The sequence below is a fragment of the Lichenostomus cassidix genome, chromosome 1, assembly GCF_008360975.1.
Source record: "Lichenostomus cassidix isolate B80296 chromosome 1, HeHo_3.0, whole genome shotgun sequence".
NCBI lineage: Eukaryota > Metazoa > Chordata > Aves > Passeriformes > Meliphagidae > Lichenostomus > Lichenostomus cassidix.
Genome location: NC_139479.1, coordinates 104,029,860 through 104,101,948, shown reverse-complemented (window position 1 = coordinate 104,101,948; position 72,089 = coordinate 104,029,860). Strand labels below are relative to the sequence as shown.

At 38.5% G+C, this 72,089-nt stretch overlaps 1 long non-coding RNA gene across 1 annotated transcript; it reads left to right on the top strand.

The window, feature by feature from the left end:
• Positions 1-36,583: 36,583 nt before the first annotated feature.
• On the top strand, positions 36,584-50,167 carry LOC146445478 (uncharacterized). The gene is made up of 4 exons (XR_014855117.1): positions 36,584-37,126; positions 41,667-41,764; positions 46,121-48,246; positions 49,526-50,167. It is a non-coding gene; the product is annotated as an uncharacterized LOC146445478 (long non-coding RNA).
• The last annotated feature ends 21,922 nt before the right edge of the window (positions 50,168-72,089 follow it).

Here is a 72,089-nt window from a genome sequence, read left to right as displayed (position 1 = left end):
GAAAATGAAGAAAAGGTGGGGAGAGAGACATGTTAAAAGGCAACCTGCAAAACTAAGCATGTGGCTTGAATACATTTCATTCCATATCCTAGTTACTGCTGGATTGTCTTGGAAAACCACCAGGTCACAGAAATAAGTCAATGGGGAGTTAAAATTTGCTCCAAGCTCCATCAGTAAGAACTAATAAATGAAAAATAATAAGTAAATAAATAAATAAATAAATATTTTTAAAAGAAAGTTCAGCTTTTTTAGGCATTTAGTTTGTTTTGCTTTGGGAAAGAAGGCAACCAGGAACAAAGGCACTGCAGGTTAGTGGCGTAAGCTCACTTTGTGGAAGTGCACAGCTATAAAAGTGACAATTGGGAAAGCCATTTGAAGAGGGAGAAAAACTGAAACTGCTTAGGAAATAAATATTTCTATAGCAGGTAGGGACTGTTCTTATGACATCCCAGCTGTTAGTTATACCCAAGAGCAGAAATAAAAACACATTTTATGCATTAATTAAAAGGTTTAGTAAACAGCACTGTTGTTCTTATATTTAATCTTATGTGCACCAACTAGATCCAGTTCCCAAATAGTTTTAAGAGTGTACAAACCATCTTGCTAATTCCCTTCTGGCACTTGTGGATTTCAGGAGAGTTAAGCAGAGGACACACACACCCTGAGGTCTGTCAAGACTCTCTGAAAGTATTTTTGTGCTTTTTCCTGTGTGTAATGGCACATGCTCCCAGACATTTCCTTTAATCAATGTTTCTTCGAGAATAATGCTTCAATAAGGGCAGAATTAATGACCTTTTTCTTTTTTCTTTTACTTCTAGGGGTCGTTTTTTTCTCATCAGTTATTCTTTTCTTCCTTTATTATTTGTAAAATTAGCAAACAGGCAGTGCAATAGACAAAAATGTCTATTAACGTCATGAACTGAGAAAGTCACCACCAGCTTATATAATTTCTGCTCATTCTCTTGGATATTTGTTTTATTCTGAATTACCTGTCAGTTTTTAGAACTAACAACATGGACAAATGCTTGCAACTATGCAAGAAGACCCCACATTTTTTCCGTAAGGCTTTTTTTTGTTCCCTGTCCCAATTCCTACTTTCCCTGAAGTTAATGAAAGTTACATGCAGAGTATATCCCCAAAGGACTTACTGGAAAATTTGACAATGCTAAAATAAACAGAGGGTTGTGGCAACCTGCTCTGGTGAAAATAAATGCTGTCTCTGTTAGCTCAGCTGCTCGAGTGCAGAAGAGCAGTTTTCTTCCAGAGGCTCTTGTCAGATGCCTGTAGGACTTTGGCTCATTTGCCATTTAACCTTTCCACTGTGCTTGGCAGAAAATCCACACAACTGCCAGAATGTGATCAGATATTGAGGAAGTCCAGGTCCCCTCCAACCTCTTGCCTTCACTTGAGGAGTCTGAATCAGGGCAAGCTCGATGTGGATTTAAGGCGCTTGCAGAGAAGAGAAGGTTGAGTTGGGGCTGTGGTTATGTATAGAACACACGTTTAGCTTATTTTTTCTGATCATTTATAGTGACTTTGCTTTTCTCCAGAGACCAGCAACTGCACAGTAGTCCATAAGATCCAGGCGAGGGGAGCAGAGATTGAACCTTCCTGGTTTTCATTCAGTTGCACTTGGGTTGCTCAGTGTTCCCACGGAGCAGCTGAATGAGGCAGTGGAATTGGATGTTTGCTCTGAGCATGCTGTGACTTCCTGCACTGATGGCATAAAAGTGCTACCTCACAAGGGTTACCTCTTTGCCCTAATGCAGTCATTCCAGACTGAAAGTCTGGGCTTGTTTTATTTTCATTTTCAAGCCATAAAAAAGGTGGGTGTTGGAGGCTGAAATGGTGAAAAGTGAAGAAAGAAAGAGAAAATAATGAAGTATTGTTTTGCCATTTTCAAAGAGATTATTCTCCTTCTTTATTTTCCTTCTACCTGCAACACTAATGTATAATGAATATACCATTTAGGTGAAATAGATTTTCTGTACCTACTCAAATATACTGAATAAGTCAGAGTTGAAGCTGAAATAGTAAGGCTGGGGCTTTTTTGTTTGTTTTTTTTTTTTTAATCTGAGATGTACAACAATATTGTCCTTGGAATATTCTTGGCAATTTTTTTGCATTTACAGAAAAAATGGATCCTCTTCTGTTTCAGCGGCATTACTGGGGTTTTGCTGTAGTATTGCTGCCACAGTACTGAGTGCTCACATCTAGCTCAGTAGATATCAGGAGAAAAAACAGTGTGCTCATGGAAACAGTGCTTCCTCAGACAAGTGATAATCAGCCTAATGTCAGTGTCATGCTGCAATCAGACTCTGGCAAGGTTTGCAAATATCTTGAACAGGAACTACTCATCATCAAAAGCTGTAGCTCAAAGCCCAAGTGGAACAAACCCCAAGTTTGCTGCACGTCGCTGCAGAATTTTGTTGATGAGCACAGCATGTATAACCAGAGGCCACTGCTATCATCACCAGCAGGAACAGCCAGATGCACTGGGCTGGCCGACTACTTAAAATCTTGCTGCATAACCACAAAAACTAAAAATGGAGCTTAAAAACCCATTACACATCTCCAGAGCCATAGACTGTCTTTTTAAAGCTTCAAGGCCATTTTTAATCAGTGCCAAAGACTTTTTCAGACATGTCTCTTCTCAGGAACTTCGGTCTGGTTTTTATCATTCTTGAGAAGAGAATGAGTCCTGGGGAGGGATAGGGCATAGGACAGTAGTTCCAGCAGAGGGATAGTCCATGAACCCTCCCAGCTGTGCAACTGGGAAAGTAATTTTCTCTCTTTGTGCACTTGTATTTCCAACTGTGAATGGGGGCAATACCTCATCTACAACTGCAACACAAGGTCTTGTTCATTAATGCGTTCCCAGTGCATTTTAAGCTCTCTGAGATGAATGGTGAGCACCCTGCAGGAAAAAAACAGCCAGAAGGAGAAAATATAGTTTATTATGCACTGGGCTAACCCTCTGAATACTGTGGTTTTGAGGAAAAGCAATTTGCTTTTTTCTCCTGTAGTGTGTCCTGTCTTTGAGGATTAAGTGTTTGTGGAAGGCTAAAGCAGGATTCTCCACATGTTGGCAGCTCTGCCACCATCGTGGCACAGTGAAGCCAGCCTGCAGTGGGAGGGCCATGTCATGTGTATTGCACCTGCTTTCTGTGTGTCTAAAATGTCTTTCATGATGGGCCGTAGTGGAATTAAAACATGGCATAACCAGAAAAGACCTAATTTGGTGTTGTCTGCACCTAAGGCTACAGAATCTCTCTCAGTGGTGTTGTGCAAAAATCCAAAAGCCTGTGTTAGATGTAAATTTACTTCACTGGCATGGAGAGAGGCAGTGGCAGCCTGTCTGGCATGTAGGGCAGGGAAGCCTTTGTCTTAGTCTATGAAACCGGGTAGGTATTGCAGTTTGAGATGACAGACTGTAATGCCACTATTTGACAATTTTAGGCAATTAGTTTATTCAGGTCATATCCAGAAGACTAAGTAAGAGCCCAACTAAAATTTTGTAAGATTGTATTGGTTTGAAAACAAACCAGTGGGAGACCACAAGTCAAGATTGAAATTAAAAATAAGTGAAATAATACAAGGAAAAAGCACTGACAAAGTCAGATACAACCTAACACCCTGTTAGGGTGGTAGTAGCAGTCCAATTGAAGTAGTCCAGTTGAAGCAGTGATCCTGTGAAGGTCTAGTCTCCAGCTGAAGATCCAGTAGTAGCTCTGGTCCTCTGGGAACCCAGTAGACAGGGCTACCTCAGGCAGTTCCAAGGCCAGGTTATATCCAGGTGGGAACACCTGGCTCCTCCCTCCTCGGCAGAGCATCTCACAATGGGATGAGATAAGTCCATGAGTCACACGGTGGGTCCCTGATGGCCCATTGCCTGTCATCCGGAGTGGGTCATTAGCAGGTGATAGTAGCTAACGGCCCACAGCTGGTGGTAATAGAATACTTAACTACATCTATATTGCAACCTAGGACAAAGATGTTTGTTTGAAGTTCTGCCTTTTTTTTTTTCTTTTAAGACAGTGTTTTTCCTTTGCTCTATGCTGCCCTCGCAATGTTCAATATGGAAGAAAAACATAAATCACTTAAGAATCACATAGAGAGAAACCTCTAAACCAATGGGTTTTTTGTTCTCCAAGCTAATTCATAGGTTTTTATCTTACAGCGAGCCCTGTGGGGCTGCAGTTGGTGGGTATTTCCATTTGGGCACATTCACAGGTGGAAGACCCTCCTGGAGCTTGAAAGGTTCCCAGCTGAATCCCCTAGAGCCTTGCTCTTGTGGAGCAATATGATGAGAGAGGGAGTGCTTTTGTTACCTCAGTTACAGCTGTGCTCTCACACACCATCAGTCCCCAGAGTCTGAAAGGACCAAAGATTTCACAGAAGCTTCCAAGCTTCCCTTCCAGACAGAGAAGGGAAGCACCCTCCAAGCACAGTGTGGATGTCCAGAGCCCCATGGTCATTCACAGAGATCACAGCAGGTGCAGAATCCATCCTCACGTTCTGCTTTGTGACTTAAAAACCTGTATTTAAAATGTTGCCTGGTGGTTTCTGTTCGTTGCAGGGCAAACAGCACTCAGTGTCAGGAGGTCTTGGAAAGAGGTTAGCAGACCATATCCCAGGACTTCATTGCCAGATCCTGGGAAGTCTGAATTTTCCTCCCCTTGCAGGTCACAGTGATTTTTAGTAATTGTGGGGATTTTAGTATCATTATGAATATTTTACCTATAGGAACAAAAAGTAAAAACTGGGATATGGAGTCTGGTTCAAATGAATTTGAAATTTTCTCCTGGAGACCTCTCTCTGAAATAATTGCATGGCACAATATTCTACATTACAATTTCCAGCTTTGTTTACGTTCATGAATTACGGTGAGACTGCAGCTCCAGCTTTTCATGGCAAAACAGATCAAATTTAATTCTAAAATAAGAGACTACATGAAGATCTGGAACAGACTTCATTTAAAGGAAAGAAGTGGTACCCTAGAAGGGTTAAAGGGTATAGTTAAGACCAATTAAATTCAAACAAACTTTACCTATATATTTCTCTGATTTCTACATTTAGGTAAATTTAGCTTTTTATATATTTGTGCTGACAGTTTCTTTTATATATTTGTGCTGAGTGTTTCTTTCTAAAGAATTGAACAGCATGGAATAGTGGCTATGATTAAATTAAGCTTTTTTCACTAATTTATCCTGCTAGGACAGTACCATAACAGGAGATTTCAGCTTTTGTGCATGCTGTGAATCTTGTCTGGCTCAGGAGAGCAGGTTAAACATCTTTGTTTTACCTGTGTTATCTCCCTGAAGCCTGAAGGACTACTCAGTTATAAATATGCAGGGAAAATCGGTTCCAGTACATATATACCTTCTCTGCATTATATCTCTAATAGAAAATGATTGGGAACTGACTTACATTGACCTCCAGCGGATAATTATCTGATAAAATTGATACTTCACTTCAAAATACCTAAAAAATTATACTGTCAGATTGATGTTTATTCCTAAAAGCATTCTGGAGAACTTCCCCTTGATCTTAGATCAGTCCATTGTCAAATTCCTTAAAGGCCACATCATTTATAAATTATATGAACTGCAGATGTATAATTCATGTGGAGCATAAAATAAGGTTTAAAACATTTGTATTAAAAAGGTAAGGTGATCCTATATTAAATCACATTTATGGCCTAATTTTAAAGTATGGAATCCTTCTGACTGAAGTTTAGCACTTCTTACTTTTTATTTTTTGGAATTTATTAAAAAAAGAAGTAACTGTGACAATGATGTTGGCAGACAAGTGGTCTCTTTCTAAAACAGTCCTTGTGTTGATCTGTCATATTATTTTCCATTAGCTCCCCCTATGCTTTCTGCAGATTGCTTTCAGCCATATTTTTACTAAATGTTTTTGGAAGTGCAAACTGCTGATTTCCCCATCATTGTTTTGACATTCGCAGGCTCAAGGTTAATGGAATTTCTTAGTGGATAAAAAGAAAAATAACTACATTTTAAGTTAAATCATCTTGTGGGTATAGCCAAATTGCAGGAATCTCAGAAACCATTGCCATTATAAAACATATATTTTTAAAAAGACATTTAAAATTCTGGATGCATTTTACTATTTTTTTCTTCCTTCTTATTAAGGTCTAAAAAACTCCTAAAAATTTGCATTTCTTTTCCTACTGTGTAAAGCCAACTTCTAGTTATCATCTCTTCTCAAACATATTTTAATAAATTCTGAAAAGTATAATAATGTTGCTTTATATAATTATAATGTTCTTACTTTTAAAGCCTTAGCTTTGATCTCATTATTACACTTTTACCAATAGAAATAGAAAGTAAAAATTGACATATAGAGCGTACTTCAAATGAATGTGAAGTTTGCTCCTTTTGAGGAGCAAAATTGGAGACCTTTCTCCAGCAAAATATAAAGATTCACCACTGTCTAAGTTCATAAATGACCTTAATTGTTTAAAAACCTTGTCTTTAATTGCGCCTTTGAAGATCTGCAAGCATTTACTAATATGACACTGAAGCAGTGTTTTGCAGTATTCTCTCTCAGATATTTTTTCTTTGAAGAGTTAGCTAGAGTTACACTGTCTTTGCTTTAACAGGGAAGCAAAATAGCCACAGTAAATGTTTTCTTGTAATACATGGTGGACTTTTCTTTCCACTTTGCCTCAGTAATGGGAATTGTGCTGAAGTTTGCTTTTATAGTTCATGGGTGCTAGAAGTTAATGATCTTTAAATGAAAACAGGCAAGCTTTTGGGTGCTTCAGAAATGTCTTACCTGATAAACTTATGATGCAATTATTTGATCCCTCTTTAGGTACTTGCTCTCACCACATGCAAGTGGGCACAGATCAGCCACATCACTAGCAGGCAGCTCTCACAGCAAGGGAAAAGCCAAGCTGTTGCTTCAACTCCAAAACAGAGAGTACAATTCCTTTAAACCAGGAGGAATTTTGCCCCTAAAAAAATTTACCTTCCTTCTTTTCCCCCTTGTTTTTCCTTGTTCCCAGAACAAGCAAGCACCTAATTGTCATACTCTGCTTTTCCACACCATGCCCAATATGCTGTTGTCTTGCTTTCCTCCTTGCCTCCTTTGCCACCTGTTGCATTTCCTTACACATAAGCAGTGGCTATGGAATGCTGTTTTGTCATTAGGATGCATTGCAGAAGTGCTTCCCAGGTGGCAATATCAATAATAACAACCCTAATTTTAAGGCTGAATGTTTAGTATTTTAACAATTTATCTTTCTTTTCCTAAGTGTCTTTACTGAATTTGTAATTTGACTGTGCTACCCAGTAATAATACCTGGGTTAGAAAAATATGCGATATGTAGAAGAACTAACAATAGATTTGCCATGACCTAGCTTTTATAGGGGTGGGTTTTCTACCATTCCTCTTTAGAAAATTCTTCTTTTCTCATTGATTGTCCCTAGTTTAAGATGGGAAGCCAAAAGTTTTGAAGTTACTTTGTTCAAATTCACCCATCAAATTCTTAATCTGCCTCAGTAATTTCCCTCAATAAGATTATTTCTTGAAAGAGTAACTGAAATATGACAGCAAATTTAAAAAATGGGGTATATCACTGCACGTGTTTATTAAAATGCAATCACATCCAATAATCTGATATTTTCATTAAATTAGGATTTTAAGTAACTGATTTCATAGTCAAGGAAAATATTAGATTTTAGTCTATGTGGACTTTTGTAATGAATTTGAAATTGTACTGCACAGAAAATTAACTTTGTTTAATGAGATATTAAGTAGAAATTTGAGATCAGTAACAAATTGTCAAAAGTTTTGGTCTTGGAGCGGAAAAAGTTTACAAATGAAGTTCTCTTAGTATCACTCCTGAGGTTTTTCTTACTATTTCATTAATATTTTTCACATAGGGAGCTACTGATGACTGTTCATGATGTTCAGTGGTGTTGGCTGTATACAGGAGGGCAAAGATTTCATACTGGAAGACCTGGATAATCCCAAGGAATGGTAATGCAAGGGAAGAGTGGAATTTTTTATTACAACATGAAAGCTGTCTTTTTGGAGCCAATATAAAAATCATTCCCATTTTCAGGTAGGAGTGAACCATCTAGAAGTGGTGAAAAATATGTGTCCATTAATTCTGGGGACAATTATGTGCTGCCCTTGTAGTACAACTACAAAAAAAGGAAAATGGGAATCCAAAGGTTACAAAGTGAAGGACTTGCTGCTGTGCCTGGAAAAATTTAACTCCATTGTTCAAAGACCAGAAAGATCTTACTTAAAGTAGCATTGAATAGTCCAAAACAGTTAGAATTTTGCTCTGTAATTTACAGAGAGGACACAAGCACTGGCAGTCTTTTTATTTTGTTTATTTTTGGCAAACGGTTGAAAAAAAAAGACGTGGTTTACAAGAAGCAAAACAGGTAGTTTCCTGTAATGTTTGTGAAACGCACCAGATGAGCTGAGCAGATTTCTATGGAATTGCCCTGTCAGGACAGAGATGAAGTGGTGCACACTGGTTTGGTGCTGCTCACTACAAAGGCTTCACTCACCTCTGTTACCATGCCCTGGCCATTCCTGCTCTCAGAGAACAGGAATGCTCTTCTCCAGTCTGCTGAGCCCAGGTCTTGCCACAGGGTTTTATGAACCTCTTTCTGAACTGTTACCTCATGCCTGCAGAACGAGACTATCTTTTAATAAAGGGTTTAATTACAGAGATGTGGTAATGCTATTTTTCCGTGTAAAACAATACAGACTTATATTCTGGTGCTCCTACAAAGGTGTTCTTTGTTTCTGCCTTTAGACACGTGACTATACAGACTGTAGGAATGTGAAAATAATTTAATTTTCAAGTCCATTCTTCTCCTTCTGATCTCTACGGCAAAAATTGTGATCAGTGATGCTTTTTGTAGTGATTTTCTACTGGGAGAAACAAACAGGTAACCCAGAAGATAATTTTGTACTAGAGCCTGATTCAACACTACAAATCCATTTATTTTAGGCTGCCAATCTTTATTGCTGTAATTCACTATGACCTTACAACTTTCATGTGGTTTGAACAGAGCTATTGCTCTCCACAGCCCCTGTTTACCATTTATCTATTCAAATCTCTCATAGCCACCTCCATGCCATCTAGTGTGTTTTAATTTAAAAAAAATTGTGCATACAGAGAGCATAAATACAGGTGTTTTCCCAGTTCAAATGAAGTTATTATCAGTTACATTATGTACTTAAACCCACTGTAGTTTGTACTTTCTTGAATGATACTTTTTACATTGTGGGAGATGTTGCATCATGAGCAGCCTTATGTGTCTTACCCCTCAGTGATGAAATTGAGCAAAATGCAAACCATGAGGGGAAATGAGCAGCTGGAGGTTGAAACAATTTCAGTGTCAGTTCACAAGGGGGTCACTTGCTGTCCTATTCTTTTGAATGTGCAAGGGTGTTGTAAACCTGAAAGGGGAAAAGTTGAAGAAAAATGGTGTATTCTCTTCCCCCCCCACCCCCTTCTCCTTCAAATGGTAAGAGAGGAATAATCAGTTTCTCTAGAATCAGCCTTATTTCAGTATTAAATATATTGGCTGTTTACCCTGGAGTGGGCAGGGAGGCCTTCCAGTGCTGCCAAGAATAAATCACAGATAGTGATAATATGATTAACATTATATTGCCTTAGTAAAGAGTGTGTTCTAAAGAGCAGCAGCATTTGGGTTTGCATCACCACCAAGAGACAACATGTCAAGTTGGCTTTTATGGAGCATTCCTTCAAAGGAAACTATATCAGGAAATACTCCATGGGTGTGGGAAAGACCACACTGGATGAAGTGAAGTAAATAAAGCTATTTTTCTGAAGTATTCATGACTTGAATAAGCATGTGTTTGGAAGAGACAAACAGATGGGCAAAGTAACAATTGTTTTCAATGCAGGTTTGAATCTGCTTATGGTTTATGCTTCTTGGATTAATGTTAAATGAGCAAAGACTCTATCTTTACCATCACAATTATTATCCTTTGTCATTGTTCTGCACTTCCTCCTCTGTATCTAACAAGACCTAAGTTTTAGAGGGAAAGGGACCTTTTCCCTATATCTTTATATGGAGAGGAAAATCTGGCAAATTCTCCTAAGAGTAGCTGAAAGGAAAGGCATTTTGATGGAGACGAAATGGGTAAGAACATTAACATAAAAATAATCTCTTTGCAGCAAGCTCTGTAATAATGAAAAAATAAAATCTACAGATAAAATGCTTTGACAGTGCAGGACCTGGGCTAAAACCAAACTGACATTATCATCATCATCAAGAAGAGCTCATCCTGCTGCTGCTGTACAGTACATAGAAAGTTAGGAATGATAAACATATCCTGTGTTTTCAAATCAATTACTTAAATTAAATTCCTTTGTATGGCTTCACTTTTTGTTCTCACCTCTTTTTGTTTATCAACATTTCTTCCATATGTGTTTTAGCAGAGGCACGTGTATCTTTTTTTTTTTTCCCAGTAAGGCTCGATTTCAGTGGAGAAGTTATCCCCTGGATGGATTCAGCCTTCATAGACTAGATATTCCCATACTTGATAACAGATTAATTGGAGCCAAAGTACTTTCTTCCCCATTCTCTCAAACATACACATGATATGACATTTTAAAAAATTATTTTAAATATTGCTTTCATATTTTATGGTCTGAATTATGCTAACTTTATCTGAGCCTGGAAAAAGCCATTTCTGTGAATCTGCGGATGAACCAACAGTAACACTTCCATGTTTGTTCCTCTCCTTTGTTTTCTCCTCCTCCTTCTACTTGTTCTAGGATCCAGAGGCCAGTCAAGGAGGAAGGGGAAGACCAAGAGAACAGAGGTTCTGAGAGGAAAAGTTGGCTTGTATCAGGATATACTAGGACTGTTCCTTAATTTAATTGATGAAGTGGGAGCTGAACTCATTAGGACATTTAGCCTCTACCATATGTGGAATAAAAATCCTTTTCCCCAGTCTTTGTATGTCTGAGCTCTTAAAATTTTAATCTTCTACTTCATGTATACATGCAGTGTGCATTGTTACAAGGACAGACTCTCTTTTTTTTTATTTTTCACCTTTAAATTGGTTTTATATCTGCTCTGTTCAAACATTCCTTTGAAGCTTCTGCAATCAATATGAAATTATTTTTTATTAACTGAAACAATATATACATGAAATTAGTATAATCTGAGCACAATACATTAAGCAGCAGCAGCAGTGAAAAAGCAAATTGTGGCTTACTGCAGCACAATAGAAGTGGTTAATGCCTGTGGTATCCATTCAGCTTGTATTTACTCAAATGGTGTTAAGAACAGTTTAGCCAAAATCAAATTTGATAGACCAAACAGGAGAGTAAGAGTGAATAAAAGACATGGGGGAAGGAGGGAAGAAGAAAGGCTTACAAAAGCCAGGGAAGTGAAATGGATGGACTTGTGAAAAGGGGAAGAAGGAAGAAAAAGATGGTTGGCAAGTAAAAGGAAAATGGATGGGAAGCAAGAAGAGAGGTTTTAGATGTACGTTTGAAATAATGTTTGATGTCATGGTTATTTTTGATACTACTCTCTGTACATATGCATAGATAGGCTTATACTACGCAAAAGTGAAAATGATGCAGTGAATGCCTAAAAATATCAGTTAATGTAATTTTTGCTATAAATTTACAGAACGCTAAACCTTACATAGAGAAAATGAGGTGACACAGAGCCTGTGAGAATTGGAAGGAATTAATGTGGAGTCTGCATTTTTTGAGACATTTTTATTTCAAGATGCCAAATTATTCTCATAATATAATGTTCTCCTCCATCGCTTTGCTCACCCAGCCCCAGAATTTTGACACTGTTTCACTGCCTTCTCACAGGCTACTGTTTTTTCTCTGCTTCTGACAGCTAGACCCAGTTCTTCCCATGAACTCCCTTAGAATGATGGAATGACAGAATCCACATTCTCTACTTTCATACTTATGGAAGCTTGCACTTTATGTGAAGATTTAAAGAGCCCTTTGTATGTGCTAGTCATTAATTCAATCCATCAGAAAATAAACATGCATGTGAACTCAATCTTATTATATTCTGTGGGGATTTTAGTTGGAAATATATTGGAAAAATCTATTTGTATCTTTGAAATTACAGTGAAAATCCTCTTTCTTGCATAATTGGTAGTACCATTTATCAATTATTTAAGGAAATAGGTACTTAAATCATAGCAGCTAACAAATTTTGTGACTTTTGTAAGATTTGTCCTAGTTATGTCCTTTTTGAAGATAGTAAGTAGGGCTTATATCAGCCCACAAATCCTGGAAATTAATTTTGTGAAAGAAACATGATTTTTTCTTTTTTTAACACCATGCCTAGAAACTGCCAGCATTGTAGGAGTTAAATAATATTCTGGTCATCAATAAAGCTTTCACTTTTTATTGTACAAGGTCTACACACTAATAAATAATGGCCTTTGAAAAGACAAACCTGTTCATGTGAATTGGGGACTTGGTGCAGAATTATCTCAGAACATGTTGTGCCATCTATTTTTATCCTCACCTCCCTAAGCAAGTTCAGCCAAGACCTAACTAGGTGGCTTTTGTTAGCTTGTGTGTCTTGCTATTTGCATTTAGGGCTGTGGGTATTTTTTAACTGTCCTGCAAAGTGATGATCCCATGGTGATGGGTCATGGGAATCTTGTTTGTGCAGGGCTGGGAGAAACCACCAGCTGATTCACGAAACACTCACAGAAGTTCTTGATCAGTTGCTAAGACTGTGGAGAGTAAAAACTTGGTTTAGCCCTACTGGAAAGCTTGACTTATTTTTACTTTAGTTAGTTTTTGTGGCCATGTAAACCCTCAGACAAAATAACGAAAGAAAAGGAGAGAGTATCTGAAATTTACATCTCAAAAAGCAATTTACTTGAAAAAATTTTTAATTCAGTGCCAGGACTGAGGTTCAGAGAGGGGAGCAATTTGCCTCCATATGCACATGTAAAACATAGGGGTTTGGGGATGTAATTTTTTTCCTTAATAGATCCACGTTCAGTAAAACACCAGTTTAATAAATGGAGAATTGTAGATAATTATATCTTTAGAGCTTCACAAAGTTTTTAGGTTGAGTCTGAAGGTCAGAAATAATTGTGATAAATAGGAACAGGTTAGATTTCTTTTTTTCCCTTGCCAGTGTTACTTCTTGGGCTTACCTAAATATTCCCAGCCTGACTCTTACCCTGCTCTCAACTGAACAAAAACTGCTTGTAAACCGAATATGTCAGGTACATCATGTAAAAATACGTAATATTTGAAACGCTGTGGTTTTAAGAACAGTAAAGAACAGAGGGTGGGAATGAAAGCAAGGTCGTGGCCTGGATTAACCATACTTTTGATAAATGAAGTTTATTTTAGCAGTTTGGGCCTCTCTGGAATGGAGACTGGAGAAATTCACTGGGTTTTTTTTCAAAAGGTCCTATTTTCTGCAACTTCATTCTGGTCTGCTTTCTTCCTGTCATCATCTCCTTGGTCTCAAGAAAGACTACCTGACTTGTTTATGTAAACCTGATGACAGAACTTGGACAAACAGGAAAGTAAGGAAATCACTATGTTCTCAATTCTAGGAGCAAGGCAAATATATTCCATATTTCAAGTAACATTTGGCTTTAATAACATTCTACAAAGGGAAGAGATGTTGCCCAGACAAAAAGCAGCATTCACGGGGAGAGAATCAAAAAAGTGGAGAAGGCATACTCAATCCTTTGAGATTTATTTTTGCAAAAGTTAGCTTAAATGGAAAACAGAAACTACATATTGCTGTATAATTTTTTAATAGTCGTAGCTTAGCCAAATCCCTAAGGTTAAAATGTTTAAAGAAAATAAGCAACAAAAGAAATAAAATTAAAACAAAATAGTCTCAAGTGCTCTGTAAAACAATCTTGATGACTATCCAGAAAGTACATCTGTTGTTGGATGATGGAAAAGTACATGACAAACAATGAAAGAGCAGAGCCACTAGCAAGGAAGGACACATTTTCAGATAGTCAAGATAAAGTTGAGAAACATAGTAATACCTACCTCTCATGTGTGTAGAATTTAGTGCTTTACAGGATAAAACCAAGAAAAAATAAAATCCCTTTCAAGATGGAGGAAACCAGTGCACAGACACAATTTACTTAAGATTGTGTATTAGAGCCCTAACACAGCTGGAAATTGAACCAAAGTCTCCTATGCCCAGACTGGTGCTTCATTTGATAGGTCATATCTCTCCACAGCATAGTGGGGCAAAGCTCTGTCAATTTTTCTGTAAGTGCATTTATTTATCTCCCTTTTCTTGACATTAGAGAGCTCCTGGAGAGACAATGCAGAAGTGTTTTGCTTTCTGCCACCATGTGCAAAATTATTAGGGTTGTAGTTGTACTCAGCTGGTAATATCAGTTTAGTATTTTCTAGGTATTTGCAAAGAGTCCAATACCTGTTTCAGTAACTTTTGCATAGTGGCAGCAATATTAGCCCAGTGTGCAAGTGTAGGATGTTTAAACCTGGGAATTCAACTGGTGGAAGTGTATCATGGGAAACTAAGTTGGTGTTTGCTTTCAAACAGGGTAAGAACAATTTCCATTTCAGTAGCATGTAACTGTTTAATATTCAGACAGGCACAGTTAACTAGCAAAGCCAGAATGTTGCGTGTCAAGGTTTAATTCTCTGCTACACAATAGAACATCTAGACAACTTGCCAAAACTCACAGAGGAAGAGAGCCGTAAAGCTCCTCTAGTCAACAATTTAGATTTGGAGTGACAATGCCAGGAGTCTGCTAAGTGTTAAGGTTTCCTGTGAGATGCATGGATTCAGCAACCATTGTCCTCAGTTCCTTACTTCAGCCAGGCTTTTGTAACTGGAGAGAAGATACAAGTAGTCTATTCCTGACTCATAATTTGGATTCAACTTATAGCCTACCCAACAGGCAGAGAAGGAAGGATCCAGATTTAAGCACTTTCTTCCCTGGATCCATTTTTATCTCCTGTGCCTGTGAGAGTGTGAGGGTGTCTGCCAGCAGTAGCTATTTGATCTCTCACTTTGAAGATGTTTCTTTGCATGCACTCACTAAAACATGAGTAGATGCTGGTATCCTGGGAGAATGCCTTCAGGAGTGGTCAGGAAGAGACTCCTTTTTACTTTTGCTTCAGATATTTCTGTGCTTTAGACAGAACCGAACAGGAAAGATTAGGAGCAAATGTGAAAGTTGTTGAAGTATGAGCACTGAGCATCAGGAGCAAAGTACCTCTGTGTGCACATCACAAAGGAAATTTGAACACATCAGCCCTGTTGATGGAGGCTTAACTCTGCAGGGACTTTATGTGCCTATGGATAAGGAAATGTCTGAACCAGAATATAAAGGTTTGGATACATAAAGATGTGGACATCAAATTGAGACTCTTTAGTTGTTGTTTTTTTCCCCCCCACAGGTGAAATTGTTGGATAAATATGTCTCCAAAAGTTGGATTATTTCACTTTGACAAGTCACAGATATATTGTAACTATCTTCTGCCTGTGATCCTACTGGTCTGTTCTTTTAGTACTACTTTTAATGTTTTGCACACTGGGTAGTACATTTTTCTGATTCAAAGGAGGGAGGCTATGCAGCTGGGAATTTTTACAGTTTGTGACTGAAGAGACCAATATTTCCAAAATTCCTTGGAAAGTATTTACCTGCTGCTGGTAATGATGTGCTAATATTCAATGGTAATGTATCCTCACATATTTACTGATTCCATACTGCCAAACATGTGCTCCAAAAAAAAAATAAATAAACTGCCTGTTAGGATTGAAGGCAGGCAATGATCAGGTTGTATTGCTATGAATAACAAAAGCTAGTGATTTGGTTCACTGACAATCTGGTCATCCAGAATTTTTAGCATGTTGGTAGGAATTAGTGACTTTTAGTATTTCTCTGTGTTTAAAATGAGAAGAATAATACCTCCATATTCAGTGAATTTACTCATTCAGGAGATTATGCTGCAGTAAATTGAAACAGCAAGGAAAATGGTCATAGACAAATTCTGTTGTTTCATTGGAGACTTGAGATACATAAAACAGGTAAAAAAGAATTAGTTAAGAGGAAACCCAATGTTGAAATTTAAATAAGTATCTTGGAATGAAACTTTTTTTGTTTTTAAGATTCCTGTGAATACCTTATTTCCTCCTTTTCAGCTGGGTTTTTTGTTTCATGAACGAAGACCAATCCCTTCTTCAAAGGGATAGGGGAAAGAGCAAGAACCCTGTCATCTTGTGTGGAGACAAAGCTATGGCCCAGAAAACTGGCCGTATAGACTTACAGTTTCACTTAGTGATAGTATATTTGTGATTTGAAAAGACATTTGCAAATTACTTAGTAGAGGAGATGATGTTATTCAAATAATTGCTTACCAATAGGAGACAAAAAAAATGTATTAAAAGTATTTAGAAGAAAGAGCAGGCAATGAAGTAAACATGATGGGGTGATTATGACCCTGGTTTCTGGATATCTGAGTTGAATGTGTGATCTATCAAATATGTTTAAAACCGTAAAAGATAAAAGTTGGTATGTTTTCTAATTTTATTGTGGTTTTTGGATACTCTCATAGGTTCTCTGTTTTGTTAGCAAGAAGAACACTTAATTTTGTTAGGATATTACTGCTACTGAGACATAAGTGCTGATGGATAATGGCAAACCAAAAAGGAAGTATATTTGGAACATTTTTTCATGGTTTCTAGAGCTCTTGCACTTCCCCCCCCCCCCATTGTCCTGCATCTCTCTGAAGCCTTCAATAACTGAAGGGAAAAGCTGAAGAGCTGCTTATGAGCTACTTCAAAAAGAGCAGTAGTAGAAATCAACAAGCTGAAACTTCCACCAGATAAATGAACTGTTTATAAGTTAAATAATAATGAGATTTTATTTTCCTTTGATATTTCCAAATGCTGTCAGACACCCTGACCCTTCCAAAAAGAAACCCAAAAAAACAGAATTACGTTGTTATACTCTGACATCACTTGAATTCATGGGTTCTGTAATTAACTCACAAGAAGTTTTATACATAGACATGGAAATTGTCGTGATTTATTCTGAACTGACACTACTTCCTACTCTTACAGAGTTGCTGCAGCTATTCCAGAATAACAGTTTTGGGAAGGGGTGAAAGAGGACTGTTTGCTGCTATTTCTGATCTTTCTGGACAACAAAAGTGTGAGAATAAAAAAGGAACTAAGAAAAGATGGAATTCTTGTATTTATGCTTTACTGGCAGTGTAGAGTTTTCACTCTGTGTAAAAGTACAAAAGATGTGTCAGTGTCAAAAGGAAGTAAATGCCAGTAGACTCATCAGTGCAGCTGTTTTCAATAAACTAAAAGTTAAAATGATTTTATTCTATGCTGCATTGTATAGCTATACAGGTTTTTATACAAGGAAAATTCTTACCTAGAATTAGAAAACAGGTTTAGGAGAAATAATTGCTGGTTAAGAGAGAACCATGAGGTTGGGAAAAAGGCAGAAATGGATTATAACAAAATATTGACATTTGGTTAGTCTGTGATGTCATAGACCTGCTGAAGTTGACAGCGAGTGTCTATCCCTTGAAGAAAAACAAATCTGAATTTGAACTCAAGACATTAGGAAAACCAGTAAAATTGAAAGTAATGAGAAGCTTTTATTTGTCTGAGACAGCATCAGTTAGGGATCTTAAAAGGGGGTAATAAAAGTTTAAGGCATCTTTTAAAACTATGAAACAAATCAAACTGCTGGTAGAAAAACAAGTTTGTGGAGCTGAAAAAGAATAATGGGGGAAAACAGTGAGAGAAACATCTCAAAAGAAAAATAAAAATGAAAATAAAGGGTCCAATAGAAACATATACGGTGTAATGGGTTTGTCAGCAGCAGAGTTAGCATGACAGATAAAGCCATTGTCATGCCATGCAGGATGGTGCCTTCTTCTAGGAGAGGAAGCCTTTAATGCCAGCTGTAAACTGGCCTGCCAAGCATGGGAATTTCTATAAAAACAAAAACTCTTTTAAGAGAAAGTTGGGGAGTTTGGGGTTTTTGTTTCTTTGGTTGGTTTTTGTTGGAATTTTTTTTGGAGGGGTGTTTTCTTGGGGTTTTTTGGGGGGGTTTTTTTTGTTGTTTGCTTCTGTTTGGATTTTTTGTTTGTGTTTGTTATTGGTTTTGTTTTCATCTTTGTGTTTAAATTTTTATTCCTTTTGTGTGTCTAGAATAGGAAATACAAAATATCATTTAAAAGGTATAATTAACCATGCTTCTGGATAATAAAAGTGAGAGTGAGGGTAAATTTTTCAACTGCTTTAACCAGTTCCTTTACAAGTCAAAATGTTTTTCAGAACCACTGACCCTTTTTGTCTAGAATTGACTCATTAGCTTTAAATACCTTTCTTTCTGCAATGATTTTCTTTAAATCTTGATCTCCTTCTCAACCCTGAGCAAACCTCAAGATAACATGATATGCTTGTTCTCTGCGTGTACTCATCATTCTTTTGCGTATCTTAGCTCCAGTGCATGAGAGAGAGAGAACTTATTTACAGAAAGTACATTGACATTTGATTTCTCTGTCAATGTTGTATGTCAATATTAAGACAAGACACTTAAATTCAGTTCTCAGCTATTCAGATTGTAATTCTAATGCCCTAGTTTTAAGTTCTATGCATAATATTAAAATAATTTTCCTGACATTTATTTATGAACAAATTATTGATGTTCATATTATCTGTAACTGGGGAAATCCAAATTAGTCAATCAGGAACGTTGGTCAGTTTTGGTTTCAATGATTCAATCATGTTATTGTTATTTGGTAGAGGTTTAATTTTAATATGCATGTTAGCTGTAGCTTGAGAAGCACATCCATATGACAGCCTTACATCTACACCCTAGTCCCAGTATGGTTTGCTTGAGCAACATTAGCAAGTAATATTACAAGTATATTGTGCTTAAGAGCTGTTTTTGTAATAACTGAAATGCATGACGTACAGCTGCATCTATGGAGCTCTAATTATAGAAGAAACAGAAATGAAAATCATGTATTTTTATTGTCAGTCAGATGTAGATTTTTCACTTGAGAAAATTAATCATCATCCTCTTTCCAATTCCCTAATCATCCACAAGATATTTTTCACTCCTTCTCAGTCCTCAGGTTTCTGTCTTTGTTTGCTCTGGTGAGTGGTGAAGGAGAGAAGCCAGAGAAAGGTAAGAAGGGACACTGTCTTCTTAACTGAAGAGAGTTCAGTGGGATTATCTGAGATGAATGTAATATTATGTGAATATAACCTGCAGATGTGAAAACTGCTTAAGGAGTAGTAAGTTTCTGATGACATCGTCAGTGTCAGTGTCTAGAAATCAGCATTTCTAGAGAAAAATGCCTTTGGGATTTGACCTTGATGCAAAAATATATGAAGGGAATTTATCTGCCTTTTGTTGCTTACATCTTTATGTAACCTTGTAAGTCTGTGGCTCCGGATGTGCTTCATTTGCTGTTGTGTCATGCTACAGCCGAGTTTCTTGCCTGTAAATGTTTTATATGTATCATCTCTGCTTTGCACAGCAGCTTCAGAGCTGCTGATTTAGTGCTACAAGACATGTGAGTTTGCAAAGGGAACAGGATGAAGCTTCAACCTGATGTGTGGAGGTGCTCAGTGGATCCCACCATACCTGCCACCCATGGCTAATCCCCCTGGGCCACTTTTCCTCCATGGAGCTGGCCTTCACAAGTGTCTTCAGGAGCTCCCACAGCCTGTCTCACCATCCCAACCCCTGCAGCGAAACTGCACCAGTCCGGCTCTGAGAGTGACATAGAACCTTGCATTTAAACAGCAGCATTTAGACTTAACTAAATAACCATTCATTTAAATACTCTCTGTCATCCTGGGGACTTTTTACAGACCAGCTCCACTCAAGACAGTAGCATGGATTACATGATCATAAAATCGGCGTGAATGGGATCAGAAGCAGATCCATTAACTCTAATTAGGGAATGTGGTGTGATCTTATTTCACTGCACTGTATACAACCTTTGTGGCTGTTATTTCAAGTGACAGACGTTTGTTTTCCAGCACTTAATTTGCACATAGAATTAATGGTAATGCATCCAAGAACTGATATCGCTAATATGCAGCATTAGCATAGCTTGCTCTGTCCCAAGCTTCTGCTCAGAAAAGGATTCCAAAAAAAGAGAAAAAGAGCTCAGATGCAGTGGAATAATGACATTTTCTGTCTTCTGTAGTGAACTGTTGCAGTGTTCATGGCTCACCTAGGTGCCCCAAGCCCCTGGGAGAGAGATGGGGATGGATCCTGGGCTTGGTACACTCCCAGGACCCCCTGCTCTCCAGGCCAGTTGGAAGGCACCCAGGCTTGACAAGGTGACAGCCACTTCTCTCCCCCTCCCCTGGTTCCCTATATGGTTATGATTCTAGAATGTTCTTCTTTGTTCATGTTTAAGCAGTTATTTGGTTGGTTTTCTTTTTATGGTCTTGTTATTTGTTTGGTTATATAATTTGTCGCTCAAAAATCCCCCTTTCCCCATTTGCTCCCCAAATCTCCTCCTTCCCTTTCCCCTCCCCCTATAAAAATTGTTGTGCAGAAGAGCTCGGGGCCATTTTGTCGATGCCCCGAGACTCCTCCAACTCCCCTCACCCCTTACCCTAATAAACCCTTCTTGGAGCACCGACAATCTGGACTGCATCTCCTGTTTTGCTTCGCCGACCTGCAGACAGCACCTGCGCTCCCTCGGGGCCCCGCCCTGTCCCGCAGTCTCTCCCTTCCCCGAACTCCGGGGTGGTTTGGGCACCCACGGACGGGACTCCCACAGTGAACCATTTCAGCCCAATGAGTGTTGAAAATAGAGACTATTATTTACTTTTCATGGTAGTGGAAACCATTTTCAGTGGATTGCACATTTCTATCAGGGCATAACATTTGCTCCTCCTAGAAGCAGGAAAATTCTGCAGACAGATTTTTGCCTGTCTTTAAATGTCTGACCAGCTGACTAACCCCCAAGGTTTAATAGCTGGTAGGCGTCTGTAGGCAAAAGTAAGAGAAACGAGTTCATCAAGGAACTATATCATGCTTCCAACATGTGGCAACATGAGTGCCTCTTCACCATCTGTTATTTGTGTGAGGATTTTATTATGTAAATGACGGTACACACTGCGCTCTAAACAAAGGAAAATGATTCCCCTTACAGTTGCGACTGCCAGGCTTCTGTGTTAGCCCTGAAACAAATAATGAAAGCAGCAGAGCCATGGCAGGCAGAATATCTTGGGTTCTTCTACTTCTTCTCTCAAAAAGGAGAAAATGTCTTGATGAATAATTTGGTTTTTGCATGTATTGTGACTCATAAAGACAGTTAGTCAATGAAACAGTGAACAGTAGACAGATTAAACTAAATTGAGGTGAGGTTTGAAGACTTAAAACAGACTGAAGACACAATCCTGCAAAGCTATGGAGAGTTCTAAACTGTGGTCTTGCTGAGAGCCAAAAATAGGAAACTGGGCCCCTAAATCATCTGTAAGAGATAAAAGGTGTAGTGGGATAGGGTTGGAAGTACAAATCCTGCCCTAAATCCTGGTTTAAAATTTTCCATTAAATTACCAATTTAAATTGAAATGTAATTATCTTAACTGGCATATTTTTGGCAGTTGTAATAAAAAAAAAAAAAGAAGCAAAAAGTCCCTATGCTACACTGGATCAACTAAAAGCCCATAGGAGTTCTAGCACTGGCCCTTAATCAAAGTCTGCAAAGAGACAAAAGCTTTGAGCTAATCTATGCCAAGCCATGTTGGACAGTATGGCACTGCCTAGAGCATCCTTCTGGTGGCATTTAAAGCACCTGGTGCCCTAGGAAAAGAAATCATATCCAAAGCTGTAAATTCTCTGTTTTACTTATACCCATCTACCGACTAACAGGGGTTCCTGTGATAGCAGGACAATATTGCATGGGAAAGAAAACATACCACTATTTTTATTACATTAATTCATTTAATGTGTGGCATGCAAGTAGTTACCTGCACACACACTCTTCCTTACTGGGTGTTTTGAGTGCTTTAATATAATTAAAACACTGCTGCATTTATTGGTTTAACTCAAATCTTAATTGGATAATTGGAAAATATATGCATTAGGGATTAATTTTTATTCCAGAGGAATTTAGGAGTAACTGAAAGCAGTATCAGAATTGACCAAATTGATGATTCAAGGGTGCTGGGCTACTTCCTGCATTGTTTTTGTGTGATTTCTTATGCTTGTATTTGTCAGCTTTTCCTGACTTAATTATGATTAAGTGTTGAACTTTACAGATGGCCAACTGCTGGTACTGCTGTATCGATCAGTTGGTTTTATTAATGTGTTAAATTCTGTGGTTGCAGCAGTATCATATTTTGTGATAGAACAGCTAATAGCTGAAGAGCTCTGCCATGAAAGTCCCAAGCAGCCCAGCCTTAGCAGATATTCCTTTTTTTCAATTTATCTTTTTTTAAAATTTATTTATTCATCAACATCTAACTTCATTCAGGATATGTCTGGAATGTTTTCGTGCTGAAAGACAAACCAGTGTTGCTTTTAAACGGGTAGCAGTGAAAGAACAAGGTGTACAGGAAGAATACAGCTGCCACTGACACCTGGAAGAACAAGTACAATTGGCTTTTCTTTTTTTCCCTGAGGTCCTCAAAATCAAATTCTATACTTTCTGTAAGAGCCTGTTGTCATGTTGTTTTTTTTTTTTAATTATAAATCATTGGCAGCTCTAATCTAATTCCTCAAGTCAAACAATCTGGTTCAACTTTGCAAATGTGAAATAAGCTTGCTTTCATCATTGCAGGTGTCAGGAACAGTTCAAAATAAATTAAGATATTGATAAATATTTCTGTGTCCTAATCTTTTCCTCTGATAATGAATGTCAAAAATTCAGATTTCACTTGAAGATAAATTTTTACATAGATGGCCATCAAAACAGCCTACGACATCTTTGTGATGTGAAATGGTACTGAAAATTAGGACAAAATGTGAAATATATATAGACCTTTTCATCACCATCTTTAAATCACTACTTACTTCCTACATGTTTCTGAAACTGTCTTCCTCTTATTCTATGAAGAGTAATATTTTCATAAGTATAATGGATTATGTTTAATTTTGTGTCTAATTTGCTGCTGTTTGAAGTTATGCTTTCCACAATGTCCTGCGCAGACAGACTCCTTCCTTATAGCATAAAACTCAATTAAACTGTAACTGTAGAGTTTCTGTCTTTTATCCAACAAATACCGCTTTATGCATCACATGTACATATATGAAATTGGTAAGTGTTTTATATTCTGAAACTTAGAAGTGATCCTACAAACAGGAATGCCAATATTATTTTTCTTGAGATACAACATGTTGCATGTAACTATAATTATTCATTCCAGTGTAAATGTTTTTTCTCTGCCAGTTGGTATATATATAAACTAATGGAGAGCAGTTACATAATAAACACTCTGTAGGGCTGAAGTCTTCATAAACTTAGAAGCCTGGAAGTAACATTATTAATATCCCATACAATATTTTACTCAGTCATCTGTTTTCTGTTTCTCAGAGCTCTTTGGCACAGGGGAAGGAGCCCAACTTGCGCACAACTCACTGATTTGAACAGGAGCTGAAACACATGGGAGAAAAATCATCCCACTCTGGCCATGGTCACAGCAGTAGAACTTCAGTCCAAGGCAGTTTATGCCCTGAAGCTGCCCCTGAAGGTCAGCAGAGAGAGGGCACAGCCACCACTCCATGGGAGTGAAGGGTTTGCCACAGCCCCCTGGCATCTCTGGGATGCCAGCAGACTTCTCTGCAAAGTGCTAAGCTCAACACCAGCTGTCAGAAATGTTTTCCAAGTCCTTTGGTCAAGCAACAGGGGGTCCTAGGAGGTGTTAAAAGTATTGGCCTGCCTTCTGACCTAGGCTTGTGGAACAGCATCTCAGAAGAAAATATTCCAGTCCTGGTTTTTGAACTCCAGGGAAAGCAGGGAATGAAGTTGTGGCTCGGATTGAGTAGTTGGTTCTGTTATTCGCACATGCAAAACCCCAGAGAAAGAGCCACGAGCAAAATGAGAACAGAAAGTGGTAAAGGCAAGGCCTTTCCACTCATTTTTCCTGAACGATGCCACAAGGTAGAACAACATAACAATTACACGGTTTGAATAATTGTTCTATCTTTATTTCCTGTAAATTCAAGCTGACACTCACACCTCACCTAAATTCTGGTACATGTCTCCTCTTGATTTACAGGTACCTGGTTTTGCAAAGGAAATTTAATTCCTAATTGCTGTTGATACTGCTATCTCTTGGTGTTTCTTCTCTTACTTTCTGACACCTGTTTGTTTTTGTATTGCTTCCCAGACTTCTCTTTTCCCATGTCACCAATAATTTCAACCCTCGTTTTAACACTTTGTCTAATTTATCATTTTTTTCACAGTGCTTTCTTTTCTTTCTTTCTGTTGTATTAGTGTACAACCTCCAAGGTATCTATCAGCTCTTGGAATAACTCAAATAGCTAGAGTATGGCAGACTGGATGTCTGAGAGTTAATATTCATTGTAGCTGCCAATAGCTTTGAGAATGTCAGTTTGTCATTCAATATTTTTCTTTTTTCTCTCCTCATTTCCAGTAATGCAGATAGAGTTATCCTCCTTCTGGGAAAATGCCATGATGTTCACAAGAGCTGTGTAGATAGAAAACAGTGTTGGTAGGAGCAAAAGAGGAAAGTTTTCATCATCAGAACAAGATGCACCTAAAGGTTTTGTAAACTAAAGGCCAATTATTCCCTGAGGTGCATGGGGGGCCACTTCTACTGCAATCAGTCTTGTGAATGCGAAGGCAGAAGAGGACCTTGACTGTCTGTATCTGGACTTTGTCAGGCCATTTGTTTGTGACCAGAGTTGTATTGTTACTGTGGTTTTCAATAAAGGGATGTTCACTGAGGCATTACATTGATATTTTTGAAGTATGTTCCACATTTTCAAAGGAACAAATTTATCATCATAGAATTGAAATGTCTAGCTGCTTCAGTATCCTATTGAGATTCCACATCACTGACATGCAAGGGCATTCATTTTTCGCCTTCTGGATATAATGGGAATGAGACCCCCACTTGGATTGCTGCATCCAGGCCTGGAGTCCCCAGCACAGGGAGGACATGGACCTGTTGGACTGGGGCCACTAAGATGATCAGAGGGATGGAGCAGCACTCCTATAAGGAACAGCTGAGAGACTTCAGATTCTTCAGCCTGAGAAAGAGAAGTCTTTGGGGTGACTTAATTTCAGCCTTCCAGTACCTGAAAGGGCACCCAGGAAAGATGGAGAGAGACTATTTACAAAGGCCTGGAGTGACAGGACAAGGGTGAATGGCTTCAAACTGAAAGAGTAGGTTTAGATTAGACGCTAGGGGAGTGATGAGGCCCTGGCACAGGTTCTCTAGAGAAGCTGTGGCTGCCCCATCCCTGGAAGTCTTCCTGGACAGGTTGGATGGGGCTCTGAGCAGCCTGGTCTAGTGGAAGGTGTCCGTGTCCCCATCTGGGGGATGATCTAGATGGTCTTTGAGTGCCTTACAACCCAAATCATTCTGTGGTTCTATGCTTTTCAACAAGTGAAGGCATGCTAACAAGGATATGATTTGGCCAAACCGTGCTCCTTTTTCCAAAGAAATTTGGTAGAAAATCTTGACAGGCTTTCATCTCTGAGTCCTGTACTAGGCCAACACTTTTCAGGTATTTTAAGTCTTTTGGTGATTTGTAAAACATGGCCTTTAGCAACAGCCTTTGGACCTGCCATTGAGTATGTTCACAATACCATAAGAGGGATCCTGTTCTGGCTGACACGTGATTCACAGGCCTGAGAACTGAAGAGGTTCCTGCAGGACCATGCAGCCAACCAAGCTGTTTCCTTGGCCACTGAATCTCTGGCATCAGTTGCAAAATATGCTACAGAAAGCAAGGGCTGATGGTGTGTAGTTACTCTGCAACATCAGTTCTTCTTCTGGGGTCTGTGGAAAATGGGTGAGTGAGCCCAGTCTGGCTCTTTGCTGACCGGCCAATTGGAATAATTGTTGTCTTTTTTTGCAGCCTTTCTTACAAAAAAAAAAGCAAGGCTGGACCTTAAAGGCGGAAAAATCTCTTCATGGAGTGTTTTATGTCTAGGATCAAGACCTTTTTAAGGATTTAAGTCCCAAATACAAATGAAATATCCAACCAGCTATAATAACTATCGGGAGATGGAGAAAAAAGTAGAGGGGAGGGAAAGGGAAACAATTCCAAGGAAGGTGATGCTGTTTGGAAAAAATGCCTCTTACAGTTTGGCAACTAGCTGTTAACATGCCGTTGCCAACCTGCGAGTTCATTTGAGGTTTATAGCAAGTTTCAGGAAGAATAAAATTTAATCATGTGCAGAGCCTTGGTGTTGTATTCTTGCCATCTATTTCAATAGCAGTAATAACATACAGGCTGCAAAGTGATTAAAGAATGGCACAAGTCTGCTTTCTACTTGAGTTTGCAAATGTATTTCCATTGAAAGCTTAATTTTTGCGTTTTTCATCCAAATTTAAAAAGAAGATGATGATGTGAGGTCTAAGGACATTATATATGGTTTGGGTCTGGGGTCAGATCCTTCTATCAGTTTTTACCCATTATAGACATGGGGACTTTTCTCCTATTATCTAAAAACATAACAATATTTTATTGAGGCTCAAACCCACAAAGAGAAATAAAGGAAAAGTGGGAGAACTCAGTGATGAAGGTGGTTGCTCAACAGAAGACTTAACTACATGTTGTCGCCTGTATCTTCTTAACAAATCCCAAAAGTTCCTATTAAATATTCTGGGGATTTGATGCTGAGGAAATCTATTGAAATACTGTCTGGGCCTGGATTAGCACTCCAGACTAAAGATTAATTTAATTTTCCTTTTAGGATTTGTAATTTTTTTTTCTTTCTTTTAAGTATGTAACTATGAACTTTACTGTCATCAGCTGAAATAAAAGTTATTAATGCATCTAAAATTATCATTGCTACTTACATGAGGAAATAAGCTTCTCAATAATAAACCATGGACTAGGAGGGTTTTTCAGTGAAAAGAAATTTTTCCTTTCTGTTTCTGAAATATTTTTGAGTGGTAATCACCTGTCTGAAAATCTGCTTTTTTTTTTTTTTTTTATGTTGTATATGGCTGCAAACTGGACAGAGGTTCTTTTGTTCTTTGCTCTCACACCATACAAATGGAATGGCAAGTTTTACCCATGGCATTTATGTGCCTTTAGCTACATTTAACATCTGTATTAGCATATTAGCATGCATCTGAGTTATCCTGATACATTATAAACACACTGGGGCTGAGGTATACCAACAGCATATAAAGATGTATTATTCTACTTAAAGGACTTAAAACTCAGCAAAAGCTTGCTGTAGGTGAGTGATCCTACTTATTAGGGATGACTTTTAACAACTTTACTCCACAAATATATGCTGTCCTTTAGGGGAAATAAAGAAATTGATTTTAGAAAAAAATGTTGTCTTTGCATTCCTTTACTTCTTGTCATTTTTTCTTTCTTTGATATATCAGTTTCTTGGACACTGCTTTCTCCCCTTGTTTATCAAAGTTATTAATTTATGGTCTATTGATGCACAACGGCTCCTTAAGCTTAGAGTTAGTACTTGGCTGTCAGTAAGAAAGATGAGAAGCAAAAGTGTGAAGGATTTTGCCAGGGTAGAGCAAGAGTTACAGCCACATCTTTAAGTGGAAAATTTAGGTAGGTGAAAAAATCTGGACTGCAGAAAAGTAGGACAAGGCTATCACTTTTTCTTGGGAGATAATATAGTTAGATTTATGTGTTTAAAATAGTTATTAAGATTGGTTTATATTCAACTACTTTGAATTGTCCAACACTTTCACTACATAAAATAGTGAGGCTTTTCAATTTATATGAGTTTTGTCTTGCCAACTGGCCTGCCTCCTTCCCTTCCCTCTTTCTCCTCTTGCCTCCTTTGCAGTGTTATGCTAGATATGGGAGTGAAAATTTTCCATTCATCCTGATTGGAAGAGTTCTCTCAAAAGGCTAGTTCTTTGGCTTTTAACTTTGAGTTATGTCTGGCCTAACCTCAGTTTACCAAGATTTCTGGACACATATAATGTTTTTTGGGTGTATCTACCCTGTTTATCGGCATGGAGATTAAACTGGCTCTGCTACAGTACTGATTTGCACTAGAAATTTGTTGCCTGTAGGTTCCAGCATGCTCAGGTTCTAAAAGAGTTGGTTGATAATTTGAATTGCGACAGGAAAGACGCGGGAGAACATTAAAACTTTGTGTAATAACTCTTCTTCAGTGTTATCACTTAAAGTTTAAAACTTGAATCTTGATGCTTCTTTTCATTCTCCCAAGAAAATTTTACACTTCAAAAAGGTCCTAAAGACTTAGTAGAAGTTTAGTAAGAATGCAGGAGGGTCACCATCTTCCTTGATGAAGGCTTATCTCATTAAATTCTGCCACGTTCTTTAAAATGAGGAGGAAGTTTCTCTCTCTAGGTCTGTGATTTACACCTACATTGATTTTCTATTCATCTAAATTACAACTCCATGACTGTCAGTTGGTTCCTTGATGCCAGTGTGGTTATATTCCTGTCCTGAAGGGGAGGCATGTGGATTCCTTGTGGCTCCAGCACTGCAGGTAGGAATATTAGGGGCATGATTTCGCTTATTTGAAGTTATCAAAAATGCTGGAAGAAGAGGTCAATGCCAAATAGATAGGCTGATTAATTACATATATTTTCTCTCCTAGAAGATTGGTTATATCAATAAGAGACACTGAAAACCTGTCTTTAAAAGAAGTAATTGTTAGGGAGCCAGACAAACATAAAGTGCAGATTGTCTGGTTCTCTGAAATCTTGACTGATAGATAAATATGAAGTGAGCTGCAGTGACTGTGGCAAGAAAGCTGAGTTTCAGATGAAAAACACACTAGACTATTGTTTCAGTGGTAGAGGAATGTCTACATTTTTCTCATTAATTGCTAGGGGGGAAAAAACATCTGCATGCTGTCCTCAGTTTGAATTTATACAACTAAATTTGTAAAATTTAATAAATTAAAAAAAAATATTTCTATGCTAGAATGTTGCCATGACAGTATTGCTCCTGATATATATTTGAATAAAATAATCATAATACTGTGCAGTGCTGTATATTTATACATTATACATACTCATTTTTTCTACTTTGACTAAGTATGTCTAATATTTCAGCTTATATAATTTATTTTGCTAAAAGATACACTAGTTTTATATCTATTAATGGAAGGTCATACAATTGATAAATTTAAAATGCTAAAACTATTTCTTTCTGATTTTTGTCTTCTGTTGGAACCATAGTGAATGATGGTATGTACAAAGCAATATCCTTGCACTTCCTGAGGCCTTAGCTGGCAGAGTTGTCAAATTAAACTGGAACATTTTGTAAGTGTATCTTTAATAAATACATATGTCTGTCATGCTTCCCTACTCAGTCTTATAAATCAGACTGTATCTAGCTGTCAGATACTCTCAACCTGCTTGTCCTAATCTGTCAAGTAAAAATTATAGCATCTAGGCTCTCATCCTTCTCTGAAAATATTTATTTATACCAGTGACATGTCAAGGACACACCATTTTTTGAATTTATTTTTTTCCCCAGCAACAAAACCACTAAAAGCTGGCTCAAGTCCCTGCCAGGAGGGCAGTGGTTAATACATAGAGGGAATTTATAATGTAGGAACACCCCAGCCAAGCAAAATAAATGCTGCATAGCGTTTTAAAAAAATCTTGCAACATGCCAGTTATGTAGCATTCAGCCTTGTTTTACTCAGAGTACAATAGTAATTTTATGCCATTCATCATCCTCACCCCCATTCATCTCCAGATGAGCCTCCACTCCTGTGTTGCAAAGAGGTTGTCTCCAGATTTTGTGTCTCTGCAATGCCTGGTAATTACCCATCACAGTTCTAATGACATATCAGACACATCATAAACTATTGCTGTAGCTTGAGAAAAGGATTTAAACAAGCCATGGAGAGTAAAAAACCTATTGGTTATTCTGGTTCCAACAGCTCTCCCTGAACAGAGAGTACAACCTAAGAAGTTGAGAGCTGGGGGAGATGGAGGTGTAGGAAAAGGATGAAGGAATCCTTGGTATTTTTAAAAGAATATCTTTTTATTCCATATGCATGAACAGATGTTAAAGAACATTGCTTGTCACTTGTCTTTTTTAGAAATTTTAGACTGCACTCTATTTAAAATAATTATTGAACCTCACCTGCCTTCGGTCTAGAACAGGAAGAAAATGATCCTTAACTCCTTGAAATCTTCTGCCCAAATAATTAAAGAATTAAAAATCCCAGTTTATTTCAAACTTGAAACTCATTCTAGTAATCTTAACAATACTTTTCTTTTTTCTTTTAATTTTTTATCTCTGAGCAAATTCTCAATCCTTTTTTTAAAGTGTGATACATTCACCTTTATTTTGAGCCTATATATTCATGTTATCTAGTTTCTGTGGTGATCTGAATTGTTTTGACTAAGGACTTATACTTGCAATGTCCCATAAAATAAGAAAATATAATTTCCTCCCTTTTTGCTGCACTGAAATAGAGACACTTGCCAACTGCTCAAAATGAAGTTATAAAAATCTATAGATAAAGTTTGACATAGTACGTAAAGTTACTGAAGTTTCAGACTTCTTATTCTGGATTTGCTAGAGGAAGTATTGGCAAGAGGGAAGAAGACCTTCTCCAGAAATCAGGAGGTCTGTTCTTTCAGGAGCCTGGGATGAGCAGGACAGGACACAATATGTACATGAGTATTGGGACATTCTCTAGAAATCTGCCATAGCTTGGCTTGATCACTGTGTAAATCATGACCACAACTCTGCTTTCTGCAGGACTAATTGCTCAAGGAATTGCTTTCAAAGGGTGAAACTTACTCAGTAGTAATGACTGTTGCCTCATTGCCACTCAGAAATGAGTGGAACTTGAGTCAATGTGCTGCACCAGGGAAAACAGTGGGAATAGCCTGGGGAGGAAGCACATTGCCTTGCAATCTTGAAAAGGAGTTAAGCACTTTGGAATTCCCGCATGTGTATGACAGGGAATTGAACTTATCACAAATGAAATCTTTACTCAGTGGCATTTAACTAGTTATCTCCTTCTCTGACAAGCTGTCCTGTTTAACAGAAAATAGAGTTCTTTTTTTAAACTCCATTACAGTTGTTTTAATAAGATCATTTATAATGAGCTTTTGGAGAATTGAAACATGATAGATGAAGTGAAAAAAATCATTCTGAAAGTAAAGCATTTTTAAAAACCAGAGCCCCAAAACTATATAATGAAGTTTGCTTTGGCCTTGTTAGTATGGGTAACTTTTATACTGAGATAGCTGTTTGTTTGCTTTTCCTAAAAGCCGCAGGCTAGTTCAAGCATAACCATTCAATTTAAGCAGCGTCTGATGAAGAGCAGTCCTATGGACTGTGCTAGACTGTGATGGATGTTCACTGTGATCCTTTCTGCCCTTGAGATCTGAATGTATCTGAATGAGCCACAAAAAGCACACGAGTTTTGAAACCAGTTAATTAAATGACTGCGGTGAGTGCTGCTAGGTGCCAAACAGCAAAGATACGGATGCAAAGCTAAGGAATATGGGACAAAAACAGTGGTACATCTTCAATCTCTCAAGCTAAAAGTTTGAGAAATTTAAATAAAAAATATTAGACTGATAAGAGAAAGAAACCTTAGATTTCAATCTGATGAAATCTGTATGAAAAACAACAGCAACAGCAATGAAGTTTGGACGACTTTCATGTTTAGAAAATGGCAGATAAGATAAAAGCCCCTTTCCTGAAATCTGGATAGTAGTAAAGCAATGAAGTAGTTTAATTTAAAATGGTTTAGGTCAAATGTTACTTGATTTGTCCCTGCATGTGAACGTTACGATTTTAAAAGGAAACAAAACAAAGGTGTGCTTAAGAAAGGCTAACTGTAGATCCAGACATATAAGGAAGCAAGAAGAGAAGGATCAACTTGGGGAATTCTACTGTTTTTCTTGCGGTAACAGCATTCCTCTTCTGGTTTTAAGAAATCTAATTCCTTTTTGTTACACTCTCATAAATGTGTGGTAATAGTAACTTTAAAGGGCACTGTACGGATTTACACTCTTGAACCTTTTTCACAATGTTTTATACAAGAATTTTTGCCAAATAAACCATTGATGTTCTTAGGTAGAATTAACTTGGTGATTAAACTGAAGGTATTAGTTGCAGCAAATTCACCATTAACCTTCTTTAGAGAAGGGTGCAGTTGTTAAATACACATATTAATTATTAATTAATCATGCGCTTGTTTATCCGAACAAAAGCAGTATTTAAAAGAATGTATTGTGAAAGAAGTTTTATCATCCATAATGAAGTGTTATAAAAGTCCTGAATGATTTCAAGTGACTAGCGCCACATTAGGCTCTGGGAACTTTGTGCTTGGAACAGCTCAAGGAAAGTACAGAGGACCTGATGTAAAGCATGTTGAAGTCGATGACTATTTTCCGTTGTCTGCAGTGGACATAAGGTTGTTCAATTTCATGGGATGGAAAAAATTTATTTTATGGAACACACATGCACAAAGAAACACAACTCATTCCCTAAATACGTGTGCTTGCTTCCTGATGGTTTTTAATGGGAAACATGTGTGCAATGTGAGGTGAGCACGTTGAATTATCCAGCTTTTTGTAGGGAATTAGTCACTTTTGCAGGGGAATCAATATCCAATAACAGGAATTGATCAACAGTGCTTGAGTTCAGTTGAACATGCCAAAAAGGTGCTGTGAGATATGAGCTTTCATTGGTTTTCTTACTCTTTAAAAACTAGGGGCTGAAGGAGCTAGACTGTCTCAGAATCAAGCAGTTAATTCATGTCTTGTTTTTCTAAATCAGGAAATGGGACAGTGAAAAGCATTTCTATATAGTTAACACATATTCCTTCAGCTGCTGATGTAGCAGGAAAAAAAATTAAAAATTGTTGCAACCTGCATAAGACTTTAGCAATGAGAAAGAGCTCTAGCCAACTCATAACTGTATACAACACAAAAAAATATTAAAATTCACTAGTTTTTATGTCCTTAGGAACTGTTTATTCCTTCAGACTATTAATCCCATTATGGAGATCAGCCTCAGTAAGAGAAATATTAAAGAAAGAATTTCAACATTTAGGATTCACTTCCTAGGTATAATGATTGTTTTAAGCATTTTCTTTATGATGGAAAGAAACCATGCCTTACCACAGTATGTTATCCACAAAGGGACCATCTTTAACACCCAGCTATTCCTCCAGTTCTGTTTAATGAATTATTGAAAAACTGCTGTTGCAATTGTCCTCTTGCACAGATTGCAGTTTTCCAAAGAGCTTTTAAAAATGTATATCTAGAATCATGACTCCTAAATATATCTGTGTTAATAATAATCTTGCATATATTTCTAGCTAATGAAAAGTGTTATTTAAAACAGAGACATTTCTGTCCATACACTTAGTGTCCATATATGTTGGGGCTTTTTATGTGAGTGTCTTCGAAATTCCACACTGGATTCTCACATTTTATTTTAAGTGTCTTTGTAAATTTTGTGGAGAACTAAGCAGCCAAGGGATACACCATACTTTCTCTTCACATAAAATTATTTTAAATGAACTCTGTAATTAATAGTCATCTCCTGTTTCAGGCTATTTAATATTATTACAAAGCAAGATGAAGAAGTTAAAAACAAATAAGAGACTACAAGTGGAAAAAGCAAGACAAGAGAATGCAAAAGGCAACACTGAATTTGAAATAGGGTGAAGAAAAAAACATACACATTCTTTTTCTCTTTTGTATTGCTTTTCTTACAGCATTTAAACAGTCCTATAATGTAGCCTTCTTTTACAATGTATCTTACAAATTGAGAGGATTTGCTTTTAATTCTTCTAAATGGTGTGGGAGAAGAGTAGCAACTTCAGTAATTCATTTCCTGACCCTATAAACACTCACGGATTTTGCTTGCTTTCAAGTGTGAAGGCCCACTGACACACAGAGGGACTACTCAGAGGCTTAAATTTAAGCAGGTATGTAAGTGCTTGTGGAACTAGGGCTTTTTTATATTTATTGACCGACAGGTTCATTGCCCTACAGGGAGTACTTCACAAGAGTACTTGCAGTGACTTTTTTTCCTTTTGGAAAGTTCACTTTTGGTCTAGCCCCAGTTACAGCTCCACAGATTTACGCTGTGGGAAGACCTGGAGCAGTGCCACCAAAGGTAAGCTTTGGGCAAGGCTGTTGGATCAGCCATGGCCTGGTGAGGGCTTGCAGGCTGCAGAGAGGGATTCCTTGTGCTGTCAAAATGTGTGTTGCATGTATTGCATGGCATCTGCAGCCCACCCTGCAAAATACACTCCTGTCTGTGTTGGGAGAGGAGCTGCTGGGAGAGCTTTGAAGACACCAGACAGAAGAGAAGTATGAGAATGGTTAGAGCAGATGATGCTAATAATTGCATTGGTTTTAGTTTTTTGGGGGAGAGAACTTTAGAGCTGCAAGGGTTGCCCCAGCTTTAGCTTTGCAGGGAGGCTGACCTGTGTGCTGGGTCTGGGGGATCTTCACCACTACAACTGCTTCTCCAGAGCTACATTTTCTGGCTTTATGCTGATACAAGTGAGGAAGGAAACACATCCTGGTTTTTACACAGGATTTGCTGTTGTGATCTGTAGAAAAATCCCAGATTTCTTTTTAGGATTACTTAATCTTTTGAGGGGATTTTCCCTCTCTTTTGTGAAACCAGAATTTGTTGTCTATTTAATGGCTTCTAGAAGGCCATCTGCATTCTGCGCTCCAACTGACATGCATTAAAAAAATCTGTAGTTTATTGAATTTGCATGTAAAGTTCCTCTTATTAATATTATGCCATTAGTCCACTCACTACCATTGATGGAATTTATTAATCTATTGAATTCTGTTCCTAAACTTCTTTCAAGTAAAAATTACTCCATGAAAGGCATCAGCTATTAAAGTTAATGAAGACTTAAACAAGTCTGATTTATGGAAGAAGATGTTGTATTTCTCTTTGGTAAAAGTCTAAAATCAGATGGTCTACAAGAAATTGTATGCTAAATAGACTGCTCTTATGATTTACTCTTTGATTTTTTGGCATGAATATTTGTGTTACATTGTACATTCACCTTGTAAAGTTCATTCTTTCCTAACTACATTAGACTGCTATTAGAAGCACTCCTGTTAAAATCACACCTTTTTATTATAGAATGGTCTGCTAATATAGCTACAGCAAAAAATAGTCAACCTTTCCATTATAAATATATATCCCTATTTTCAGGGACTTTAAACTCTGCTATAAATACTCATTCCAGACTAACATTTGGCATGTAAAGCTGCATCCAAACAACAAATCTATTTATTATTAAATTACTTTAGCCATTTGAATACATCTCAAAGCAGACGAAGTAGAAATAGTTGCATGCAGATTTTTTGTTGCTTTTCTTATTTTACTTTGATGTATTCCTAGAGTTTGAGAAGCTGCAAAGGGAGGAAGGTGCTGGGGCAGGAGGGCTGGGTAGTGTTTCCTGCTGGTGGCAAGCCACTTCTCTTCACTGTCTGGTCCTGCTCAGGCTAGTCTGAGTTCAACGGGCATTTTTCCTTTGGATTTTTGGGGTTTGGAGGCTTTTTCAACCATTGGATTTCTCGTATAGTCTTCCCAAGGCACATTAATGTCATACTTGAAAAATTACTTCTGACACCTTGTCAAATGTTTCTTATGAAATGGAAAGTTGTTAAGCCCCTTCTGCTCCCATGAGCTCCTCAGAGATCTGAACTCTGGAACCTAAGTGTGTGTGAGGTCGTTACTGGTAAAGTTTGAGACGGGATAATCTTGACATCAGACTAGTAAGACTGCCCAGGCTCACCATGTTGTTTGGCCATATTCAGTGCTAAAACTCAACATCTTTCTGAGCATTAGTACAATTTCCTCACTCCTACCAGAAAAAAAAGAAAAAAAAAAAAAAAGCGGTTTCGGACATTTTTCAGGTTGTGTTTCATGATCATTTTAGACTGCCCTGGGTAGCAGCTCTTGCTGAAAGCCGTTAGTTGTGTCATTTCTCCTTCCTGTCCTGGGAGCTCCTGCAGTTCCTGTGTTTGCATGGTCAGCCAAGAAGACCCAGAAATAGGCATGGGTGTGAGCTGGGTTTGGGACAAACAAGCTCCCTGTCCACCACATCAAGTGGCCCACAGGGACAATGCTAATGCTCAGCAGGGTGCTGGGGAAGTCAAACTGTCCCCCTGACACCTGTCCCAGCTTCTTTCACAGGAGACAATGAAACTGCAGCAAACGATGCTTAAATGACTCTTTGAAAACCTTCCAGGGAGCGATTGCCATTCCTTGCAGACTGCTTGAAAGGATTTTCTGAAGTTTTTGTTTCCTTGGAGTGTCCACAGCAATTAAATGCCTTGAGGTCTAGGTGCCTGTATGAAAAAAGAGCCCCATCACCAGGACAACATGCAGCAAATTGCAAATCTTTAGTCTAGGAGCAACAAAGGCTTGATGGCAGCAGGCCTGCCTGTGTTTGACAGCACTGCACACAGCCTTGGTCAGCCGAGATGAGTAGGTGTTCCTGATCACTCATAGCCTGGAAACACATGAGCTGAGAGGAGACCAAGGGCAGACAAACCCCTCAGAGTGCAAACCAAGCCACAAGTGGGTGGGTTCATAGGCTTTGTTGCTTTTTAATGACAATGTGCTGGGCCTGGCGGTGGCAAACAGTTTGTGCAAGTGGTTGGTAGCAGCAGAAAAGAGCACGTGGGGGATTTCTGTGGTTGCTACGAGCAACCCGCTCTAGCAGGAAATATTTTACTATGCTCAAAGCTTTATTATGAAAGCCCCAGGGTTTGTAAATTAAAAAGCAAAACGGCACAAGAAAAGCCCCTGTGCCCTCTCACAGTTTGCTGTGAAGTTTCTGAGGCCTTTCTTTCAGCTGTACCTGCCAAGATGGTCTTACTGGGCCTTGGCATCATCTCAGGGTCTGACCATGCCTCGGCTCTGCCAGCACACTTCTCACACCCAGGTATCAGCCCTTATACCTTCCTAATTTTACTATGTTTTTCTCTTCAGCTTCTTCTAGAGATTCTAGTACTTGTTTTTCTCCCTGAAAGCTGTGTGTATTCTTGTTCCTCTGTCTCCTCCCCACTCACTCCCTGTGTCCGTGTGCCTCCACTATCGTGTTCTCCTAACTTTTTTATCTGGTGTCCAATTTTACCAGGATTTCTTCAGTGGAAACTGCAAACTCCTTCCTGGATTCTGCCAAGGTGCCAAAAAAGAAAGTGACAATGGTTAATTCAGAAATGAGAGATATTGAGGTTGCAGGGCCTTGAGTATGTGAGTGTGGTGACAATTGGTGGAGAAATAAAGGTTAGGTTAAATAAACCTGAGACATTTTAAAGATTTAAGGGTTGGTTTTTTCCTTACTCCTCTTTTTTTTTTCTTCTCAGTTATTGAAAAAAGCTGCATATGGAAATATAGATAAGCTAGAGAAGATTTGCTATATATTGAAAAAAAAAGCAACTATAAAACAATTGTTAACAAAAAAAAAATTTACACCACGGCTGTAGTTTTGCCCAAAATTATGTTCTGTTTGATAGTTTAAAAAAAAAGAGAAAGTGAGAATACTTCATGAAGGGTAAGCACTCTGCTATTCAAACTTGCTGGTGTATGCACCTTTATGATCAGCCCAGCTCACATGGACTTGTGTTACATAGGGGTAAGGCTTATTATGTTATTATTTGAGTTTATCATCAAGTAAGTGAGACAGGGAGTTATTCATGGGACCACCCTGTTCAGGCCATCTCTCGTCTTAAGGAAACCAAACCAATGTATTCCCACAAGTATTGAATGAACGCTGCTGCTTTGACTGCAGTAAAAGACCACCTCTGTTAAGCAGTGATTTATTTTTTCTGTCAGTCTCTTGGGTGACCGCTGATGGCAGATTTTCCTCTGTTCCCTACGGTAGAAGCAATATGTTCTGAAATATTTTGATTATGTTTAAAGTGTATGTATGAAAATGTGATATATGGTAAAGTAATGTGTGGCAAAAAATAATATTGATATGTGTATTGGATATATCAAGAGGAAATGTGGAAGATATTTTCATAAGCATATGTTCTAGCTTATTTGGGAGAGGAATACTGGAAGGCATGGGAGCACTTATGAAAATGTATAGAAGCCTTTTATAGAGTGTTGAAGCAATTTTTCTGATAAATGTTTGGAAAATATCCAAAAGTGTTATGGTACATAAAGAAAGCAATATGTAACTTTTTTTTAAATTATTCTTAATATGGTTAATTTATGTTCATTTACTTTACAATATATTGGAACCATATTTCATAAATAATAAATGTATTTTGTGCTGCCTACACACACTATTGAAATTCACTTTATTTTGTAACGCTCTTCATGAAGTGCATAAATGCATTTCTTCAAATCTATAAATGTATATGAAATATGCAGCACATATATTTGGGGAGAAAAGGACACATTTATACAGATTTTTACTAGTCTATCTTGTGCTCAGGACAGCACTTAAAGAGTAAATCCTGCTTTAATGTGCCCATGGAAACTTTACATGTTTATGCATTTACCTGCAGTCCTCTACACAGGCCATAGTTATGAGCAGTATTTTCACAAATTATATCTGTCCTTTTTTGGCTTTGTAAGAATCTTGGAGAAAATTTACTGAAGAGATAAATATCTTCCTTCTAAGCAAGGACACAAGAAAATAGAAGTTGATATCTCTTCAAAATTATTACTTAAAATTTCTTTTTCATTTCTACAAGCACCTCAAAGGTAGACCTTCTCTGTTGACAGATCAATGCCAAATTTCATCTGTGGTACCAATGGCAGAAATGATGATGATGTTTTTTTGACACATCTCCTGTTCAAAAAATGTGCTGACGGCAGTGGATTAGTACTTGTTCTTCTTCCTTACATTTCTAGAAACCTTCTCCATGCTGCCATTTTGGTTTGCACTGCTTTATGAAATTTATTGTTAAATTTATATGGGGTCTCCCTCTGTTAAACTTGAGAAATTTTTTGGTTTTTTTCTATAAGAGACATTGTTCTAGGACCAATAGAAAATGGCAGTGGCAACTTTCCAGAGTCTGAGGAAGACATCTCATTTTATACTCATTTGCGCAATGTATTCATGCCTTTCTGTTAGAGTGCTTTAGATTAGGACATTTAAAAGACTAAAATACACTAACAAATGAAAGAATTAGGCTTAGGTCTGCTTTCTTCTCCTTTTTTCTCATTTTTTCTGTCCATCCACCTCTTATTTTTCCTCTTTCTTTGTATCTCTTATGTTTCTACTTTCAAATTATGACAGTCTTTCATCCTTTACAAATCCAGAAAGAGCAACTTGAAATAAGTGTTAGTAGGAAAGACTTGCAAGAAATTCAGGGGTTTGGCCTTTGCCAATAACCTGATATTAGCATATGAACTCTCTATTTGGGAAACTGCAAATTAATGGGAAAGGGAAAGGGAAAGGGAAAGGGAAAGGGAAAGGGAAAGGGAAAGGGAAAGGGAAAGGAAGAGGAAGGGTCCTTACTTTAGTTTTCAGTACTTCCAAAAGATATATCTTATCGTTTCCTGGGTGATTTCCCAGGAAGTTTTCTGAGAGTTACTGAAACAGCACCTTTAGGACCCTTGATTTCCTAATCTGATGGAAGCTCTTTTAGAAATTTGTTTCATCTCAGGAATGTCAACCTTTCTTGAAACTTGAGAGTGCTGCTGAGAATGGAGAAGTGCCAGGGATGCTCAGGAGAGGTACCCTCAAAGCCCAGCTTCTGCCTAGAAAGGCCAGTCTTCTCCTTACCCTCTCCTGCCCATGGAGTGACTAAGAGTCTCCTCGAGGGAGAATGCAGAGAGCCTGGGATTGATATTCTCACTTAGCCCTTGGAGGACACTCCTGTCTGTAGTTACAGCAGGAGGAAACTTGGCACAATAGCACCTTCCAAGTCTATGTGATTCCCTTTTTGGCATACATGGAGACAAGGACTTCAAAGGCTCTGAAAAAATGGTTAAAAAAGAGATCATTTTCCAATGCTAAGTGGAAGTTTAAGTTTATTTAACTAGTCACAGGGGACTTTTTTTCCTTCATTTGTCAAGTGAAGCATAATTGCTGATACCAAGATGGGGTTTTTTTCCTGTTTCATGAAGTATTATTGCAAATAATATTTCAGGTAAGTGTTTTGAACCTAAGAAATAGCTGAAGACAATTTAATCATGATGAGTCTTATCCAAATTAAAAAGGAGAGGTTTTCTCTAAATTAGCAAGGTAAAGATCAATATTCTTGAGAGCAGGCCTATAAAAGGATGATGTTTCTAAAAAGGTGTGTTTGATTATTATCATAATCAAATTTCCTCGATCACAGCAAGTACACAGTGCCTCTGGAAATCTGAATGGATTTAAATATCTTCTAAATTTCATTTGAAGATATTTTCCATGTCCAGAGAAGGGCCATGGAGTTGGGGAAGGGTCTGGAGCACAAGTCTGGTGAGGAGCAACCGAGGGAGATGAGGAAGCTCAACCTGGAGAAAAGGAGGCTCAGGGATGATTTTCCCACTCTTTATAACTCTCTGAAAGGAGGGTGTGGCCAGGTTGGTCCCTTCTCCCAGGTAACAAGTGACAGGACAAGAGCAAAAATTATCAAATTGCACCAGGGGAGGTTTAGACTGTATAGTAAAAATTTCTTCCCAGAAAGATGTGTCAAGCACTGGAACAGGCTGCCCAGGGAAGAGGTGGAGTCACCACCTCCAGAGGGATTTAAAAGATGTGTAGATGAAGCAATTAGGGATATGGTTTAGTGATGAGCACAGTGGTGGTCCTGGGTTGATGGTTGGACTTGATTATCTCAGAGGTCAGCCCTAATGGTTCTATGATTCCACTGACATAGCTTTGTTTTTTATATTAAATAATAAAATTAATTTCTCCATCTAATTACCTATCTGGGGTTATAGCAAGACAAATAACAGTGTTGCAGCCTTTTTATCTGGCTCCCAAGGATGTAGAGTCTTGAATCTTATTTCAGATGTGCTGGTAAAAGAGCGGGTTAAATGTCCAGAGCTAAATCACTGAGCCACTTCAGTTCCTGGGGACTGTAAGAATGAGCTGGACAGACATTTTCTGTCACTACTTTTACCTGAAAGGATGAAGATGCTCTTTAACTACAAAGGTCACTGCACTTTCTTGTTGCACCATAAACTCAGCCTGGCACAAGTACCTGACTTGCTGTATTTGTTAAAAATGGCATCTCTGACTGTGAGAGGTTCATCCAAGATCTCAGGCCACAACAGTAACTTCTAAGTCTTCATTATGGAGGAACTTTGTGTTCTAACTGCAGTCCTTGGGATCCTAGGAATGCCTCTGCTTTTCAGCTTCAATAACACACATCTATATTTTCATATGCTCCCCCAGACTGTGAATTATGCTGCCCTTTGTCATAAGCCTGAGGCATTGTCTGGTCTTGCATTCTGGCTTTTCCATAGTGCCTGAGGCTTTATAAAGATCTCAATAACTTTTTTTTTCTTTGTTTTTTTGGTTTTTTTTCCAGAAGAGAATTCATATATATTCTTATTTGAATTATAATTCCCTAATGGAGAAATGAACCCAGAGGCAGACAGCTAGGAGAGACAGAGAAAAAATTTACAGGTAAGACTAGGAGACAGAAAAGGGGTTGTAATACAGCTGGGTGAAGAAGTGACAGACAAGGTGCTCTTGGCACATTACATTTCCCATGAAAAAAATATTGCCCTTTAGAAACTTTTGAATGTCTTTTAGAACATTTGTAACCTTACAGGGCAGTGACACTATTAGAAATGCCACAAATGTTGTACACCACCTTCCCAAGCTATCCGTTACTATAGTGGCATTATTTGGCAGGCAAATGATGACAGATATACTTTGTAGTGGATCAGTGAGCCAAACTCCTCCTTTCAGGTGCCTTACCAGTGTTCAATATCTTGATCCTTTGTGTTATTATTAACAAATGACAGCAATACTTTTAAACATTCAATATTTTCTATGAAATAATGGAAAAATAATATTGAATTTTTAATCTCTTGATGAATTCATGTTTTATTAAGCCTTTTGGTGCTTATGGCTCTGGAAGCCTATGGACAGGAATCAATTATGCTTTTGAAAAGCCAAACTGAAAGTTGTATTTGTTTTTATAACAGGAAAAAGGTCAGTCAAACTGCTGATATTGGAACAAAGTAAGTGTTCAAAATAAGCTTTGTAGGTTGGTCAGCACTTTCTAATGAACTTATAAAAGCAGTTGACTTAGTATTCAGTATACTTAGTTTTTAATATTTTTAATTACAGAATAGCAGTATTCTAGGATTAGCCTTACACAAAATTAGTGAAGCCAGGCTATGTTTCTTTAAGATATTTCCATCACATTAGCAGAATCATGTTTTGTTATCACCATAAAATAAAATTAATATAAATGTAATGTTGACTTCTAAAATGAGGTGCACAAAGCATGACATGAAACATGATGAAAGTGGCTGGTAAGTGTTTATGAGAAGGAAACAGCTCAGCAAAAAAAAGGGCAGGATTAAAAGTTAATTAAGAGGAGTTGTTTTTCTGACACAAGAATATTCTTTTTTTTTCAAACCAAGGGAATTATAAATGCAGTAAATTACTAGACTGCTTGTTAGAATGCTCATGTTAGCAATAGAAGATTGACCTTTCATTTTGTAGGTTTTTTCATACAAACATGCAATATTTCCTGTAAAAAAGTAAGCAGTGTTCGTCTGGAAGTTTTAAAGAGCATACCAAGTTAAAAAACTGATATTTTATTTGTTTGGTTTTGTTTCTTTTCCTTTCTAATTATAACCAGAGAATAAATGATATTACAACTACTTGAATCAAAAATAGATTGTGAAACACTTGATTTGAATGGTACGAAGGCTCACTTTTGCCCCCATTAGGTTTTTGATCATCTTCCTCAGCAGTGGGAAGGAGTTAATCAGTTAGTGTGACAGCATATTACCTCTTCATGGACCCTTTGATAGATGCAGGATTTGTACATGGAAAAGTTGTCCATTACTTCCATGGAATGAGGCTTCGACTCCCCATAAATTGTCGGAACTGGCTGTAGCTTTATTCCTGCTGTAGGATATACTAATACTGCCTGCTTTTGCAAATTCCCACCTAATTAAAATCGTCAGGCATGTCCTTCATGTTGCATTGAATTTGTAACCTCATCACATGTGATTGTGCCAGGGTGAGTATTGCACTTACTTTGGAGGTGTGTGAGCTGAGACCACTGATACAAGTAGTGTCTGTTCATGGGGATGGGCTGGAATATGCTGGAGACAGACCTTCAGAAACGTATTTTAAAGGCATCAGGTGTAGATGAACCAAGCAATTTTCCAGAATGCTTCTTTAGGCTGAGGAGCAATGAGAGAGAAGAAGAGTTAAGGGAAATTTAGTTGCTTGAAGGTTTAATTTAAATGATCTCCAAAGTGAGAGAAAGAAGATGAGCAAAGAGAGGAAATAGCCAGCTGTCACCTGTAATTTATGGGGTTTCTTCTCTGACTCTATTCCTTGGCTGATGCAACTCAGAGTAGCTAATTTGCAGTTGTTAAAATTACAGGAATGGGATTTGTTTCTGGACCTTTTTGCAAAAAGGGTTTGATGGGTTTCATTCATCAGGAAACTTTTCAAGCTCATAGCCAAGAAGAAGAGACATCTGCAGATGACTTATCAAACCACCCCTGGAAGAGGTCACAGACCCATTCAAAGCCCTGCTCTAGGCTATCAGTATGGAGAAGCTTTCCAGCCTCAGGTGAGAGCCCTGGTCAGCCAAGCTGTTGAATTATTTCTGTGTTTTGGAGCATTCTTTCAATGAAATTGATTTAGTTTTATTTCAAAGTGTAGTATGAAAAAGAGAGTATTTTGAAATGTTTCATAAAACACAGTAACCTTCTGACTGGCATTAGTATCAATACAACCACTTCCTCTTGTTTTCTTGCTCTGTAATGTGCCCATGTCATCTTCGTGTTTCTTTTCAGTTTGTACCTCATATTTGATTGTTCTGGCAATCTTTTTTCACTCTTTTTCTGTAACTCTTCATGTGTCTTTAGTAAGAGAATGTAAGAACAGATTGATTTGCCACAATCCTCACTGGCATTGCACTGTATTTTTTTCAAGTCTGTAAAAAGGACCAGGGAATTCCTTTGTGCCTAAATAATTTATATGAAACCAAATAGGATACAGTGGAGGTATAATCTTTTATTAATAAACCTCTTAGATACTGGCCCTGCTGCAGATGAATTCTGCTAGAGAGGAAATGCCTGTGACAGCCTAGGAATGGCAAGTACCAGAAGTAGTGTTCTGGGAGATGAAGCCTTCAGTATGACTGATGTTTTCTAATGCCACACATGACTGAGGGCAGGACCTTTGGAAACATTGCCTACTAGAATTTCTCCTTTCAAATGTTTTCAAATGAGGCTACTTGAAAAGCAGCAGTACATTTTGTAAATGGTAGAGAACTAAAAAAATAGAACTCCGTCCTCTCTCTAATGCTCCTCAACATTTTTCATTTCAAAATATTGTGTATTTTCTCATTCATAACCTTGAAAATGAATAGGCATGTACAGTGTTTGCCTCACTCTCAAACATCCACACTGCAGCAGCACAGAACATAGAGTCACAGAATTATACTATCATGGAATCATTGAATGGCTTGGGTTGTAAAGGACCTTAAAGACTATCTTGTTCCAACCCCCCTGCCATGGGCAGGGACACCTTCCACTAGACTAGGTTGGTCAGAGCCCCACCCAACCTGGCTTCAAACACTTTGAGGGATGGAGCATCCATACCTCCCTGGGGAGGTTGTTCCAGTGAGTGATGGTTCTTCCTGTAAAAAAATTTCTTTACTATTTCAAGATGAATCCTCTCTCAGTGAAACTTGTGCCTTTTACTCCTTGTCTTCTTCATGTGGCACCTCGTGTGGAGACATCCTTGTGGTTAGCACAGGATTTTCCCATGAGAAATTTTCTTGTGTTTTATAAATAGAGATAAAGTTTAGATGGTGTTGGAACAGTGTCCCACAACTTGGACAGTGCAGGCCTGGCCAATCAGGCCTGGGGGAAGGCTTCTGACTGACCAATCTGGGTGACTTTTGAGAACTCTATATATGTGATGAAATCAAAACAATAAAGGTCATTCCTTCTTGCCACTGAGAACTGGTGCCTTCATTACTCTGCTAGCTGCTCAACAGCGACACATCCTCTCCACCTTTTTTTGTATTCACTTAAATATGGCCTTAAAGAATGATTATTCTCTAGAATAAAATCAGGTTGCTGTAGGTACTAATTATGTCAGTTAATCTCCTATTAAGATTGTTGACTAAAGGAAAAGTTATGATTCAGACTCGATAGGATTAATTTCCAAAATGACCTTTTATTTTTTTTCCCTAGCTACACATAAATAATCAGTAATTAAATTATACTTTGAAGTGATTCTGGATAAGAAATTTAGGTACCTCTAATTTCAGCAAAAAGTACTTCTTTTTTTTTTTTTTTTAATTTATTTGGTTAAATGGCCCAGATCACCCAATCACACACTCCTCAATATAGTTTTTTCATTTTGAGGTATTTTAGAGAGTAGAGCAAATCTGTTTTTATTTCAACCTCTCCTTTCCCCTGGAAAATAAGTTCAGTTCAAAATATCTGATATTTCTTCACATCTGGACACTTTAAACCCCAATGCTAGAATGCTGCATATAAAGTAATTTGTGGTTTTAAACTTTGGTTTCCCCTCTCCCATATAAATGCAAATAAAATGTTTTCCATTAGAATAACTCTACCTCGTGCTTTTTTAATGGAGGCATTGGAGACTACAAAGTAGAACAGAATCCATTTTGATAATACTATATCTCCTCTCTGAGCTCCAATCTAAATATTTCCATCTGTCAGATTCTTTATTTAATATTCTGAATAATGAAAGTTGCAGGGAAAAGGGAACAGTCATTTTTATTTCATTTTCTTTTGCCAGGCTTTGGTGGTCTTAGAGTTTCTTCTTGGATTGCAGAAATGTGTGTATGAAGATTTATAGTCCTTTCCTCTGCCAAGGTATCTCTTAGAATTCCAAAGATGTCATATTCAAATGTTCATAAACAAACATATTTTCTAAAATTATTTTAAAAAAAAAATCCAGCTTTCCCCAAACACAAACTCAAATCTCTGCTGAAGTGAAAAGAAATTTATAAAAACAATCTTGGGAATATGAGAGTAAAAACTAGAGGGGATCTTTCTCTTTGTGTAAATGAATGAAACACAACACTTTCATCATGGAATTTGTTGTCTTGACATTAGTCTGGAGTGCTGCTGCCTCTGACATTGTCTAAGTGAATATGGAGCATACAACGACTCCCAGGTTAGCCAGCATACTGCTAAATTCCTGTGGCATTTGCTGGGAAAGAGAGGAAAATTATGATAAAGCAGTTCCGAGAAACTGAAAGGTCAAAATATCACATGAAAAAGCAAGTTTCAATTTTTAAAACTCTACTTTCTAGTGAACCTTGCTAAAGTAGCTCTTGGTGAAGATCCACCTTTATGAACTGTTTCATAGTTTCATGTGATTTAGCCTTGAGCAATTGCCTGAGTTAAAGACTTGATGTGCAAGGTTACAGTTGAGTGGTTTGGGGTGGCTGGTTTTTTTAAAAATTTCCTCATATCCAGAAGACGAAAACAAAATATCTGTGCTTTTATTGTTTCATTCCAATTTTCATATCATAAAATATCTTCTACATTTTCTTATTATTTTGTCTCTCCTCTTTAAGTCAGATGTTCCAAGTGCCAAGTAATACAATATCTAATACACAATGGGATATCAAATGTCCACAAATCAAACCTGCTCTCTCATCCAAGGTCTGCTTAGGAGTAAAGGTTAGGAAAGTACAGAGAAATATCCCAGCACGTCCTATATGAGAGTCCAAACTCCATGAAATCTATAATGAAAAGTAAATAAATGACTCTGTCCTTCACTGCCAAGCTGTTAATCCATAATGTGGAGTTGGCCTCTGTTGCTGTCAACAGTGATATATAAATCATATCAGACAAAACAAGAACCAAGCTCACCCTTTATCCCTTCCTTAAGCCAAATGCAAACATTTATAATGCCTAAAAACTTTCCCCCCTGTTTTCTTCCCCCTTTTCACACGTCTCTCACTTGCTGGTTTCTGCTGAGTTGAGAAGAGTAGAAAAGTGTGTGGGAGCCTGTTTGAAGTGTTCTGCAGAAATTTCAACCCAATTTCCTAAGCCAAAGACATCTCAATGACACCAAGACACCTACAAACTAGTCCTTCACAAAACCATGGCTGGCTGCTCCTACTCAGGACTTCGGGGAAGAGGAATGCATGGAGAAGCAGCTCTGCAAAAGAGGGATCAAATATCCAGGGATGACACAGAAGAAAAGCTACACTGGAGGCGGAAAGCGAGAGGGATAGGTGGCCTTTCAGGAAGATCCTGAGAGACCAAACCCAGGAGATTAGGAAAGGAAACACTGGCTTAAAGAGTTCAGGGGGAAGACTGATGGAAATGTATGAAGTCTGAGCCTTTAATAGGTCTCAGAGTAAAACACTTTAAAGTCAAATGAAAGAGTGCAGCTGGTTTAGGTAGCAATGAAAGAGGTTCCTTTATGTCTTACCTAAATTTAATTTAAGTCAATGAACAAAATATTCAGTGACTTTTGTGTTAGTTGGACAGGGCCCTAAGTGAAAAAGGGCATGAAATTAGCTGAATTTTGACGCTTGTAAAGCTCCTGCAGAGCTCATTTCAGGATCAAAGCCTAGAACTATAATTGTTTTGCTCATTAAAATAATGGAACAAATATTGAGAGAAAAATAACTATATCCGGGGCAGTAATGCCAAGAGCGATAAACGACATGAGTTTATGAAGAACAGATCTTGCCTGACAAACACTATTGCTTTTTTTCTAATAGAATGGCAAAGGATCAAATTCTGATATCTTTGTGAGGGCTGATTTGCTGAAGAAACCCCTGAAGTCTATTCCTGGCAGGAATTACGTGTGTCAATAACAGTCCTAAATGCTGATCTGTAATTAGCAGATGAAGGGAGAGTAGCAGTTTGATGTGCCCAACAACATTTTAGTCATAAAGGGTAAATTTCCAGAGAAGTGTTGTGGTGTAGGAGCCATGGTATCACTTGGAGATTTCCAGTTTGGTTTGTACATGGTATTGTCACATGAACTACTGTCCTGGGTGAAGCACCATAACCAAAAAGGGCACCAATGGCAAAGTGCAGCTCCCTGCATGGAGCTTGGAGTGCTGTGTTAGCAGTGTGACTTTGTTCAGTCAGGACTGCTAAAACATAGGAAACTGCTTAAGGGAAAGTCCTGGAAACCCTTAGACTGAATTATAAGGCATTGGGAATGAGATAATTGTGTTGTGAAAGTGGGAAAGCTGAAAAGGTATTACTAGGTAAGGTGAGGAAGTGGTTTGAGGATAGGATTTAAGTGCGCAAGAACCAAAACTGTTGGTTTGCACTTAGAAGGTGAAAAGGAGTGGGAAATAATGACTCAAGTACACAAGAAGAGCAAGAAAATCCTTTCATTTCAGAAACAAGGCTGGTCAATAGACCACCTAAAAATGTAAAGCTCCAGTGGACACTTACTTGGAGAAGCATATAAAACTTTTGAAGAGATGTATCAAAGTGGAGGGAGAAGGACAAAGCAATCAGATCCAGGGAGAAATGTATCAAGTTTATCATGGTAGGTAAAGGGGAGAATAGCTATAGTAATATATCTGTATCCATACCTATCCACAAGAGTTTGATGAAAGGACAGCACAGAAATCCACCAGGAATATGTCATGCAATTGAGAGAAGGGAAAATGTAGGACAGTGTCTGAAAGTAGTTCTGAAATGGAGCAGTTTGCTGGGTGGAAGAGGTTATTTTATGCATGACAGCTGACTTGGCCTGGAATAAAGGTAATGCAGGTGACACCTCATCTGAGGATAGCAGAGATCCCACTGCAGCATCCAACATCCATAATCCCTGACTCAGCCTGGAGATCCTCATATTGCTTAGTCCTTCTTTATGCCTGGCTAGTGCAACAAAAGGTTTAGGGAGCAAGTTTGGAATGGATTATTCTGGTGTTAACTGTTGGGAACTGCATAAAAGTATTGGGGGGTTTTCTGTGATAACTTTTTCAGGGTTTTTAAGGATTAATAAATCCTTATTTAGTCAGGCAGTCCAGTAGGGAATCAACAGAAATATTTGCATATTTTTCCCATGTCAGTGCATTATAGCTCCAGAGTTTTGATTTTCTCCTTGATCTTCAGCTGGTCTAAATTATCACTGTACTGTTGAAATCAATTGTATTTAAACACCTGCCACTTCCAGATGTCCAATATTTGCCAGATTTTTTCTTGTTGCCAGCACCAAGAAAGAAAAATGGATCATTTGCTAGTCTTTTTGATGACATGAAGTGAGAAAAGGAAGAAACCCCTTACGTACTGCCTTATAAGATCTCTAAAACTCAGGTATGGAGGAGAGATCGACTATTTATAGTGTGAAAAATAAACTTCCATGAGGAGTTCTTTGATAAGCCAGAACACATCCTGGACAGAAAGAAAGTGAGCAGGAGCCTCCATCCCCTCCATATAGCCATTGTGTTTGGCCTGCAACACTTAGAATCAAGTGGAAAGCCAGGCTGGAGTGGACAAAAGTATCACCTACCCATATTCTTTTTAAGTGATGTGTTGTAGCAATTTGCTTTCTGTTTAATTTGGCTTATGCAAACAACACTGCCCTTGATGAGGCAGCATGACTCCTGAAATCTTCAGCACAAGCAGGATCAGCTTGTACACTTCCTTGTTGCCATGGAGTATCTGGAATACTGTCCTTTATGGGTAGTCCTTATGCATGAATCTAATTACCCTCTCAACCAATGGAGAATTTACATTGATAGACTGAACTTTTTTCTGAGCAGCTTCCTTGGAACACTGAAATAAAAGTAATTTTGGCTGAATTTTATTGCTGCACCTGCAAAGCAAGAAGGTAACAATTGTTGTTAATCTTTCACAAACTCCAGCTTTTTCATCATCTTAACTGCATTGAATTTCAGAAATATTATGATCTGTAGAGTATAAGATCACATTTAACAAAAGGAAAGAAAAAAAACCTCTTTGTGTGTAGAGTGTATTGTCTTAAGATTTGGTGAGTAGGATATAACCAAAATGATTGTTCAATTATATCTTACATTAGGTCATTCAGTAATGAGATAAACAAGCTGTCTGGCAGAATGGGTTTTGGTTGATGAGGAAATAGGTGAATACAAAAAAAAGGCTTTAATCACATTTATTTACTGGGTCACAGTGAAGGATTAATGTTATATTCTAGACCAATCAGTCACACTGATTTTATGGTCACATATTAATGAACATGCAAAAGAACCCAAAGAATTCTTAGAATCAAGCAATAAAAACTTGTGAATTTAAATATCTGGGGAAAAAAAAAAAAAGAACATTCATTTGTTTCTATACAATTTGCAACCATAGCTTTGGAACAACAAGGGTTTTAAATTGCTGGAAAGTTTTCTGGATTATTAAAAACCGTAATTCTATACCCAGCAGATATCAGCCCTTACTCTGTGAATAAAAGTCTCCCCTCAGCAGTAGTTTTTATTCTATCTTGTATGAGCCTTCACACCTAACCGAATTTCATGCAGTGACTTTACAGAGAGCAAAGTGCTGGCTTCTGAAGGGAGTGGAAAAGTTCCTGAACATTTCAGCAGCATCAGAAGTAGCCTTGCAAAGAGCACATGTAAGAAAATCTTTCCAGGAGTTGTGACAGCGATGTATGGATCCCATGGCCATCTTGCAGCAAACACATAGTGCTGGAAGACCTTCAGGGAGCTTGGAAAGGTAAGAGGTGGTGAGCTACACCCCCAAGGAGTTCTGGTTACTTGCTCCAGCTGTTTCAGATCTGCTTTGGCCATGCTCTGCCTTTGCTGAGTGCATAAAGCCTGGCTCTGCATGTTCCAGGAGGGGGATATCAGGTAACTGGAATATCAAAAACATGCTCATCTGTAAAAATAAACCAAGTGTGTCTCTTTGATGGCTCTAACTTGTCATCAACAAATGTATGCAGGGTTATCAGGAGGACTCGTCCCAAACCTTGCTCTCCTGTTCCCTGCTGTGCTAAGCCAGCAGGAATGTCCCTCTGGGAAGGATGAAAGTGCATATGTCTGGATACTTATATATATATACATCAAGGGTCAAACTCAAGGTTTGATCTTGCTTTTCCCTCACCTCAGCTCTGTAAAGGAAGCAGGAAGGTGTGGCAGCAAGGGGATCATCCCCTAGGCACCAGAGTTGCAATGTCATTCCCATCACCTCTCTGCACTGACTATACCCCTAGTGATGATGCCAAAACTGTGACCACCACTTTTGGGGTCATGGCAAGGTGTCTCAGATACAGACCAATACTTGCTTCCCCTTTTCCCAGTATTGTCAGCAAACACTTTCCAAAAGAGGTCACCTATTCCATTTGTATTGATTTTCACTGAAAAAAGAGATGCTAATTCATCTATGTGCAAAGAACTAGCACTTGTGCCAGCCTAAGTACCATCAAAGTGTTGTAAGGAATTTACAATGCTTGGCTGAGCCATTAATTTTTATGCTCAGTTTCAGACCAAAGCATTTCGAAATAACTGCATCGCAAATGCCTGAGAATCCCTTTTTGCACTGGAGGTATATCCTTTGCTTTAATAAAATCATACCTAGTGGTACCAATGTAACACCTTTAGCACCTTTATCTGTTGTCTTGGAGATACAATAAATCTTTTCTGTAAAATTTTGCTTGTGATGCTGTGTTTCTAAAGAAAAACATAAGTGCTATTGAAACATCTGTGAGAATTCAAGGGAGATTTTTATGAGGAAGGAGACTGTTGCCAAGACCCTTAAGCTGAGAATCTTCTGTAGTTGAGCACTGCTAAATACTGCACAGATAATGGAAGGCAGTAGAAAGTCTTCACATTCAGAAACTGGTTGATGAATTATTTTACTTGGAGAAATAGGCAAAGTCCATAGATCCTAGGAGAGCACCACACCCCCCATCAATGGATGTATCCTGCCTGTTGAGTTTTCATATCTGCAGCTCCAAGAAAGAAAAATATAAGAGAAAATATTCCTGTTTGTATCAACAGCTTAATCAGAGATTTAAAAATTTATGTACCCTCTGTAGAGCCCTGAAAGCTGCTGCTGCTGGTCTCTTTAACATGTACATTAGTGATCCAAAACAGCAATGGGTTTGTGAGGTGGTTGCCCATCACATGACAACTGTACTCAGGCTGCTCAAGGGTAAGCTGCTAAAGACTAAAAATACCCAGAATCATTTGCTATTTTTAAATTTCTGACTTCTAATGATAAGTTCTTTATGTTTTTAGATTGTTATATACCTCCATGATAACCCATATGATTGTACTGGGCTGTTCTTCAGCTTTTATTCTATGGTAAAAAGTACATTTTCCTCTGTTGTTGATATCCTCTTGTTGACTTTGAATTACATTTCTATGAAAAAATATTCAGAGAAATATCTAAGAATTTTTTTTGCTAGTAGGCAAGGCTTCTTATGGCTGTCAAAGTTTTCATGTGGCAAGAGGAATTTCAAACATAAAAATATAATAAATGCTTAACTGTTTTTTGCTAGTAACAGTGGCAGTTCTAATGCCACAACACGTCAGTGAGACAACAGAATAATATTGAAACTTTTGCTGTCCCACTTTACAATAAAATATGACACAAAATCAAAATATATGTTATATTGTAATGACATGATACAAGATGAAAATGAATTTCAAAAAATGATATTATTTTAGGCTTTTTTTCCCCCAATCTCATGTCATATTGGGGAAAAAAAAAGGAAAGACAGAAAGCACATCTCAATGAAAATTACATCCTAAACAAAATTTCAGAATTTGTTAAAGGAAAACTTTACTGAATGGTTTGGCTTTGCAAAACTGTGGAAAACTCTTCCATTACCAACTCTTGGACCAGTGATTTGCAGTTGTAATGACCATGCCCAGGAAAGGGCTCTGAATTCCTGCTTAAGGCCCATTTGCTGCTTCAATAAAGCCCCCTAAAATATCTTGTAGAGGATCTTACAGATTCAAAGTCACTGTTTCATTGGTTCCCATGGCAGGGAGAGGCATCAGATGCCCCTCTTTTACCTGAGAGGGATGTAACAGAAAGTCCTGGGCTCTCACTCTCAAGCAGGGACAAACTCCTCCTTGGAGAAGAGTCAGAAGTGCCTGGGAGAGGTTTCTTTCCCAAGGGTTCGGAGGTGTGAGAAAGCAAAGCCATCAGAAAGCAAAATTGCAACAGGAGCAAGGCGTTTGGAATTCAGTTCTGACTGAAAAAGACTTGAAAGTGAGATTAAACACTGCCTTTCCTTGTGTTTCTCTGTGCTTAATAAGTAATTTTTGAGGAAAGTGAACTGAATCTGTGAAACTCTTGACTCCACTACTACTTTTCCTCCTGACATGAAGCAACCCCTCATTGTTTGCTGACTTTTCAGATTAAAGAGTATCAATGTCTTTTATGGTTCAAGTGAAAAATTGTTTCCCTATAGGATCTCTCCTAATTGAGCACCTGTATACAAAGAAAAGGGACCTGGATTTTATTTTAGCCTTGTAAATAAGAAGCCTTCTTGGATGTGATCCAGCCGTTCAGTGAGGGAGCCAAATAATTGACAGTCTGGTCACAGCTGGCAGCCACACCAGTAGGGTTCCAAAATATGAGGGGAGGAGGGAGAACATGTATAAAATATATACTTTTTACAGGACAGGTTCTCACTAAAACAACATACTAATTCTTCAGCTGCAAATCTCAGAACTCTGTGGCTAAAAGAAATAACTCTCTATATAGCTCTAATTCCTGCCTAATGCTGCCCTTTCAGTAGGGACATCTCAAAGTAAACCTTTTCTCTCTGGCAGAGGTTGCTGATTTTTACCTTCAGCCAGATGGCAGAATCTGATCCTTACTCACCTAGATTTTTACTCCCAGAAATGCCTATTTTGACGAAATACTTTATCAATAAACTCTTGAGTCTCCACAGAATTTTAAAATTTAGAAATCTGTTGGCAAACTGGATGTCAAAATGACATAGCCAGGAAGTTCACAGAACCTTTAAAAAGCGTGAATTGTGTTTCTCCAACAGGTATTCTGTTGAGCTCCATCTTTCTCTCCTCACATTTCCTTGAGTTCATGCAAATCTTTGAGATCCCCACTGTGCTGTCTGCTTAGTCAGAACGCTTCCTGAGTTGCATTAATAATATTTGGCTTGGCACCAAATAACCTTGAAAGGGTTATGATGGAGTACAAAAGCATTCAGAAGCTTTTATCAGGTGTAGTTGCAGGGTTTATTTTAAAGTAAATGCTTAATATAGTTTCAGTTTCAGAGTCTTTTTGGGCACTGGTTTTATTCAGTATGTAATAGTCAAGTCTTGCAACGTCTAAACTTCTCTCAGATGTTCATAAATGGTCTTACAGAATCTTTTTGTGCTTTTCAAACAAATGTATCCATTCAAAAGATAAATGTACTAGATCTGCTGATATTCAGTGGAATGCTTCAGTCTGGCTTTGTTTTGTACATATAAAAGTTTGTGTCTGGCCTTTTTCACAAGTCATTTTTTCTCCATCTGCTTGAGCCTAGATTATAATGTCCCCCATATGAATGCACACCAAAAAACTTTAAAGAGGTACAATCGATAAGTTTTATTACTGTAAGAGGAGTCAGTCTGTAAAAAAATTTGGAGCAGGGATAGTAAGAAATAAGAATTATTTCAGTTTCTGCATCTTCCTTTGGATTTCTTGTGCCTGTTTTTATAGTGATATGAATGCATTTTGACTTTTTAAAAAATGTTACTTTGCTTTTGCTTAAGAATCTCACCCCACTTTAGATGTATGTGAATAATAAGGCAAATCCACAAGATGGGATTTGGGGGTTGAAATGAGAAGAGGAAAAAAAGTTATGTAGATTTCTTGCTGGCTTTGAGAAAAATTATTAACAGTACTCAGAGGTCTGTCACATTTACAAACTAATGCAAAAGAAGAGAGAACTGTGCTTTTTTCTCATCTTTCTAGTCTAATAATTTAATACATGAGCTGTACAGTAATTGCCACAGGTTTTGATAATTAAATATCTCATCCTGTTTCACACTAAATTTTCAGAAGAAGTCTGAGAGTAGAGAGAAATTGATGGATTTCAGCTTAAATGAAAAAATTATCCTAAAATAAAGATCTATCCACAATGAAAAAAAAAATGGTTTAGCCCTTGCAAATGTTGAAGAGACTAGATATAGTACTGAAACTGTAAAACAGAAAAATAGTGGGTGATGGAAAGGCCAGAATAGGGCTGTCAAATTTTAAATTTTAACATATGGACTGCTCACTCCCTGCTCTGGTTGCTAGTCGTTCCCAGATGGTGTCTTTAATGAGTGATGGTGAGGGGAAAGGAGCAGGTGGCAATGGCAATTTTTTGGGTTGGTTTGTTGTTGTTTTTTGGGTTGTTTTTTTTTAAATATATCTACTTAAAATTCTGGGTTCTATATTTTAAAAAAAAATTTAAAAAGAGAGAAAAAAATACAGGAAGTATAGGGAAAAGTCATACATAACCTGGAATCTGAGGCTGAAATTAAGGAAATCCTATTGTTGTGGGCTGATGAGTCAGGATTATGATTTGGATCCAGATCTGAGCTCCCTCCTAAGAGGTGAATAATAGCTTTCATGTAGGGCCTTGTTCAGCCCAAGGCATGGCCTGGCCCAGCAACTGCAGGAAGAAAGTGCCCTCCAGAATGGGGTTGGCTTCTCCTTGGGTGCACAGAGCATCAAAGCTCTCCAACACATGCTCAAAGGGAGGTTTGCATACATGTTTAAATATGCTTGTCTAGCTGGAAACTGTATGCCAAAGACATGGCGTTTGTAGGTTTAGTGCTGAACATAGAGTTTATGATGTCAGGGATGATACTGATCTCTTTAAGCCTAAGGAATTTTTCTGCATGAGGTTTCTTCTTATGAGAAACATCCTTACACTCCTCCTCATTAACTCTTTCTTGGCAACTGCTGCTGGAGTGTGCCATGTCCTGATTTAGAGAGTGATTGTACCAGTGCTGACTCCGGGCTTTTCCTTACAGTGAGCTCCGTTGCTCCTTCACATCTGGCAGTAAGAGCTCCTACTCCACAGTACAAGTCTCTATTGGTCCTTCTCATTGTTCCTTCATGTCCAGGTGTGGCACTAGTTTGTTGTTTTATTCTAGAATATAAGTAACATTTCTTAATATGCTATAATGAACCTGAAACTTGGTTATATTTCCTTATAATTTTCAGTAATGCCTTGCTGTTTTTCCCAGTCTTTCCAGCCTAAATGACTGAGAATATGATCTTATAACTAAAAAAGAAAAAAGGAAGCAAATTATGTGTGTGTCTCTGCTACAGACATAGCCTCTTGGTATGTAAACCCTAATAAAAGTATGAATCTGATGAGTACTTCTTTTGTTATTGTCACAGATCCTGGATGTCATGGCTGCCTTTAATCTTCCAGCTTTGAGAGTAAAATCTCTCACCTAAATCAAAGCTGAGGGGAACAGTATGGTGTTAAGAGGCAGCTCATAATGGAGCGAGTTAAATTTCTACTAAAATATCATCATACTCAAAATGTTTCTATTTTGCAATTTTGGACAAGACTCAATGGCACAATTTAAAATGTCAAAATGAAGTTCAGAGCTTTGTAAAAACCAGCATTGCATAATATACGTCACGATCATTCCAAATCACTACCACAGAGTGGGTAAAAGCTCTATCTTTTCTGAATCCAAGGCAACTTAGAGGAGTATTGATTTTCCCTTTACTGAGAAATGAGAATCACATATTAGGAGTGAAAGCTGCAGACACAATATAATGACCTTTCTCCTTGGCTTCTCTTTTCTAACACAAACAGAACCATTTTCATGGCTAGAGTAGATATTAAACAGTATATCTTATAGCAATGGGTTTGCAACTGTCTGTGCTTGTTTTATCCAATTAGCATACTTACCACAAGAGCAAAAAAAAATTACTAGATACAGCTTTTAATTTCTGGAGATATCAGTTCCATCCAGAAAAACATTGAAATGGCTCCAGCTGGAGGTCTATTCCATCTGTCTCAGTACTGGAGGGAGGAGGGGGGCTTTCTTCCTGCAATTTTAATGCTGATGCATGATTTAGAGTAAGCAGGCAATTTCACTGAGAGCAGAGGACCTTGGCTGACCTCTGGCTTATCCTATGTGTGCTTTTCATAGCACAGTCCCACATATTCTTATCTATTAAACGGTGTTTCAGGTCACAGACATGTCAGTATTCTATTTACTGCTTTAATTATATAGAATTTAAAACAAACTTATCAATACCTGACACATTACCTTAGGGGAAAATATCCTCACCATGAACCAGCATGAGAGCTATACTAAACCTACCTCAAACAAAAGCTGGTTTCCAACACAGCCATTAAGGGCAGATTCTGTTTTTACATCTGCTGTGTTTCCATCTAACCACCTTGTGTGAGAGTGTGTGAAACAATGGCTTGAAGCTGCATGGGCTTCAAACTTTTTTATGTTTAATTCCTTTCCCCCCAGTTTAAACCAACTTCAACTTCCCCCTGGTTATCACTTAAAGCTGCTTCTGAGTCAGCAGTGTGTGTGTGAATGTGTGTGAATGTGTGTGAAATGACATCCTTGACCTGCTTTCTCTGGTTGCTGGGGGGAAAATATGGTGGAATTCTCATGGCGGAATATTTGAAATGCAACTCAGTGCCACTGTCCTCTTAGTCCAGCCGCAAGTGTGAGCTGGGAATAGCACTAAGAGGAGAAAAGTGGAAGCATCACAAGTCATTTGACCCTTACTTCTGTGTTGTTTATATAATTGTAAATTCGATCAAGGTTTTGAAAATCCAGGAGATGCCTGGCAATGTACAGTGGTGGTAAAAACACACAGTTGCTGGAAGTTTGAATTAATTTGAATGAGCTGATTTTAAACTCCTTCTTTGTGTCTTCAGTGCTTCAAACAATGTCCCATCTTTGTAAGAAGGATAAATAGACTGGGAGGATCAATACCTGATACCTTTGAACAAGGAATTTCATTAGAATGGAAAAAAATTAATTGTAAGCAATTTTGTTATTCTGTACAACTCTTCACTGTGCTTAAGAGCTTTTGACTATGATCTAGGCTTCCTACTACAACCCTGGTCACTGTCCAGAATGGAGAAGCAGTCAGGTCTGAGCAACTTGTTCTTCTGGATTATCAAAACATGACCATGCAGGCTCTTGCTCAGGCCCAGAAGAGTTTTCACTCTCTAAAGATCCTAGTCCTTTATCACGTTGTCTAGAGTGCTTTAGCAATCCAAGTGAGCTGAGGACTATCTGGAAAGTGTGTTGGCATCAGCCAACTCTTGACACTGTGCAACACGCACTGATGTTTTCTGTTATTAGAAATTCATTTTCCTGGTAGGTTTTATTAATACATCATGTTTTCAGACAGGCTAGTTTATAAGAAGTCAGAGATCAGAAAACTGCAGAGTTTCTGGACATTCAGGGGGTTGAGGCACAAGCATGTTCCATCTGCAGGTGATATGGCTTTGGAATGTCTAGAGAGAACATGGATTCACTGATGACTTACATGTAATGTCACCGTATCAGGTGAGTTCCACTTCATTGTCTTTTGGGGCTTGCAGATTTTTATTAACCTATGTTATTTTTCTCATTCATTATATATAAGTGTATTTTCCCACTTACTGTACATGATATATACCATAAGTTTGATGCGAAATGCCCAAAGTATAATAAAGTTTGTAATTTGCACAAACTATCACCCCTAATCTGTCTAAAGTGTTATGTCAGGAAAGATAACTTCCTTTCTTCATGATTGAGTGTCTGGATCTTGTAAAAATAAACATATAGGAATCTAAAGAATATACACAATAACCACGAAAATATTAGTAAACAAGTATGGGACTTTTTCCTCTGTACATTTTCTTCAAGAGTCTAATATATAATAGACTGGGAGGCTCATAATTCTTTTTCAACTTCCTGATGATGTCATTTGCTTTTATACATTGAAACAGATACATGATTGTAAAAAACATAGTAAAATAGTGGGAATGTGGCCACTAACCTTTTCATATTATTCCTTCTGTGTTGTGTGACTGTCCTTGGCAACTCTTGCTCCAAAGTTGCCTTGCTTTGTTTTCCTTTCCCAAATGAGTGTTTTGGTGTTTTATTTACCCAACCCACAGATACCTGAGTTTTTTCTTTTCAGAATGAAAAAAAGGTGAATGAAAGTCGAGAAAAAAGTGCCCACTAGCCCAAAGCAGCCACACAGGACATGGAATCTAAAGTAGCAGTAAAAGCAGATTGCAGAGAAATCTAAGGCTGAGAAATGTTAACGTAAAGAACAATCTGAGTGTACCTAATGGAATCCACAGAAATCAGTGATTATTTTCTCAACTGGAAGAAGAATTAGAAGGGTTACCTTTATCAACAAAATTATTTGGGAAAAGCTTTAGGAAAAGCGCCTCATGAAGGGAAGCCTAAAAGAAAAAGGAACAGAAGTGTGGGGAGAGGAAACACAGGTTGAGAACACAAAGATTTTAGCAAAAAGCTCACATGGGATGGCAGTAATGTTGAACGTGAGTGGTTATGGGAGAACTTGTGAAAGCACCTCTAGCTGGGGGCTTGGAGTGAGAGCCAAGCTGCAAAGGTTTGGCTGACTGGAGCAGTAAAGCCAAGGCAAGAGCCTTGGGGCCAGATCAACAGGAAAGGAATGGAGCTGCTGCTGCCTCATCACCTGGGCCTGTGGCACAGACTCTCAAGAGGGAATTCCCCTTTGGCTGCAAGGGGAATATTGCATTACCCTCTGATCCTAGAGGGACTGAGCATGCCCCTTGCAGTAGAAGCCAAGGCAATGAACATTGTGCTGACATAGAATAAATTTAATTTCATCTTAATTGCAAGTTCAGCCATGGCTTTTGAGGAATTTTCTTGGGTTTTTTTTGTCTGCCACCATCTGATGATTATCACATCTTTCTCAGATTCTTCTGAGCCTTAAGAATCACATTAGTTACAAATGTAATTTGTACCTAATGATCTATTTGTGTATTTCAGTGCCTTTTAATCCTGTTACCAGGAGATTGTATTGGCTAATACAGAAAGGTAAATATAAATAAGAGTGCAAACTACTGTTACAGCGATCAAGATGAAAATTACAGGCTTTCTTCATATTTCAAAGCACAAGCAGGGTAGCTGAGGTCAGGAGAAACTCACCTTCCGACCCTACATAATCCACAATTAGAGTGTGTGTCATTTGGGGTTTGATTATTCATCCTATGCATCTTGTGTATATCATTGGTAGAAAAGCAAACCTTGGCATTATTCCTTGGTCTTCCTCAGTGTGGTAGTCCCTGTGCTCCTTTGGTGCCCAATTATTTGAACTATTTCTAATATTAGAAATAGTCTCTGTTTTGTTCTCTCTAGGACAAAATTCCAGGCCTTTGTTTAATCTCCATTTCTCTTGTTCCATTACAACATCCATTACTTGTTAGTCCTCCCAGGAGCAGCTCAACACTGCATCCATAAGTTTCATTTCCCATTTTAGTATTTTCTGTCAATACAACACAATAATACCGAAGTGCATTATAGGCAGTTTTACACTGCAGAGCTAACAATTATAATTCAAGATAATAAGCTCCCACTAAATGTTTGGAAAACTAAGTCTGCCTGAAGCCAGGGCATATTAGAACTTCTAAGATGTACAGCTTTTGTCTGACAAGCTGCAGATAAGAGTAAGACATACATTTTCTAGAAAGTGCAGAGTCCTTGGAATGGTATAAAAGGTAGTTTTCTGCTATTTTTGGGCAAGCAATGAAACAGCCTTTAGTCTGCCATTACTGGATACTTTTGAAGATTCTACTTACATTGTCATTAACAGCCTAAGATGTGGAGTGATGGATAATTTGTTGTGGTTAAAGCTGAGTGTGGTTATGCTTACAGTAATCAAGTGAGTGTCATCCATTTTGAAGAAAAGCATAAGACTTAGGGTTTTTTAATTAAGGGTTGAGGAGGAGTGTTTGTACTTATCTTACTTTAAATAGTAGAACGTGAGATACCTGCAGATAATTTGTTATGTTGTTAGAAGTGATAACATTTACCTTCAGGGAATATTGTACAGCAGCCCCCTTAACTCATTTCATAGTGAATAATTCCTAAGTGTCTTTGTTTTGCTCTTATGAGGCCACACAAATTGGTGACACAGGGGATCCAGCAGAAGACATGACAAGACAAAAATTATCTGTGAACATAGAAGGAAACATTATGTCTGCCTCCAGGGGTTGGAGTGAGGTTGCACAGACAACCTTGGGGTTTCTATTTTTTTTTTTGACTTTTAAATCTGTGACATAGTAATTCCTCTATGTACTTCTACATGTAATTTGTTATAGTTTTCAGATCTGCATAAAAGCAAACACAAAATTGTTTCTTTTTGGACTATAGTGATCCCCATATCTGTCTTTAACCAGACAGAGGCTTTTATACTCATTGCTCATGGTGCTACTACTCATGAAGCCATCAAAATGTATTTTTCATGGAACATGTTCTTCAACTTAGCAATTCAGTTCCAGAACTGCAGATCCTTCCTGCTCTGCTTTATCTTCCCTTTTGCAGCAGTTTTCCCTGTGTTACAACTCTTGTTTCTATCTTGCCCCTCTTTCCCTTGTCTTATCATGGGAATGACCTTTGCTCTTCTTGCTGTCCTGCCCCTTCTCTCATGTATGGATTTACTCCCCATTAGGTGCCCAAGGACTGTCCTCAATCCCCAGGGAGACTGCATCTGGCCTAAGGGACGTGGACTCTTTGTAGAATCTGCAAAAAGCAGCAAAGGTGGTGTTTAATCCTTGCTTAGATCTCTCATTCAGACTTGCCTGCTTGGACATGCCCAGGAGACACTCGACAGCAGTTGGGTGCTGTGCCTGCAGTGAGTGTCACTTGTCCCTTGTGCAGAAACATGGCAGTGTTCCCTGCTGCTCCTTCTCTTCAGCACATCTGCTTATTGAGTCTCATCACTAAATTAATTACGAACTCTCTTGAGCACAGAAAGTCTCTTTGTTGTGTAGGGCCTGGCAGAAGCACCACAGCAGCAACAGGGAGGGCAATAGTCTTTTAAAAAGCATGCCATCATCACAAACATGTAATCCTAAAATCCCAGGGATAAGAAACTCAAGAACGGAGCTTTGGAGCAGGTTATTACCTGTCATATGACACCTCATCACTTTCTGAAACCCGCCTTCCCCAAGGTATTCACCAAAATAGTCTTTCAGTCTGGTCCTCCAATACATTCAAGAGGACTGAGGGCTGGAAGTCATCCTAAATCACTCCCACAGTTCTGTAAGTATGTAAAAATGAACCTACTCTCTGTTGTCTTCCATGTAGTCTTTAAGCATCCACAGAAACACCAAGTATTAAAGGCTGAACTGCTCAGGGGGTTTTGTTTTGCTTGCAATTGCAAAACACAATTGATGAAAACTGGCTTTTCAGAAGTAGTGGGAGCATCTATAGATAAGTCTCAGCCTTTTTTAAATGTGGGGTTTTTTTCCACTGATAACCACGTTTACAATAAATAGATTTGAAATATCATTTTCTATTTTCACCAAAACAAATTAAGCAGAGCTGGCTTCAACAATCTTTATTTTAGATACCATAAAATAATTACATTTTTAAACTTCCTACTCTCACTTTCCATTCTTCTATGTATTTTACTCATTTCTCTATATTGTACTCCCCAAGGACCAATTATATTCTGGTGAAGTTGGATAACCAATATTGTGAATAGTAGCTTTTTTACTCTTGGGGTTTAGTGCTATTCCTGTATCGAGCATGCAGACATGAACACACAGAATCAATCACAGTTCTTCATGTTTTATTTTTGTTGTATTAATTACATTCAAAAGCATGCTGCCAATCAAATTGCTATAATTTTTTATGGCTGTAGGTTTTGGAAACTCTATGTGCAGCGACTTAGATGACTTAAAATAAATTTGACACTTAACTTGTGGCAAAACAGCAAATGCAAAAAGTCAGGCTTTTATTTAGTATTGCTCTAAAGGAACCCTAATTTTTTTATAAATTTCAAAGTCACACAGCATTAACACATTGGCAAAAGTTATGTATGTATCTGCAGTTCTAAGTATTTGTTGCAGTTAGTATTAAAGAGCACATCTTTCTCAGATTCTTCATTCTTGTATATGCTATGATTTCTACAGCAGATGAAGGGCATGAAGCTGGAGGGGAAAGAAAGGTGAAGAATTTTATCAGTGTTATTAAAATTTCTTTTGGATTTTAGCAGCTGATTTTTTCTGGAACTATGTTCCATCCCAAAACTTGCATCTACCTTGCACATGGCAGCTGTGCAGCATGGCTCAAGCTCAAGGGAATACACCATTCATTTCTCCTTTTCTGAGAAGGGGGCTGTGTTTGTGTGAGGGATATTTTTCTTTTTGAAAACTGAAGTCAATAATATTTAGATAGGCACTCACTCACCTGTCCAGACATATATGAGTTGTGAAAATGATGAAGAAATTTTATCCAGTAGTTCTGCACAAATATGTAAGCAGCAAGAATTACAGAGTTTGAGCTTTGTACGTCTACTTTATTTGTGGAGCAGAAACTACTCAGAGAACAGAAATGACAAGGTTTTTTTAAAGCTCACTAAGACACTCTCCATCATTTATCATCAGTCCTGGCTAAATGGTGAGGCTCCAGATTACTGGAAGCTGGCCAGTGTGACATCCATCCACAAGAAGGGCTGGAAGGCAGATCTGGAAAACTCCAGGCCTGTCAGCCTGACCTCAGTGCCCTGCAAGATTATGGAATAGATCATCTTGAGTACAATAACACAGCACCCACAGGATGGCCAAGGGATCAGACCCAGACAGCAGGTCCTGCCTTACCAACCTGATTTCCTTTTATGACCAGGTGACCCACCTTGTGGATAAGAGGAAGGCCATGTGTGTGTCTACCTGGACTTCAGCAAGGCTTTTGACATCATCTCCCTTAGCATTCTCCTGGAACATCTGGCAGCTCATGGCTTGGACAGGTGCACTACTCACTGGGTCAACAACTGGCTGGATGGCAGGGCCCAGAGAGTGGTGGTGACTGGTGCCACATCCAGTTGTTGGCCAGTCACCGGTGGTGTGCCCCATGGATCAGTGTCAGGCCCCCTTCTGTTTAATATCTTCACTGATTATCTGGATGAGGAGATTGAATCCACCATCAGTAAATTTGCAGATGACACCAAGCTGGGAGTGAGTGTCGATCTGCTGGAGGGTAGGAGAGCTCTGAGAGGGACCTGGACAGGCTAGATAGATGGGCTGAACCCAACAACACGAGGTTTAACAAGCCCAAGTGCCGTGTCCTGCACTTTGGCCACAACAACCCCCTGCAGGGGACAGGCTGGGGACAGAGTGGCTGGACAGTGGCCAGACAGAAAGAGGCCTGGGGATGCTGGTCTATAGCTGACTGAATGTGAGCCAGCAGTGTGCCCAGGTGGCCAAAAAGGCCAATGGCATCCTGGCCTGTATCAGGAATAGTGTGGCCAGCAGGACCAGGAAATTCATTCTTCCCCTGAACTGGGCACCTTGAGTGCTGTGTCCAGCTCTGGGCCCCACAGTGTAGGAAGGACATTGAGGTGCTGGAGTGAGTCCAGAGAAGGGCAACAACGTTGGCAGAGTCTGGAGCACAAGTCTGATGAGGAGCAGCTGAGGGAGATGGGTTTGTTTAGGCTGGAGAGAAGGAGGCTCAGGGGACACCTTATCACTCTCTCCAGCTGCCTGAAAGGAGCTTGTATCCAGGTGGGAGTCAGTGTCTTCTCCTGGGCAACCACTGGCAGAATGTGAGGACACAGTCTAAAGCTGCACCAGGGGAGGTTTAGGTTGGACATTAGGAAGAATTTCTTCACAGAAGGAGTGACTTGGCATTAGAAAGGGCTGCTCAGGGAGGTAGTGGAATCACTGTACCTGGACGTGTTTGAGAAAAGACTGGATGTGGCACTCTGTGCCATGGTCTGGTTGACAAGGTGATCTTAGGTCATAGGTTGGACTTGATGACCTCAAAGGTCTTTTTCAACATAGCTGATTCTGTGATTCTGTGATTATGTGACTTACTGTATCCCTTCCCATCACTGAGGACACTGACTCCAACAGAAAAGGAGAAAAGAATATATTCTAAGAAAAACCCACAGGCCCAAATCTTTAAACCTGCTCAATTCCTCCCCCTCCTGCCGCTGTGCTCTGGCTTTGCCCAGCCCTGCACTTTGCAGAGGCACCTCCACCAGCAGCTATCCCAGGATCTGCCAGCACATCCCCCGAGAGCAAATCCCGGCCAGCACAGGCACTGAACCACTGACATCTGCCAGTTCAGTGCACTTTCTCTCCCTCTTTTTAATCGCTGTGACATGTTCAGGAGCACCGTGTGCCAAAGCATGTATTGCAAAGAGCAGTTTTTCCCAGTTCCGTATGCCTTGGCACATCTCCATCAAGAAATGAGCACCTCTTGCACCACAGCTGGATGGTTTGGATGCGGACAGGTTTGAACTGCATTTGAAGCTGGAACCACTCATGGAAAGTTCAGTGCTTCCAATCCATGCAGAAAGCACTTTCTCCTGTCTCTGATGACCTAGATGTCGGTAGTTTGTGTCTTATCAGAGCATCTTACACCACAATATTAGAATAAAAATTTGCATTTTTAAAGTATTTTTCAGGTCTGAAGGGTCACTGGTGCATTGAAACCCTGGTTAGATTGAAACAAATAAAAACCTGGAGGAAAATTACTAGTTTTATTTCTGTAGTCTGTTTTTATCCTCAGTTTTTTCTAAGAAATGAGAAAAGGGATTTGTTTTTGTGCCCAAGTATGTGGGTTCCAAGGCTTTAAATATTTTGATTCCATTCTGTTTGGTGACGTGCAAAACTCTAACTCCTGGTGCCTAAGTAGTCCTTTCTATGCTCTCTGCCACCAGGTGTGCCCATGAGCATTTAAATCTGCTTGTGAGCATACTGAACTTCATAGAAATATAAATATTTTTACGTATGCTAAAAATGTGGTGTGAGTGGCTATAAAGAAAACAGAACAAAATGACCACTTTAAAAACTCCTATAAAACTGCAGTTTTTAACCTGTGAGGACAGAAAAGTGAACCTGCTATAGCCAACAGGTTTGCAAATAGACACCTCTTTTGTTTGCTCTGCTCTAATTTACACTTTGTATTTATTCTTTGTAAACAGTCCAGTGGAAAAGTGAATCTAATAACAGGAATATTTGCAGAAAACAGCTATTTTTAAGAAAATATTACAAAATATTTGCAGGTGGCAAATTAAAACTTGGAGTTTCGACCACTTGTAAGCAGAGCTGGAATCTGTAAGTTATTTTCATCCAGCCAGGGAGTAGATATCCACTCCTGCTTCAGAGAGGCTTTACATTACTTTGAGGATGTGATAGTCTAAGATCACTTTGATGGTCTGAGAGTCTTCCTTGCCTAGAAACACCCTGCTAATGGGAAAGGAACTTCAGTGACTCTTACCTTCTTCTTTCACCTTCAAGAAATGCATAGTGGCCAATAAGAAAAATACAAGTGGATGTCTGTCTGTCTCTACCTTTTTAATCAAAAACAGCTGCATTTTGAGCTCATGTGAAGAGTCTGAAGAGATAGAATTATCTGCAGAAATGATGCAGCAATTTTTTAAATAATTAATAAAAAAATCTTAGATTCAAGGAGTGTGCTAAACTCTTCTTGCTCTTTTTTTAACATCGATCTTAAAATTAGTTAGCATTTATAGCTTCATACTTAAGAATGAAAGAGTTAAATTTCTTTTTAAAGCTTCTTTCCTGAGACCTTGCAAGCCATATTTCAGAGACTTTCCACATCTGAGCTATATAATCCCTGTAAATAGGGGATTTAAAAAGGAAAAGCTGTCAGACCTTTATCTATATGTAGCACCAATAGTTTCCATGGTAAAAGAATATTTTTCTCTTTCACTTTTTTTTTCTCTGTTCTTACCCATAATTTTAGTCTGTTTGTTTACTTGTTTATAGCCACTATTTTTGTTAAGCTTTTCCATTTTTTCTAGTCTCAACCTTAACATTTTCCATTGCCTTGGCTCTGCAGGCATCAGACAACTCAAATGCCCTCAGCGGTGCCATCAGATTGTCCCTCAAAGCTCCAAAGGCTCTGGAAATGCCACGTGTAGTGTTACACTCAGCAACACAGCTTTTTGACCATAGGTAGGAATAGAATATGGTTATGGGGATTTACATGGAGGAGAGATGGAAAATGCTTGGTGAGTGTTGATAAGAACACGAACCTCTGGAAAATGGTACAGTGGGAGACAATGGGAGACACAGCTGCAGGAGACCTGCAGGAACATACTGGGTTGCAGATTAAAAACAAACAAACAGAAAAACAAAACAAACAAGCAAACAAAAACCAAACAAAAAACCCAACAAAAAAACCCCCAAAAAACAGTAAAAAAAAACCCCAAAATTAGGTGAGAGAAGAATTGTATTGCTTTTCTTACTCTTCAGCCTTGGAGAAATTGTGAGCTTGTCATTGTTGAAATCTGCCATAGCTTTTCTATCAGCTCTGAGAAGCAGTGTTAAGCTACAGAGGAGGGACTTAGGATGGGACAGGCTGTTTATATGAATTCCCACTTTCCCAGCTTCTTCCTGCAGCCCAGCTCCAAGATGGCTGTGGCTCTTTGTCTCCCAGCCCTTTCATTTCACAAGCACAAGCAGCAGCACAAGATCAGATGTGCCAGCAGGCAGCCAGCTTAAGGCTGGAAAATATCGTTCAATTACTAAGGGTAAGCGGCTTGTTGCTTGCCAAAAATTGTAACAATATATGATGGGAAGAGAGTAAAGGTATATCACAAAAAATAGTCACAGAAATATAACCCCCCTTCTGTTTTCTAGCGGAGCATTTCAAGCTGAATACTACATTGCAATATTGCTTCAGTATTTAATTTATTTTTTCAGTCCTCAAGTCTACAAAAAACATTTACAGATATGAAATTAAAACCCTGAGACTTAAGCTAGCACAGTGTTATTTGGGATTTATGCTTTTCAAACCTGTCCTGAGATGGTCTGCGTCCAAGATTTCTATTAACCAAATGCCTAAAGTTCACAGGGGTCTCAGTATTCTGAGAATCCATTTTGGTCCTTCCTTGGCATTACTTGATTTTATTTCTATTTTCAGCTGAGCACAATAAGTCTGTATAGCCGATAGAGTGAGGCTACATTTATTATCAGTCTCAGTTATCAGTTCACAGCAGGGACAGCTCAGTGGTTGCTGGCTGAAACATAAGCCTGGTGTATGGGTTTTATTCTTCCTTTTTTTTCCTCTCTAGCCCAAAGGAAAAATCAAACTGTTCCTGTTTCTAGCTCATTCCTCCCTAGGCCAGTTGCAGATTTTACTGTGCTCCTGATTACTGAAGGTAATGATGGATGTTAAAGGCATCTCTTACAGTACAGGTTGGTGCCATGCCCATTCAGAAACTTTGTACAATTTCTGCCAGGGTATGGGTAATTGGCCTCCATCTCGATTAAGTACTTGTTTGGGTTTGAACCTTGAAATCTCCTTTTCTCAAATCACAGCATTACAAGGAGGTATGGTGCCCTCTTTATTCCCAGATCTTTGCTGCTCTCAGGTACTGAGCAGCTGTATATTTTCTTTCTGAAATGGGTAAAGTGTTTGCTTCATTTACAAAATTGTAAGAGCCTTTGGACTGCTAGGATGAAATAGGATATACAAATATAGAATACTGCAAAAATAACAAAGAGAGAGCACCTTTCATCTTCTCTTTAAACCCAACCTCATATGCTCTGAACCTGCAAGTGCTATTGATTGGGAGATCAAGGTGCTGAGTCTGCCTGTGATTAAGCACTTTGTGTTTACTGGTATCCCACCAGCTAATCAATTCTCCCTACCCTCCACACTCATTCCTGTTGCCAGTTAGGGCTATTACACTTCACAGGCTTATGTCATCATTTGAATAACTGCCAGTCCAGACTTTGGACTGTCCTGGGTGTGTGGTGACTTTGGTAACCAGAAAGCATCACCTTAGCATAGAATGAAAATCCAATAGCATTCCCTAATAAGTTTAGATCACAATTCTGCTCTTGAAGCACTCTCATAAATAACTGCTGAATACACATGTACACCCACTGGAGTCAGTCTCTGACTTTATCCCAGTGACTGGCTTCCCTCATTTGTCAACAGCTGTCCTTGCTTCAAGAGAAAAAAATACAACTACTCTACACCTCAATTTCAAAACAGGTGATACTGAGGGAGTTGCAACTTCCAAGGAACTTGTAGGGTTTAATCCAGAATGAGACCCAGTGTCTGTGCTTTACAAAGCAGAGCTCCCTCCTCTTACCAAATCTGGCAGACGGTCAATTCAGGCACTCAGAAGTATCTGAGAAAAACTAATCTCTGTGTTTGTTTATTCTTTGCTTATCTAGGGCTTTAACAGGATGCTGGACATTGATTGCTCATTTATGAGAGATGTTCTGGTAGCCTTAGGTATACAGCTAACAAAGTCTACAAAGTTCAAAGGTGTTGCTGAATAAACCTCAACAATTTTGCTGAGCCCAGTAACCACCAGTATTGGAATTGCTGAGATGTGCACAAGGAGATGGCCTCAAGGAAAGTTCTGCAGAAAAGCAACTATGAACCTGCTTCTTTATCCATCACTGCTGGAGTCTTGGAAAAGTGACTTGGAAAAGTGACCTATGCTACCATAGGTCAGGGCATGCAGGATCACTTTAGTTAGAGAGGCAGGGATGAGCAGCAATCCCCAGCAAGGCAGCAAGCCTACCTGTTCTAGTTTAATTTATTTTATTCTTGGCCTCAGGACAACAATTTTTGCTACTCTGGTGAACATCCTTGAGCTGGGTTCAGAGGTTTGGTCCTTTTTATTTAGCAGGTTCTCATTGTTGGAGCCAGCCAGAGATGAGGTGCTCAGCTGAACTCTAACCAACATTAAAGCTCAAGGCAGTAAAGGGGGACCACTTGGCAGAAAAACAACCACTAATACAGCAGTTCTGAATCTGAAATTAATAATAACTTAGCTGGATGATACCTTGTGCTTAGTTGAATGGGCAGGCCAGAGAGATGAGAGGTGGTGAAGCTCTGTGATAGCTTTTTTTTTGAGGACAGTAAAAAAATTGCATAGTACAGTGTTTTGGTGGACTGAACTTTACAAACACAGGATATAGAATTGGATTCAGGATTGGATATTTACTTTTTCCTGGGTTTCGTGTATGGGACATACACAAACTGTTCTGAAATTTTACAGTGGAGTTCTAGGCTTTGAATTCAGTCTTTGTTACTGACACTATCTGGTAGAAGAATTACAGCCAAGTTCAGAGGAAAATGAAGGAGTGGGTCATTCCATGGCATCAGTTTCACCTAAGTATTTACACACCTTCTTTGGGCGCCAATCTGACTAATTATGTGGAGCACCTGTTAAGGTAGAAGCTACTGGATATATTTTTCTGTTTATGCAAGCTTTGTGCATAAAACACTGGTAGTGCCCTTCTCAATTATGTTCAAAACAAGTACTTAACATTTGTTCTACTCTGTCACACATGGTTTCTATAATCTGTTCAAAATGAATCTCTTCCTTTTTAGTGCATCCCTTGTCTGAGTGCTTTCAAGTCAAAGTCCAAATATTCTTCGAACATAAGTCAAGTGTCATTCATGTAAAGAGCTGCTTGTCGCCTTTTGGGATATTTAAGTACGACCCTGAACGAGACACATTTGTCTTTTAGCATATAGACACAAAATACAAGCAGCCTAGATTTTCTTTTTTTCTTTATGGAACTAAATTAATTAAACACTTCACCATGAACCACACGTATGTGCAGGCTGCAGGTGTTTATCCTTGGATATTTCATTTTGATGCAAAGACTAAGAAAACATGTGGCCCAGCAGCTCCCTCCAGAAAAGGGTGTGGTGAATGAATTAGTTTTTTCAAGGACTAAAAAAATATATGCTCCTGAAACCTCAGAACAGCCAATAAAAATTGTATGAGCACATCTCTGTGCAAAAAGTAATTCTTGTAGCCAAGTCATGTTCTCTGTTGAACTGCAGGTAGCAGATGGCTCTGGAAATGCACATATTGGGCAGCCTGCCACAGGGATTATTAAGATCTTCAGCCCACAAGAGGACTCACATGAATTATTTTTCCCTACTCAGGCCATACAAACTGCAGTGCATGGAGCGTGACACAAGGAAACTAAGCTGAAAATTCTGGGGCCATCAGATAAATAGTAATAGCCTCTAGGAAAACAGGTGGTTGTTAGCACTATGCCATCCAATTGATTCGGTGTCACACTTCAAAAAAATATGGAAATATCTCCTTAAAAATTTGTGTTGTATTTAAATACATTGTGAAAAAAATTACTGAAACCTTATTTTTAAAACATTTCGGGGTTTCTTAGAAAGTTGTATGTGTTACAATGAGGAAGACCTTTTAAAGTGTAATGGGACAATAATTTGGATATGTCAATTTGTTAGTGAGCTTCAACTTTCCACCAGAATGAAACTCGAAAACCTTAGAATCACCTCTGAGTTCAGATGCATTGGGTCAGACTTGATCTGCCCCACAAGCCTGACCATTTGCTTGCTGCGTAGATCAGCCCAGAGAGCTGACTCACTTGGACCGTGTCAGACTCTGTTTGTATCACTCTTTTTAATGACATCTATTTATTTCACTGGAACTTCATTTTACCTCTTAAAAATTCTGCCATTTTTGTCCTTGTAAAAAACTCACTGAGGATCTGACAGATCTTCACAGTTTCACTCTCCCATTAGCAAATAATTGAAGAAAATGGTTCTGTTTTTTTCTAAATTGTTCCAGGAATAGATCAC